This window comes from Amblyomma americanum, chromosome 9 (assembly GCF_052857255.1).
Source record: "Amblyomma americanum isolate KBUSLIRL-KWMA chromosome 9, ASM5285725v1, whole genome shotgun sequence".
Lineage (NCBI taxonomy): Eukaryota > Metazoa > Arthropoda > Arachnida > Ixodida > Ixodidae > Amblyomma > Amblyomma americanum.
In genome coordinates this window covers 1375805-1447893 of record NC_135505.1, presented here as the reverse complement: position 1 = coordinate 1447893, position 72089 = coordinate 1375805, and the positions used below count along the sequence as shown (strand labels likewise).

The 72089-nt window shown below is 44.5% G+C and overlaps 2 protein-coding genes and 1 pseudogene across 2 annotated transcripts; 1 reads left to right on the top strand and 2 right to left on the bottom strand.

Moving 5' to 3' along the window:
* Positions 1-14844: 14844 nt before the first annotated feature.
* On the bottom strand, positions 14845-50757 carry LOC144104304 (uncharacterized). The gene is made up of 10 exons (XM_077637214.1): positions 50715-50757; positions 26261-26344; positions 26126-26182; positions 25802-25858; positions 25478-25534; positions 24253-24306; positions 24141-24182; positions 22846-22913; positions 16894-17107; positions 14845-15104 (listed from the first exon to the last, which is right to left on the bottom strand). The coding sequence occupies exons 2-9, from the start codon at positions 26280-26282 to the stop codon at positions 17000-17002; spliced, it is 465 nt and encodes a 154-aa protein (XP_077493340.1). The 5' UTR covers positions 26283-26344; positions 50715-50757; the 3' UTR covers positions 14845-15104; positions 16894-16999.
* LOC144105034 (uncharacterized) lies at positions 43248-50003 on the bottom strand. Its single transcript, XM_077638251.1, has 3 exons — positions 49956-50003; positions 44492-44584; positions 43248-44420 (listed from the first exon to the last, which is right to left on the bottom strand). The coding sequence occupies exons 1-3, from the start codon at positions 50001-50003 to the stop codon at positions 43248-43250; spliced, it is 1314 nt and encodes a 437-aa protein (XP_077494377.1).
* A 4180-nt stretch (positions 50758-54937) lies between the features above and the next one.
* Positions 54938-71221, top strand: LOC144105139 (uncharacterized; annotated as a pseudogene).
* The last annotated feature ends 868 nt before the right edge of the window (positions 71222-72089 follow it).

The window sequence follows — 72089 nt, the reverse complement described above, 5'->3', positions numbered from 1 at the left end:
TCAGTTGCTTCCTATTGTTGTTCCTTGTGCATGTTTTACACTAACCTCCCATATAATACCCCCGAAGGAGGGCCTTAATACTTAATAAACAAACAAATACATATATAAATAATAAATAAATGAATACTAAAACTGTAAGGCAGTCTGAAAGAATAAGAACCCGCGCTACATGGCTCGTAATTTTGAGAAGAGCCAAAACAATAGGTAAAAATCTGCAAAGAATGTATATATTTATTTATTTACAGCAATGCAGCCCCATAGCTGGGGCCTGGCAGGAGGGGCACGAGTAACAAAACTAGTACACAATACAATAATGAATTTAGTAAGGCAGAAACTTGGGCTAGTTGGATATTGTTTGAACTCATATTTTCTAGCGCTTAGTGAACACAAGGGACAAGAACACAAAGACTAGCGTACGTCCTCTGTATTTGTGTTCTTGTCCCTTGTGTTCACTAAGCGCTAGAAAATATGAGTTCAAACAATAATGAATGTGTCAAGGCTAACAAAAATGACGCGGATATCCACCACCTGTTGTGGGTTTTCCCGGCGCTGAAGCCGACGAGAATTCGGCACCTGGCGGCAGTGGAACTCTCACCGGACAATCCGGATTCCTATATTGCCTGTACACAGAGTCGATATCATCGTTCACTACTTGATATCATTAGAGCAGCCCACCTTTTTTCCTTTTTTATGCATCTTACTCATCTCTCATTTCATAACATTTATGCTCTGAGGCAATAAACACCGCTTGAAAAAATAAGAAAACTTACATTGCAAAATAGTAAAATGGAATAGATCAGTCATAAGAGCAAACAAGAAAAGGAGAAATGTTCAGTTGTGAAAAGCTGGAAATAGCGCCCAAAGTGACAAAAGCATTAAGCAGTTCGTCTAGATTCCATGAGGTCAATCAAGTCGATACTACCTGCTAGGTGAGGTGGCAGTCTGTTCCATTCCTCTGATGTATGTGGAAAAAAGAGTATTTAAAAGCTTTAAAATAGAATTATAATGTGCTAATTATTGTTCGTGCTGTTCGTGCCTAGTCAGACAGGTATCAGATGGTTTGAGGTAGGGAAGGCGGCTCATTAGCAACTTATTGTGTTTTAGCACGAACAGAAATTTAAGAAAAAAGGTTAGTACTGCGCGAATGAGACACGACAGGAGAACGAAGCACAAAAACCGATAAGACAGGCGCAGAAATTTAAGTCTTTGAATCTTACGCCGCATTTGGCGCACTGGATTATTGTGCTTTGTGATAAGGTTAGTTGGCTAATCCTTTCTTAGATATTTTGAAAAAAAAATGAAATGAACAGCTTTGCGTTGGATGCTTTAGAGTGCGTTAAATGTTACGTTTTCTGTACGCGTCCCAAACGGTGGAAGCATATTCAAGCTTAGGTTTTATGTTTGATGAATATGCTAAGGGCCCGACATCAGGTGGAATTTGCTTTATTTTATGTCCTAGAAAAGGCAGTTTTTAAAACGAAGATGAACTCATGTTAGGAACATGTCTGTTCCAGTCAAGTTATTAGTTATGGTGACTCCGAGGTATTTAAACTCGCTAACATCAATTTGAGGCTGCGACGAAAGACTACTGAAATCAATGTGTGACTCGCTTGTTTGTTATTTTCATGAAGACTGTTTTATCATTGTTCTGTTCCATGTCCTGCTTACTGCACCACGCATGGACGTTATTGAGACTCGAATTCAGTAGTAACTGATCACTGTGACTGTTAATCTCATGAAACAGAACGCAGTCGTCTGCAAAGAGCCTAATTGGAGCATAGTCAGCTATTGCACTGACAATATCATTAATATTCTTCTCTGGTCCGAGGCAGGATTGACACAAGGACACCCGGGGCACAGGACACAGGCCGAGAGCAGAGGGCCCGCACAGAGCACCCAAGTCCAGAACACGCGGACCTCCAAGACCCTTCGTTCACCTCGTCTTCACCAAGAATATCCGTTGCGGAAAAACACTGTCTTGGTGTAGATTAGGGCGTGGCAAGAGATGGCGAGAGGTAGGACTTGAGGCGAGAGACGTGGACAACGTCACGCTGTGGTGCAAGGAAGGTGGTTACGGGGAAGTCCGGGGCGATCTCGTAGGTGACAGCGGTGACCTGGTGGAGCACACGGTATGAGCCAACATAGCGGGACAGAAGTTTTTCGCAAAGCTCGATAGCAAACCGGCTATCCGTCTGGTTAACCTCCCTGCCTTTCCTCCTCCTCCTCCGTATCTCTCTGATGTTCTCCGACGCAGCGTGATGGCGACCAAATCAAGATGAATGCTCTAGGGGATAAATTTACCATGGGATGGCGGAAGTCGTAGTAGTCTTGCTGTGAGGCCTTCGGTGCTTGTAGTCGAGATCGCGCCAGCTGGCGGGCGTGGTCGGCGCGGGCAATCGCGCCGTGTGTGTATTGAGAAGGCTGTGAAGTAGAAGTCGGAAGCAGTGTGTCCAAAGGTAATTGGGGCTCGCGGCCGTACAAAAGACAGAACGGGGAGTAACCGGCAATGTCATGACGGGAAGTGTTGTAGGCGAATGTCAAGTATGGAAGGGCGATATCAAAGTCCCGATGGTCCGGGGAAACGTACATTGCAAGCAAATCCGTGAGAGTGCGGCTGAGGCGCTCTGCGAGGTCGTTGTTTGACGGATGATAGGAGGTGGTCAGCCTATGTTTATTCGAGCGGGAACGAAGAATGTCGTCGACAACTTCATCCGGAAAGCAACGACCGCGGTCGGTGAGAATTTGGCGGGGTGCACCATGACGGAGGGTGAGGTCGTACAGGAGAAAGCCGGCAACGTCAGTAGCAGCAATGGTGGGGATGGCCAGCGTGATTGCGTAGCGAGTGGCATAGTCTATAGCAGCGGCAATCCATTTGTTTCCGGATGTGGACTCGGGAAGCGGACCCAAAAGATCCAAGCCAACATGATAGAAAGGTTCAGGGGGCACATCAACAGGTCAAAGCATGCCCGCTGAGGGAGTGGCAGGGCGCTTCCAACGCTGGCACTGGTCGCAGGCACGAACATAGCGGCGTACAGACTGGTGGAGGCGAGCCGAAAAAGCGACGACGCACGCGGGCGTAAGTACGCGAGACACCCATATGTCCAGCAGTGGGGAGGTCATGGAGCTCGTGGTGGATAATATGAAAGGTGATTTAGAGATTGGGTGAAAAGTGTATAGTGAAAGCATAGAGTATTCTGTCCAGCTGTGCTCGAACAAGAGTGAGAGGATATGTAAACGTATGCTGTTGCTAAAATGAGCTGTTGAGCTCAGTTCAGTGGCAAGGCTGTGGCTTGGGGGTCGCGTATTTTTTGGTATTCACATTTTCTTTGCCATTCCATTGCAGTTGTGTAATACCCTTTTTTAATTATCTTTTAGTGCATAATGCCAACGGCAGAAACTACTGTCAGGGACAAAAGATTTATACTCCATGCAGCCTGAGCCGGCGCAATGAAAAACTGCATCGTAACGCCATCTAAAGCATGAAACATTGAAACGAGTTACGCGACATGCCTGCAGATAATAAAGGGCTCCCATTGGCTGTCTCGATCCTAGATGCCGCCCTTAAATTGCGTTACGATGTAGTTTTCCGTTGCTGTGGCGCCCGCTGCGTGGAGTATACCTCTTTTGTCCCCGATAGTACATGTTAATACTACCTCTTCTGTTTTTCTCAGTTTTGATGTTCAGCTGGTTCGGCCAAATAATGTCTTTCTGGACAGTCATAGTGTCTTGCTTATTCTTGCTGTCCATCTTCAGGCTGGTGTTCTGGAGTCTGGCGCTTCTGAAGAGTTGAAAAGCCAGGGTTAAAGAAATGGTTTTACGTACGTGTTCACAAAGGTAAGTAACTAACACTCTGTTGTTATTGCAAGAGGGCTGTGCGAGGTTTTACAAACATGAAATTTTTCAACTTGTTCTAGGCCTAAAGAAGAAACTGTGGGCCTGCAATGAGAAAAACAGGATCGCCAGTGTGGGTCTCCTATTATTGGTCTGCACTGCATGCTCACAAGGGACCACACCAGATTACTTGCAATACCAAAAAGTTGTCTATTAATGGTGCTCTCTTTCGGCATGCCTACCAGCAAAGAATTTTTCCTGCTAGTCGTGCACCATTCGCCTATGCATCCTCGGACCTCCAAATTTTGGTCCCTGCCTCCGACCTGACCACTGCACTTCATCCTTGGCAGAGAGCCAGAAGTCTGGCACTATCTCCAGCAAGCCCCACAAGGCTTCTGCCGAGACTTTCCCGCCCTTGCTGACTGCACCAAGCATTGACCATGCCATGTACAAAACTCGCATGTCCATTCCCTCATGTCGCATTTATTGCAACAAGAGGCTACTCTGCCGAACATTCACTGAAACCGTGACTGTAGTCGTAAAGAGAAAGGCTGGTTGGAGAAGAAAAATGCCAGGGGTAACAGGCGTCACAGTCACTAATGCGACGCAGCAAATGAAAAGGTGCTCTAGGCAGGCACGTTACTACTGTTGTGCATGAAGCCCAAGAGAAAAAAATGGCTCTTGCAATGTTGCTGTGCCTGCCGCGGGTGTCCTGCATTAAAAGCGCCGGGAAAGAACTATGCAGTTGAAGTAATCTGCCTTCTGCTCTGACACCCAGTTCATGGTGCTGTGCAACAAATATTCACGAGTGTCAATGGGTTCCGTGCATGTTGAGCTTATCCACTGTCTGAACAGAGGATTTCTAGAATTGAAGAAGCGAAAATACATTGAAAAAAAATGTTGCTTCTCAATTATATACTTGATCTGCAAGTCGTAGCAGCACATCACCAGACAGTTTCTCGCAACCTTTTCGAAGATTCACTGCATGGAGATCAAGCTCAGTTGTCTGCAACAACAAAGCAACAACACTCGAGACTGTCAGTGAAGACAAGCTGCATGATCAAGGACTTATAGGACGCGTTTCATAAAAAAGAGGCCTTGCCCTAAAACTGAAATGGAAGCAAACTGTCGAGCAAGCACAATGGTATGAAGTATTTGCATAAACGATAGCTACAAGCATGAAGTTGACACTGACACAATCCGCTTAGGGGTACTGTTGTAAGAAGCGATGCACAAGTTAACCACTCAAGCGAGAACATTACCATATGGTCAGCCACTAAACTTCATGTACAACAAAGTGGGCAAGCTTTTCTCACGTACACTCACTGTCACATCTGTTAGTAAACGCTGAGTTAGTGACAGTTCACAACAGCAAGGAGTTCTCATATTGATGCCGGCGCTCGTGCAGACGAACGCGCCTATCAAGAAAAGGAGAAAGAAGTGTTGTAGAAGCGCTCATCCAGGGCTTCACTCCCATTTTTCTGGCTGAGCAGTAATCTTAGCCTTACGAAAATTAGAAAGTACCGTTTCCCAGGTTGTGGTTATGACAGACTCTCTGTCCATTTGCTCTTCCTTATCCTCACCCACTGATTCTCGGGCATTACGCCTCTTTAAATTCCTGATTCCGCTCCATTTAAATTCGGTAAGGTTGCTTTGGGTACAGGTCACATGGGTTTTCACTTAAATGAGTTTGCAGATTCCTTAGCTAGAGCCTCTATCTGCGGCCCAATTGTTGCTGTCCTACCAACGTGTGCATATACAGCTGCGGTGAGGTTTCGCAGCTACACAATATTTCAGGAATTTGCTGCCTCGACTCTTATGTCATCTACCGAATATCAGCATCTTCTGCATCCTTGGAGCAGCAAAGACTGGCGCTCACGCAGACTAAAGGTCTCTTTCACGCGCTTGCGTTGCCGGGTTGCATTTCTAAATTTCTACCTTCACAGATCTGACCTTGCGGCTTCTCCACTGTGCCCTTTCTGTGCCGAACCTGAGACAATAGATCATTTCCTGCTGTTCTGCCGCCGCTTTTCTCATTTGAGGAAGCGTCTTTTGCAAATTCCATTTCATCAACTGGGCTTGCCTGTGTCTTCCGCGGTTGTTCTTTCAATTGGTGCTTCTTTGCTTGCACGAAGCGACAGGAGTGTGCGCTCTGCTGTGCAAAATTTTCTTCAAGAAACGCAGCGCCTCCCATTCTAATTTCTTCTTCCAGCTTTCAGTCAGTACGACATTGGAACATTACAGGCATTGTATACTATTACGCACATTAAGCCATTGTCCCGTCTTCGATCTCCAAGTTAACAGGACCCTTGTCCTTCCGTCTTCCAATCTATCAGGCTACATCCTATTCCCACTCCTTTTCCCGTCAAAACTTTCCTGTATCCAGCAATTAACCGCCTGTGTCTTGGCCACTCCCCCGTAGTGGATATGTGCCAGCAACGTCTGAGGCCTTCCTTCCTTCAGGGCTACGCCACTGCAGACTCTCGGCCGCTTAACGCCAACGTGTCTGCTGGCCAAGCTGCTGACGACGATGGTCTTGTTGAATGCAATATATAGCAACGATTTCGCCGACCATCAACGCACTGACCCCAATCTCCGCGACATCAATCGTTATCTTGAAGGTGCCAGCATGAAAGTTCCTAAAGCCTTCAGGCGGGCTTTGTCGTCTCTATGCATACGAAACGGTGTTCTCTTCAAGAAGAATTTCGCCGAGACCAGTAGGCAATACTTGCTGGTCGTCCCTGTGAACCTACGCGACGAAATTCTTCACGCCTACTATGACGAACCAGCTTCCGGCCATCTTGGGGTTACTAGAACACGAGCCAGAATTCAAGACAAGTACTACTGGCCTTGCCTGGGTCCTGACGTTGCGCATTACGTCCCCACTTGCCGCGATTGCCAGCGCCGCAAAGTTCCGCCCGTGAAGCTAGCCGGATTCCTCAAGCCCATTGAGCCGCCTTCGCAAGCGTTTCAACAACTCGGCATGGACTTGCTCAGACCCTTTCCTACATCAGGCTCCGGAACAAGGTGGTTAATAGTAGCCACTGATTGTCTCACACGTTCTGCGGAGAAAGCATCTCTTCAAAGTTGCGCCGCCATCAAAGTAGCCCTGTTCTCTGTCGATCAGATCGTCTTACGTCAAGGTGCTCAACAAGTTTTTATTACAGACATAGGAGCTGCCTTTTCCTGTGAGTTCCTGCACCATATTCTAATTTTCACTCACACCAGTCACTGTAGGACGACTTCTTGTCATCCCCAACCTAACGGACTGACGGAACATCTAAACAAGACTCTTGCGGACATGCTTTCAATGTACGTGGACGTGGAGCATAAAACCTGGGAAGACTTCCTACCCTATGTAATGTTCGCATGAAGTACAGCCGTTCAGGAAACAACTAACATGACCCCGTTTAGCCTAGTTTATGGACGTCCGCTGAAGACAACAGTCGATGCCATGCTGCCTCATGTCGACGATCATTTAAATCACGACGTTGCCTCCTTCTTACAATGCGCCGAAGCTGCCCGTTAACTCGCAGGGGTTCGAATTCAGGACCAACAAGGCCAGGACGCGCAATGCTACAACCATCGAAGGCGGTATATGGAATACCACCTATGTGACCTTGTCTGGGTTTGGTCTCCTATCTGACGACGCGGACTGAGGGAACAAGTCTTGCGCCGTTATTTCGGTCCTTACTGAATTTTGCGACACCTTGAAGCCCTGAATCATGAAGTAGTCCCTTATGAGACTCAACAATATCGACGCCACCACCGGCCCGAGGTGGTCCACGTGGTTCGCTTGAAGCCCTACTACGCAAGGACACCCTAATCCTTATCGTGACCGCCTGCTTTTTCAGCATCCGGTCGATGCTTTCGGAGGGGGGGGGGAGGTTAATGACGCCGGCACTCGTGCAGACGAACGCGCCTATTAAGAGGAGAAAGTGTTGCAGAAGCGCTCATCCAGGACTATGCCGCTGCTGACTCTCGACTGCTTAACGCCAACGTGACTCTCGGCCTCGTAACGCCAAAGCGACAATACTTAGCTTTAGTTGTGCAAGCCTATCCTTCCATGGGTGCACACATACATCCTTGCCCATTGCATACCAGGGGAAAACTATTATGATGGTCAATGCAGCAAGTGTATCAGCAAGTGAAATGAATCATGTAAAAGGAAAACATTACTTTGTGCCAGAGTGAACCTGAATAAACCCTCATTAACCAAGGAAGATGGCGCTGAAGGAGGGGGTGTACAAGAATTAAAACAAAAAGAAGACAGTTGAAGCGGACTTACCCAACGAAAAGCATGACTTGACAGCTGCACTACGCCTCATTTCTACACACACAGCAGGCAACCCAGGCGCTGCTACACGCTGGCTGCTCATATCCACCTGATTTTCAGATCTGATGTGAAGTCATTGAAGTATACTCAATTAGTAGTACTTTGTGCGTGTTGTGACCTTATTGCACAAGATGGAGAAAAATAGAGGGGGCATGCACACAACGCTAAACGCATAAAACGCACATATCTGTTTGCGCTGAGAAATGTCATCTTACTACTGATGTTTTCATATTGAAGTTACATGCTGGTTCCTGCAAACTGTGTCAAAGCAGTTGATGACAGACATAAGCAGATGGCAACACTAAATAATAAATGGGCTCTCACATACAGCTGACCGGAAATATGCATGTCGTATCTCATCACATGCATTTAGCGGGCAGGGTAACGAAAGCCCACAAAGCTTTCAGCAGGAAATTGGCGCCATATTCGGGAGACCACATACGCTGTTAAGAAGACCCGGTTTTCCCTCCCGAGCGTACACCAGATCCACTGGGTGAACATTCTGTATGCCGTGTACCGATACGCCCGGAAAAAGCCATGGGTTATGATGATGCATAACTGCGTTTCAGACTCGACATTTCTGGATTACCTGTGCACCTCCTCGATGTCCTCATTATTGAGCCCATTCGCCGGGTTTTCCCAATACACCACCCTCAGTACTTCGGGCTGGCAGCATATGCTGTGAAATACGTGATGATGCGTGATGCAGCTCTCCTCGCTCATTTAAACTGCAGGTATGTCACGGCAACACACCTGCTCCAGCGGCGTGGCCATCTCTTCACAGAAGCCACAACTGCACCTGCGTTAGCCTTAAATGTAGTGTACCTGCGGAACATGTAGTACGAGCAGCGACGAGACAGTCACATGCTAACGGAAACACGCAAGCCAGCAGTTCTGCACAGCTATTTGGTGTCACTCGGGAACCCAAGCACTTCTGCTAACCATTAACCATTTGCCCTCTTGTACCATTTGTTGCAATTGTTGCATTTGTTACCCTTCCGATGAGAGGGGATAACAGCCTTGATCTCTTGCTGACTAGCAGTCCTGAAGACATTAAAGGTGTAACGGCTCTTCCTGGACTCAGTGACCATGCACTTCTACACATTTCTATATCACTACTGCTGAAAGTTAGATCAACCGCTGAAAAGATAATCTTCAATTACACTAAAGCGAACTTCGATGCCATCAACGCGGAACTTACACGGTTTTATGAGCATTTCTGTGAGTCTTATCTATCAAGAACAGTTAATCATAACTGGGAATTATACAAAGCAGCAATGATAAACCTCAGAAACAAATACATTACAAAACTAAATATTAGGTCCGATCATAGCATTGAGTGGTTTACCGTAAGCCTGAAACGTCTCCTAAACAGGAAAAAGCGCCTCTATCGATCAGCAAAGAAATCTAACTCCCCTATTACATGGGACCGATATTATCAATGTGCAAAAACGTACATTGAAACCTTAGCTGCTGCAAAAAATAAATTCTTTTCCATCGATCTACATAGAATCCTACAGTCGAACCCCAACAAATTCTGGCGCATTTTATCCCCTAGGTCTCGCCCGAACCAAACAGCGCTTATGGGAACTGATGGAGAACCAGTCGAACCAGATCAGTGTGCCAGCGTTTTGAACAGCTATTTCGTCTTGGTGTTTTCTCCTGTAAGCAACTCTACCGTCATAACTTCACCAGAATCCTCATCAGTGGCGGTGCCTATGATCCAGGTTGATGCCAACGGTATCAGCAACCTTATTGCTTCTCTAAAACTGTCTTCGTCAGCAGGCTGTGATCATATCAATAGTAAACTACTAAACAACACATCAACGACTTCGGCTCAGATAACACCATTAATCTTTACTCAGTCTTTACAATCTGAGGATGTTCCAGATGATTGGAAAATTGCCCAAATTATCCCAGTCTTCAAGTCCGGTGACCGCAAATTAGCCTCCAACTACCGCCCTATTTCTGTAACCAGTGTGCCATCAAAATTACTCAAGCACGTTATATCCACAAACCAAATGACACATCTTGAAACTAACGACTTTTTTTATTCGCACCAGCATGGTTTTAGGAAACACCTTTCATGTAAAACCCAGCTTGCCGAGTTCATATACGATTTGCTCGAATCCATGGATGCCAACCTCATGTAAAACCCAGCTTGCCGAGTTCATACACGATTTGCTCGAATCCATAGATGCCAACCTCCAAATAGATGCTATATTCCTCGATTACTCCAAAGCATTTGATCCGGCCCCGCACAATCATTTACTTCAAAAACTTTCATCACTAGGAATACCCGTCAACCTAATCCGTTGGATCGAAAATTTTCTTTCTGGGCGTAAGCAGTTCACTTCTACAAATGATAGCCACTCTCCTCTTTCCAATGTAACATCGGGAGTCCCTCAGGGCGCCGGCCTGTCCCCACTACTATTCCTAATTTACCTTAATGACCTCCCTTGCAATATAAAATCGGAATTACGGCTTTTTGCCGATGATTGCGTCATATACAGACTGATTAGGGCAACCGACGATTCATCTTTGCTTCAGTCCGATCTTGACACACTCTCCTCTTGGTGCGATATATCCCTCCTCTCCTTAAACATTAACAAATGCAAATACATGTCGTTCACCACAAAACGCACCGTGAATCTGCATCAATACAGTACTGGCTCATTTTCCATTGATCCCGCATTATCCTACAGATAGCTTGGCCTCCATCTAACGCCATCGCTATCATGGGTAACTCACGTTCAAAACATCTGCGCTGCAGCCTCTCGCACACTCGGATACCTGCGCCGTAACTTGAATGCCGCATTCCCCGACATACAAAAACTAGCATATATAACATTCATTCGGGCAAAACTAGAATATGCCTCATCCATTTGGCACCCATCACAAGCGTACCTCGCAGCTGAACTCGAAGCCATACAGAATCGCGCCGTCTGATTTATATCATCTTGCTATTCAAGGAAATCCAGTATCACCGCGCTGAAAGATTCCCTGGCCATCCCTTCACTCGAGTCACGCCGCATTATATCTCCCGCCTGTCTTCTTCATCATTTCTACTATAACCCACGCAAGAGACACGAAAAGCTGCAACCCCCGCACAGGACGTCTAGCCGCCTAAGCCATGACCATAGCATCGCACGCATCAACTGTCGCACCTTAGCTCTAAAGTCATCATTTTTTCCGGACGCGATAGCACTATGGAATGGTCTGCCAAATACCATCGCATCATGCACTAACCGCAGATCATTCCGGGATAAACTAAACGACCATTTTTCATGAAGGCAAAATGTTCTTGCCATATTCAATTCGGCACTTTGAACAGCTGATTATTTTTTACTTATTTTTACTTTTTTGCTGTGTGATGCCTTTTTCACTAAATTTTTCTGTTGTATTAATTGAGTGTTTCATATATATATATATATATTTCTCGTGTTTCAAACCCGTGAATTTTACTTTGCATTGTATACGCGTGACAAGATCATTTACCTGTTACATACTCTTTTTTTGTTTTGTTATTGTTCTCTTTTGTCAATTTATTCTTTCCCTTTTGACCTTGATTTTGCTCCCCCCTTATGTAATGCCTTCGGGCTTTTAAGGGAAACAATAAATGAAATAAATGAAAAATTTGCGGAATATCATAGCCCCATTCGTTGCTGTTTCTCGCTACCGCTTCTATCGGTAATTCCCCCATCATCTCCATCCCGAGCCACAGCGGTGGCTCAGTGGCTATGGCGTTCGGCTGCCGACACAAAAGCCGTGGGTTTGATCCCGGCTGCGGCTGTCGAATTTCGATGAAGGCAATTAACATTCTAGATGCCCCTTTACTTAGTGATGTCAGAGCAGGTTAATGAACTCCACCGTGGTCTAAATTTCAGCAGCTATGGCGTCCTTTATAGCCTGGGTCGCTTTGTGGCGTTAAACCAGCATATCTCCACCGCCTGTTCCGCCAGCTGTCGCTGGAATGGTGAATAGTCAATTTCGTCAATGTTTATTTTTTAAGGCGAAAGCATTAATCCAGAGGTTCAGAGCTTACCAAAATTGTCCATTGCCGATCTATGCCGGAATAAAAAAAGAGAAAAAAACGCAATGATCCACGACTGGCAGTCGAGCCCAGGGAGGGCGAACACAACAGAGGCCGCTCAACCAAGCTGTCGCGCTGTGCATTGCAGAGCGTCGATGAGCGGCACCGCCCGCTCATCGTCTTTTACGCAGCGCAAATTCATGCTTTCGCACCGAGTCGAATGGAGTAAACATTCTCTGCAGCTTTATTTTACAATAAACTAGGACAACTACTTACCAGTCACCACCTTCGTCCCCGCTGTCATCCGGAGAGTCCTACGAACCTGCCGAACGATCGGTATCGTCGCTATCGTCGTCGGCATTCATCGCCTGATCGTTGAATGGTGGGTACTGATAAGGATCCAGGCCCAGCTCAGCACCCATTCGCCGAAGTCGCTCCTCGAACGCGGGGCCCATGATGCGATAAGAGCCGCTGCTACGGCAGCAAAGAAGGGCAATCGGGCAGGCTTCGGGAAAGCATGATCGAGCGCGCCAACCAGAAGTAAACGAATCAATCTTTTCGAAGCCAGGCGCCAGGTGTTCCTGACTAACAAAAAATGGCACAGACCCACACTTTGGCCACTTGGAGATCGGCCAAGAATCGTAATTAAGGCATAGAGAGCTATTCAGCTGTACATTTATGGGACAAAAACCGAAAGAAAAGAAACAACACTCACGCGGGACAGCACGCCCGTGGGTCCGAAGTAGAGCATGGCCGGAGCTTGGTTCCGGCCTGTAGCTTTTTTGTTTGTGTAGCTCAGTACGATATATACGAGTTGAGAGGGAAAAGGCAGGTGTTCATTCTTAATCGCCGTTATTTCTGGTTGCACACAACCAATATAAAACATTTCTGCGGGAGGACGTTGGTGCACGCGGAGGGAGGGAGGTGCATAAATGCTACTGCAGGCCGTATAGGCCGGAGCAAGAATGGCTGAAAAAATAATGCACAACACTAGCAGATAGAAAAAAACGAACGCTGCACACTATATTCTGCCCAAGACTATATTCCAGTGGATCCTTTCAAACCAAGAGCTTACACAGGACAAGGGTTGTGGAGCGCATCAGGATCAAAACTCGGTGTCTTGTTCCACCCGCTCTTTACAATCCTTATGTTCTGCCCACTAGTTCAAAGCTTTACCCTTGTGTACTTCACACAAGGCTAAAAAAGGCAAACACAGAAGACATGCATTAAACACATGCCATGGGAGAGCAATGATGTGCAGCTGTGATATTATTGTACCAGTAAAGTGAAATCAAAGGTCGTTAGCCATATTTCGGTGAACTTGACAGCTCTTTCTTCTCAAGAAAGGCAAGAAACGATTGCTAGCACTATTACATATTAAAGTTGCGCGTGTCACGGAGTCCCGTCTGGCCGGGAGCGTACATTTGAAAAATAAGAGACGCCGACCAGTGAAAAAAGATTAGTTCTTGACGTTCCGGCTTCCACACGGAAGCCTTGTTCACAATAAATTCATCACCAAACAAGGGTCGTTTAAATATGGTTGAGTAATCGGTGCAAGGAGCGTGCGTATATCGTGTGTAGATTACCGTCGTTCCGGGTGAACGAGTGTGCCATAGTTTGTATGATTAGGGATTTCAAAGGAAGTCGTCATGCTGCTACTTTTTCGGTTGCGATGATCCATGCCATGCCACAGTCAGTTTTGTGGCCATTCACGACGGCGTGCTCCGCTAAGGCGTTGTTGCGAATGTTTTCGTGTTTTTTACGTCCCTAGCGTGCTGCTGTAATCGCTTCCGGTAGTTTCCAGTTTCCCCGATATGCACACCGTTGTAGTCTGCGCAGGGGATTTCGTAGACAACTCCGGGGAATCTTTCCTTTGGCAGTGTGTCCTTCACCTTTACAAGCTGATGGCGCATCTTTCTGGCCGGGACATGTGCCACCTACACGTCATATTCCCGTAGGAGACGTACCAGGCATTCACTTGCACCCGGGACATACACGGCAACGGAGCCCGTTTCTTGAGCGGAGGGCGGGCGTCCGGTTGTTCTTGTTTTGACAGCTGACGTTCTACCGCGTCGAGGAAGCGCCTAGGATATACACAGTTTCTGATGTCATCCCGCAACTTTTTCGCGTCCAGGGTCGCATCCCAGGGCCTTGTGCACAACCTTTTCGCACGCTGTAGTAACGTGCTAACAACGGCCTTCTTATGGCAGGCAGTGTGCACTGAGTTTCAATATAGGTAGCAGCCAGTGTGCGTCTCCTTTCGGCATACGCTGAAAGATAGACCCTGGCGTTCCCGTGAAACAAGGACGTCAAGGAATGGTACCCTGTCAGAAATCTGGCTAATGGTGGATGAAGTGGAAACCACCATCTTGATGGATTATGGTAGTGGGAACTGCTGAATGTTGGCATAATGACAAACCATTATGCCAGCATATGGCAAGCTGGTTGCCGGCATAGTGGCAAGCTGGTTGGTGGCATAATGGCAAGCTGGTTGCCGGCATAATGGCAAGCCATGTTGCCAGCATAATGGCAAGCCACTATGCCGGCAAGCTGAATGCTGGAATAGTGACGGACTAGCCGCACTTCAGCCATTGGATGTGATTGTTCTTGAGGTGACATGTAGCAGTAAAAGGAAGCACACCAATTTTTGAGGTTCAGAGCTCACGACTGGTTTATTATAAATTTACTACGAGGTACCATCCGAACACTACCACATGTCTGCAAAAGAAAGTTATGCATTTTCCAAAACTTCACCAGCGGATTTGGTTTTTACTGCTTTGCCGCGCTTTCCCTGTCGACCGGCTTCAGTGAAAAAGCTGCGCAATTACTTCCTTGCTGCCCCAACCCTGGAATGTACAAGTGGTTCGGCAGCAGGATGTAGTTCCACGTATTTCTGCAAGCAATCTGAAAGAGCAATGCAGATAACACAAATTGGGTCTCAACTTCATCTTTTTCAGAAAATGTGGCCTATGAATAATTTATCAACACACAGGACAAAAATTAGCAGTAAACAGCATCAAAACATGCAGTGCTCATTGGAAAGAAATGTGCGGCTGTATCAAAATGGCATTTAGAGTGAAATACAGTAAAATCTCATTAATTCGAACACGAAGAAGACCGGAAAAATGTCCAAATTAAGCGAAGTTCCAATTATCGAATGGGCGCTACAGTCAGCGGTCGTTGCGCCCACTACACAGGTAGCACCCGAAGCAGACACACGCAGTCACACATCGCGAGCTAGCCGCTACTACACGTTAGTGGCAGCGATTCTGAGAATTCATGCGTTATGCACCAAGAACAAGTATTGGGATGCATTCACATGAGTAGTGAGCTTTAGTGCTGGAAAAGGTGACAGCATCTATGCTCCAAAACACGTTTATTTACAGGGAAGGGTTGTCACTATTAAAAGTAATAAGTGATCATCATTTGCTAGTGTTTCTTCTGCTGAGACGGCTTCAGCATCAACTGCAGCTTGCCCAAGAGCTCCAGCGCAACTCGGAGTTCTCACTGGCAGAGAAGTAGCATGCTGCAACATCAAGCACTGACATTATTCACATGCACCTGACAGTGGCATAGGCCGTCGCTGCTGTCTGACTCATCACTGTCGGTCCTTCTCACCGTCGGAGAGCCCTGTGGCGTCTGCTGAGAGCATGCAATCTCAATTATATCGGCGTCACTCAAGGGTTTCAATGTCTCCACACCGCTGTCCGTGTAGTTTGCGGCACAAAGAGCATGACAACGGCGGCCGAACTGCTTTGTGCACACCATGTGATAGTGACGCAGGGACTGCGGCACAAATAAAACCAGGAACGGCTTGTGCCGAAGCATTAGCAGCACGGGCGAGTGCCCCTGCAGCGAAAACCTGCTATGGCAAGCACCGGAGTGCGGGCTGCGCCAGCATCGTGCGCTTGGCTTTTTTAAATTTTTTATTGCTTTACATCTCTACTAAATTTGCAGCGCACTGCAACCACTGTGGGTCAACTTCTAGCTATGAGGAGCGATGTCAGCCATGAGCTACTAGTTCGAATTAATTTTTGCAGATGCCAACTTGTTCGAAATATCGAGTTTCCCCCACTGAAATACACAGGGCTGTGCCAGAACCCAGGCAACAGTTCGAATGAACAGTTTGAATTAACGAGCTCTTACTGTATCACGAGCAGAATAGAAAGAGGTCTAACAGAATGCTCAAACACCAATTGTAACTGAATCAAACTATTATTTTTACGCAGCCACATTGGCACATTTTGGGCAAATTTTGTCCACATGGGACTACACAGGACACTGCACAGCCACGTGCAAGATAATAAATGTATCAACATGGAAGGCAACATACATGCAGGGAGCGATTAGAAAGACAAAAAATATGCTGTTACTGAAATAGACTGCTGTGCACGGAGGCTTTTTATTTTACCAGAATGATAATAGATTTGTCACTGCTCACTAATGCTTTCGCAGTCAATGGATAGTTCCTCGATCACTGCGTGAGTTATTAATTTTTCTCAGAAAGGACGACACACGCACACACTAACAATTACTTCCAAGGTGCCATCACAATATTCTTATAAAGGATGCATTGTGACATCCGAAAAAGCTGTACAGATTGAAGAGAAAGATTGAATAAAAACAATAAAAAAGGTGGAACAAAGATGCGATAGTGCCCACAGTAGGACTTCAACTTCCAAAGTGTGCTTACTTGCAACTGCCTCTACCTTCTCCGGTGTGGCAGGCATTTTTCTCAACGAGCCTGCCATGCTCCTGCATGCTTCGCCGGTGAGACTGCGTGCAGCAGCCTCCTCCCGCTACCAAACTACTCGTGCCATTTCAAGTGTGAATTGCGCATAAGTGCGATTTTGCAGCAGGAAATTCCACTTGGCCTCCGTGATGATAAGTCCCGAGAGTACCTGCACCTGCAGTCATTAAAGAACAATCAGTCGCATTTTTCCTTACAGCACTTTATGACAATTGTACAGAGGTTTTGAAATCGCTGACACAGTCACAGTCACAAGCAGTGCGAGGGCAATGAAGCAGTCTTCCAGTGTACCTTGTGAATGGTAACAGCCGATGGCAAGGTCTGAATAAAACACAAATGACAGAAACAAACAGACATCGATCAAGAGGACGATGCACAAAGTGACAGTGAAAGCATGCTACCTATTCAACGTGTATGCACCTTTCCACAGTAGCAGTTTACTGGCTGTGATATCCACGGCGACACGGAATAATGTGAGGAAACATGGTACAGGAGTCCTGCCAAGATCTTTGGGGCACACCTTACGCCAGAACGTTCAGCCACCTTCCATATTCCAGATCCTCACCTACCTTATCAGTATTTTTCATACATGTTAATTTGGGGACACCAATTTAGAGGTCACCACAGCAAGGAAGAGGAAACAACGAAAAGCAATATTTACCGTGAAAACTCATCCTAGTTGAGCAACACAGCCGTAAAAAACCAGCAATGAAGCCAGAAAAAGCTGCACTTCCACAACAATCAATGAAGGGAGTGAGCGCACACCTTTGCGGAGCTCACGCAAATACCGCGTTTGGACCGCCGGACTTACCCGTCTCCCCACCCCTCTCTTACACACTCCCAACCACGGTTTAAGAATAGCATATGGAGGTGTTGACGCTCTCCCCCCGCTGTGCCCAAGAGCCCCGCCCACTCGCGGCCACAATATGTCAGGGGGAGAGGGAAGTGTTGCCATGGGAACCGGTCGCTAACTTAGAGGGTGATGCGAAAGGCCGGACCACGCTAGGCGGCTCGGTCCGGCGTGGCGCGGCACTAAGCACGTGCTTTTGGCACATTTCGGAGTGTGCAGCTGCGCTGCTGTGCTGTTTTTAACAAGTTGTTTTATTTTGCACCAAGACCTTGTGTTTGGCTATCGTCGGCAGAGTAGACCACAGCAGGCGAGTGCAGCGCAATGGGAAGAAAGTGCTTCGTGCCGAACTGCAATTCGGGCTACCAGACATGTGCGGAGCGTGTGCCATTATTCAAAGCTCCATCCGACAATGTTCGTTTGGAGAAGTGGCGCCGTGCGATTCCTAGGGCAGACCAGATATTAATGCCCACTGACCATGTCTGCGCCAAGCATTTTGCAGAGGATGCGATATCCCGGGCATATTATGCGGAGCTCGATAAAAGTGCTACTTTACGCGGGAGAAATGCTCGTGCTTTCCAGAGATGCAGTTCCTACATTACAGTAGCCGACGGGTAATTCGGACTCCAAAACTTCGGTCTTGTAGGATATTTCGGACCTTAATGAGGCGCCGTCAGTCACCCCATAGAAGCACATACATATTCGGGACGGATATTTCGGATATCAAAAGTTCAAAAGCTCGATTTTTCGGACTAATTTCAGTCACCTGCGGGCCAAAATCGGCCATCTTATCGGCTTTCCGCCGGCGCAAAAGGTGCCATCTTGGATTGAGGTGGATTTACGGCGCTGTGGATTGGCTTGACATACTTTCGGTACCTCATTGTTGCCAGTAGAGGTCCCTGCGATCTCCGACACTTCGAGGTTGCAGCCAGATTGTCATCTCTGTCAACTTGTTTCTGTCGCCCACGTTGTCGCGAGCAATTATTGCTTGTCCCATACGTTGAAAATTGGTTGTTGGGGGAAGGAAATTGTGCAGGAGCTATCTCGCATCTCGGCCGGAAGGAATAAAGGAGGGACGGAGAGAAGGAAGAAAGAGGTGCCGTAATGGAGGGCTCCGGAATAATTTAGACTACCTGGGGATCTTTAACATCGCACAGCACACGGGCGCCTTAGCGTTTCGCCTCCATCGAAACGCGGCCACCGTGGTTGGGATCCAACCCGGGTACTCCGGATCAGTAGCCGAGCGCTCTAACCACTAAGCCACCGTGGCGGGTGTCATACGTTTGCCATTCGTCGTTTTGTCACTTAGGTTTCTCTGACCGTGTCGACCGAGTGGCGCTCAGTCTTCACGAAGTTGCATCCGTTCGCCGTTTTGTGATTGCGTCGGGCGGTTCCGCCTCTTTGAATGAAAAGTGCCTTATCTTTGCATGTGTTGGACGAGCAGTGTGGTGCACACTCGGGTTGTGGACAACATGGCCCTGCCGGGTCCATCAAAGAAGAGTGGGAAGTATTCCAACTAAATGTAGTGACCTTGCTGTCTAGCCTATACAGTGAAAGCACAAGTTTGGAGCAAATACAGGCACAAATCGTCGCCAGCAAGAGAAATTTGTCGCGAGGTAAAATCAGTGACGTTTTTAAGCCAATTTCATCTCAATAAAGTGGTTTTTTTGTACTTCACGGATTTTTCGGTCTGTTCGATTATTCGGACCATTTTCCGGGTCCCTTCGATTCCGAAAAATCGGTCGGTGACTGTGTTTCCGAACTGTCCTAAGAATCTCACACGGCCACAGGACATCTTACACGGCCACAGACATAGAAAACCACCCCGGAAGAGGAAACCTCCTGCACAAGCATCCAAGCTACGTCAGCCGAATGTCGACAACAACAGGGCGATACATCCTCTCCAAGCTTCCTTGCATGCTGTGATGCCTGCAAATAAGGGAACAGCCTTGTAGCCATCGGTTAAGCGACAGCAATTTGACTCTGACTCTGCCACTCTGATGCCTCCACTTGATGGTGCTTCAACAAATACACCGCATCACCATTTAGCATCCAGTGGAAAGGAGATTATTGAAAATTGTGCCCGTTCTATGATAATTTGCATCGGAATAAAAATGCTTTTTTCTCAAGCTTTCGCATTGGGTTATGGTACACGATACGACGCACCCTTTCATCCCGTCTGATACATTTCCAGCGTGAGAAAGTTTTTACCTAAAACGAGTTGTAAATAGCTTCGCTATACTAGTGCTCTGCATCTTGAAAATTAGCCCACTCAACGAAACAATGTTTGAACGGTCTTCATACAGAGTGAAGAAGCAACGATAAGCATCAAGCAAAAACTTTCCGGTGCAATACTTTTCTGCCCTTGTGAGCGTAAAAGGGCACGAGGACCCCCACTTATCTTTATTATGCTTAGATCAATGATTAGATAGAATGAAACATGAATTGAGCGAGGAAGCGAAACGGGAATGAGCTTCGAGTGCTGCTCGACTGAGCCATTATCATTAACCGCTTTGCACAAGATAATTTCATGCAAACAAAATTTTATGACTGCTACACTACTGATTTTAATTTTAAGCAACGAATTTCTTTTGTGTTTTGAATTAAATTCACGCCACCAAAGCGAAAATCGAGCTTGGGCAGCGGAATCTCAAGGCGCCAGAACCGCTCAACTGGATGGATGGATGGATGGATGGATACGGCTGAACCCTTTACATCGGGCGGTGGCTCAAGCCACCTAGCCATGTCTTGTGAAATTTTACTCCTGTCTTGCTTTCAGCCACCAATCAGATAACCTTCGCTTGGTTACTTCTAACCTCTTAAAATCCACTTTCCCTTCACTATCCCTAAACCCCAATGCCTTGGGTAAGTCAGCCCCGCTGCCTTCCACTGTAGGGTGAAGCCCTGTAGGGTGGGCCCGCTGACATCAGCGCCATCTGTCGGCTTGCAGCCAAACTGCATGGCGCACTCCGCCGTGGCAGAACATAATCGGGACGCTCCAGCGGGCGCAGTGTCGACACCTCAGTATTCTTGCACCGTGCTTCCAACAGATCGTCTTCAGACGCCTCCAGACCCGCTCTCTGTCATCCCCTCAGCTGTTATCCCACTATTGTGGCGCGTCCCCAGCATGCTCCCTATGCGGTGACCCTCAGGCCACACTCCCCCACATCCTTTTCGGCTGCCCTACTGACCCTCCCCCGCAGGGACAGCACGGCATCTCGAGCTGAGAGGACTGGGAGGTCCTGCTCACATCTGCAGACTTGACATCGCAGCTTGCTGCGGTGACTCGGGCTGCTAACGTCGTGTCCCGACATGATCTACATGATGCAGTGCGGGACCGCGCAGTGGCCCAGGGACCCAGCAGGGTCTAAAACTAACTTGCAGAAATAAAGATTTTCTGCCTGGCAGTCCTCATGGAAATTTTTCTCCACAGCGCATGTTAACACGTGGTTGGAGATGGCAAAAACTGCATTAAAGACATGAGTTGCATGAAAAAGTGTTGACAATCTTGGTTACGTGCCTGCAACATGCAATTTTGACATTCTGCTGCACCAGCAACAGCAACTGTCTAAGAAATATAACAGTGCTAACACATGCATTCACAGAATGAGAGGAGAAATACGAAACAGAAGCGCTGGCTGTCAACTGAAATTTTATTGATGGAAGGCAGACGCCGTATAGCAGTGAGGAACAGATGGGAAAAAAATGGGAGCGATGCAGTCGGGGATAACAACAGCAACAAAAAATGTAAGCACTAGCAAGCAACATAAGAAAACCAAAACAAAGGAAAAAAACTCATTTTGTTGGCCACTTCTAAAAGCCGACATCTGCTGCAAAGAGTTATAAAGACAGGCTGCTAATGCGCCTACTGCCCAACATGGTATACTTCACAGCTGACACGCCATTTTGTCTGCACTATTACAGAGAATCCAGATCTCTCCCGACCAAGCCATGCATCCTTTGCACTAACCAACGTGCACAACCAAACCTATATACTCGCCTCTTTAAATCGCTTCAGTTCCAAAAAATGTGCATGCCAGGTAAAACATGAAACTCAGTTCGTGTTCCACAAGAGTGGTCTACGCCATTGCCTTGACATGTGGAAAGCTTTGTCAGCCAAACTGGCCGGTGCATCGGAGAACGTCTGGGGGAGCATGCCCGAAATTTAAGTGATTTAAAGGACAAGTACACACATTTGGTTATGCATGCAGGTTAGGAAGTGCAAAGGGTGCGTGGCTCCGCTCAGAGACCAAGATTCTCGGTAAGAGTGCCGAGAAGACAGCGCATGTCAGCCTGGAAGCATACCATATAAGAAATATGGCAGTAGGTGCATTAGCACCACTCTTTATTGTGCTTTGCTCCAGAGGTCAACTTTTGACAAGTGACCAACAATTTTATTTTTTTTGTGTGTTTTGGTATGGATTGATTTTCTTATACTGCTTGCTAGCGTGTGCATTCTTCGATGCTGTAGTTATCCCCAGATGTATCGCTGCCATCCTTTTCCCACCTGTTCCTCACCTTTATAGGTGCCTGCCTTCCATCAATAAAATTTAAGTTGAGAGTCGGCGTTTGTGCCTCGTATTTCTCCTCACGTTCTGTGGATGCATGAGTTAGGGCTGTTACATTTCTTAGGTTCAGAATGCACAAACTCGCCCAGAAAGAAGTTTTAATCAAACAGCAAATGACTCTCCTTTGCATCGCTGGTAGCCAAAATACCACCGAATGGCCGCTTAGGCAGCAATCACGGTGTTCGCCCCAAGGCAAGCCATCTTGTGGCTGCAGCAACAAACATGCCATAACAAATTTGTGCGTCTTCTTTCTCATCAAGGAATGACAGTGGCAAGTGACAGTAGCCAGCCTAGTGTGCCTTTATGCAAAAGCTACCAGAACCAACAGAATAGTCAGCTGTGCTTCCAGGAAAGAAAGCATTTTTTTATGCACCCCTATGCAACAAAACAAAGCAGTCTTAACGACTTATTATGAAATGGGTTTAGTATGATATGCAACTTGCAATCTCTTGCTACGGAAATAAACATGTACATGCTCACCTGTCCATTCACGGCATCAAGTGTGTTTAGTGGCAGGGTAGCAGGAGCCTTTGCTTGAGTAGTGTCCTCTGCACATATTGAGGTCAAAAGACATCACACTTTTGACATGAAATGCAGTTTGGCCAACTCAGAAACCATGATCATAACTCGATGATGGGCTGCAGAAATCTGGAAGTCAGCTACCCAGCAAAGCAAGAGCTCCGTCATGGCACGTGTTGCCCTGCACGCAGAAGTTGGGTGCAGTGCTGGAGATGATCGCCTTATGCCCCACATGCATGTGACAAGCAGCAGGTAGGAACAGCTCTGCTTCATCTCCCATCGCAAGTAATGGCTCAGCACGAGTGTGCTTAATCCTTTTATCACAACATACAGCAGGAGCGTGCAGAAAAGATGTGCAACGTTTCTGTGCCTCCCTAAGTCTCCAGTGCTGCACCCAATTTCTTCAGCCAAAACAGGTCTAGCCACCATCGTTAAGGAGTATTCACTGTGCACGGTAGCCAACTTCAAGATTTCTGCAACTCGCCCATTGTGCAGTATGCGGGCAGTGCTCTTCCAGTAAAAAAGGAGAAGAGGAAACAAAGCTTTCTAGGTTCTACTCGCATGTGAAGTAGTGTCGGCACTCGATGTTGCAGCACGCTACTTCTCTGCCGATGAGAACTTTGACGTTGCACTGAAGCTCTTGGGCAAGCTCCAAATGATGCTTATGTAGCCTCAGCAGAAGGAACAGAAGCAAATGCACATCACCGATTACTTTTAATTTTGAAAACCCTTCCCCATAAATAAACATGCTTTGGAGCATAAATAGTGTCCTATATTCTAGCACTAAAGCTGGCTGCTTACGCGTATGCATTTTAGTACTTGTTTCTGGTGCATAACTGGCCAATAAATTTTATTTGCCATCAGGACCGCATGAATTTGATTCTCAGAATTGCCCGGCACAAACTTATAGTAGCGCCTAGATCGCGATAATGAGTCTAGGTGCGACTGCTTAGAATTCAGCCCGTGTGATAGGGCGCAATGACCGCTCATTCCTGCTGCCATTCGATAATTCGAACTTCGCTTAATTCGAACAATTTTGCAGTCCCCTTCGGGTTAGATTTAACGAGCTTTCATTGTAAAAGAAAATGATGCAAATAAATCAAAACAAGCATGTGTGCTTGATTTTAGTGGCTCACAGAGCTTTTTTTCAGCATAGTTGGAAATTCATTTTATGGTGAACAATTGCACAATTGTTTTTCTTCCGAAATTTGCTGGATGAATGGGTCTCTAATGAATGAGAAGAATACTAGACTCACCACAGGGTACAGCAACTTCCTCTGGAGATGTAGAAGGCGGGGCTGAATCACCATGAAACAAAACCAATCTCAGAACTGGTCACTAATGGATCGAGAAAAATCCAACACTGACCACAACGTACATCAGATTCAGTCGGAGACACGCAAGCCAGGACCGAGTCAACATCTAAACAAACAAAACCATTGTAAAAAAAATACTGTACACCACTTCACTGCATTTTGGCTAATGAAAATATAGCAAATTAAACACAGGCAAGCACTTTGGCAATTAAAACCTGAAATGCAAATGTCCCAGCAATCTATGCATTGCCTTCACCAATACAGAACGTTTTCTGAGCACATCACAACTGCAGTGCAAAGTTCCAGAAGAAAGTTAATGCCTCGTGCCTGTATCATTACCCCTTTACAGAGGATATTCGCTTCACTGTACAGCACAGAGCTTCAGCAGTGCAGACTGGAGCAGGTAGGCATAGGCGCCAATGCCCGCATGCTTCTCTCGCTCAATGGGAGCATGAATGCCTTTATTGCCATATCGCGCCTTACCACACAAGATGGAGCAAAAAAAAGAATTTGAGAGGCCGTTAAGTCACATTTTTTGAAGCCGAACAAGAGTGCTCCTCCTTGCTTGTTGGCCACTGTTTCAGTGTGTATGCACAGCAGACAATGTTGAAAAAGACAATGCTACGCTCAACATTATTGGCTCTGCCGCCAGTCAAAGAATCCCAGTTATTCCTTAGAAAAACATTCGACTTCCAGCACACTTTCTATCGTGCAACTCAGTGAGAAAGGGCCTCTCTTGAGCCTCCCTTCCTCCATACCACACACTGCCTGCTACAGATCAGTCCTCTTATTTCCCGTGAGAGATTGGCAATGGCTCCCAAAACACTAGTCAGTCACTCTTTGAATTTCTTTTCTTAGCCAACCATGTGCTATAGTATTCCCGGTTAGCAGAGGACCAAGACAGGTCCAAAAACGTCAGCCGTTTCCTTTTTTATAATTTGGCGGGTGTTCGTTCGTTTGCTGTTATACTTCATTGTTGCCCAATTATCATACTTACTTGATTCTAATGTGCACCTTTTTCCCAGAGAAGTTGACCAAAAATGGCCCCCTGGCAGTTTTCACAGCTGATCTAAGAAAGCTTTGGTTTGCACCTGAATTCAACACCACCTTATACTGCTTCAGATAATCAGTGAATGCTTTGAGGGATCCACTGCTCAAGGGATAGAGTAAGAATACTGGCCCTAAGGACTGGCCTCAGCTAATTCACCTGTTCTCAATTGCCTGTACGGGTGATGTTTAAGGGAGCCGGAAATAAAAGTTAGCAGTTAAAATTTTACCTGTAGCACCTGTAGCTCTTGTCGTGGCCGTCAGCATCGCCTCGGGAAGTTGTGCGCCTGCAAGCATATCAAACGAAACATTGATTAGAGTTTGCTCTAATTTGACTAGATATTCGGGAATATCATAAGTGTTACCTGGGTCCAAACAGGGAGGCATAATGTATTCCTTTTTTATTATTGTTTTATTAATATTGTTATCCACTGCTCAAGGGATAAAGAATACTGGCCCTAGGAACTGGCCTCAGCTAATTCACCTGTTCTCATATGTCTGTACTGGTGATGTTTCAGGGAGCCGGAAATAAAAATTAGCAGTTAAAAATTTACCTGTAGCACCTGTAGCACTTGTCGTGGCCGTCAGCATCGCCTCGGGAAGTTGTGCACCTGCAAACATATCAAACGAAACATTGATTACAGTTTGCTCTAATTTGACAAGATATTCGGGAATATCATAAGTGTTACCTGGGTCCAAAGAGGGAGGCATAATGTATTCCTTTTTTATTATTGTTTTATTAATATTGTTATCCACTGCTCAAGGGATAAAGAATACTGGCCCTAGGAACTGGCCTCAGCTAATTCACCTGTTCTCATATGTCTGTACTGGTGATGTTTCAGGGAGCCGGAAATAAAAATTAGCAGTTAAAAATTTACCTGTAGCACCTGTAGCACTTGTCGTGGGCGTCAGCATCACCTGGTGAAGTTGTGCGCCTGCAAACATATCAAACGAAACATAGATTTCAGTTTGCTCTAATTTTACAAGATATTCGGGAATATCATAAGTGTTACCTGGGTCCAGAGAGGGAGGCATAATATATTCTGCAATGACCTCACCACGCTGCTGGCCCCTTCGAACATAGCTCGCTATTTCATCTGCGATTATTGAAGTGCATAAAAAAATAAGCACTGTGAAACGACAATGAAGTGTGGCACAGAAAGGCCCCTTGTTACATAAAAGGTACAACAGTGTCCGAAAATGGCTTCTATTTCTCCCTTCCTAACTCATAAAAGCTCCTTTTACAGTGAAAGTGCATCTTTGTCATTAGAATTCAGCAACCTATTCATAGAGGCCAACATCAAGTTGTCCTCAGTGTCCCTTCAAATATGCCACTAAATGTCCGCAAGTTTATTTGCATGAAGCAAGATTGCGATAAAGAGGGGAGCATAGTTTGAGCATTCCCAGGAATATTAAAGCAATCATTAGGCCAAAAAATGCCAAAAATTTGCTGCACTTTATATTTACACTTGCAGGCCTCGTGAATAGTGAAATGTTTATGACATAGCAAGTACTCAGGCTGGAAGCAACTACTGCATCTGTCCGAGCAAGCTGAGAAACAAACAACTTCTATTTCCTGTTCTTCCAAGGCATGTGTTATTTTGCTCATCTTAGAGGAAACGGCTCATTTTTCCATAAGCAGAGGCTTTGTGGCTGTACATTGAGCCTTCCGCGCCCATCGCACAGCAGACGTCCAAGTGCTAACGAAGGAACTAAATTGACGAAAGCCGTGATCATAAATCGCCAGCTGAGAAGCCCTCGGCGAGGCCCCAGTGTTTGGGTTGTTGTTTCGGAGGCTTTTCCCCCCAAAACTTCTTGGGACTGCCAAAGTTTGCAAGCCAGTTGTAAGCCAGTTCCGGTAACCTGTAGTGTGCTACCACTACAGAATCTACTCGCTGGTTTGGCCACTGTCAGTCCCAATCCCATCATGCCTACCGTGGCAATTTCATTAATGATTTGTCACGAGAAGTTGCTCTGGGGCTCTCAAGCCCCACCAGTGTCAGCATGTGCTATCACAAGGCAGTGGCGCATTGCTTAACCAGTGTGCCAGGAATGGTATCAAGACTCCTAGTGATCTATGAATGTAAAATATAGTACAAACAATCCGCATATTTGGGCATTAACTCATTAGCACTGTCGTGTCATACCCTTAAGGCAGAGCTTAAGTGTCTCCACCAGTTTTAGTACGCTAGCGATAGGCCCTCACTCAACAATTTCGCCTATCTTTCACTTATGCCACCTTGACCTTGAAAACCGAGCCTTGAACCGAAACTAAAAACAGGAGTGCTAGTGCAGCTAATTTGAATTTGGCCTAACCACGCTACATCATCCACCATATTTTTCAAACACACGCCCTCCTCTATTTCATGCATCTGCGTATCTCTGCTGAGAAATGGCTATTGGTAAGATTTTTTCAGAGGTCACACAGCTACCGTGACAGTGCCACGATGGGAAAATTGGGCGGCCTCGGCATGTGGGAGAGAAGAACCTTATTTGCTGCTCAGTGAACATTTTGGGCCATATTCTGGGTGACCTGTGGGCCCAGAGGGTGGCCAGTTTGAAGGAGAACCTCCCGGAAATCTGTTCCCTCGGACGATGTCGAACTGGTTTGGTTTGGTTTATGGCTGTTTACGTCCCAAAGGAACAAGGGCTATGAGGGGCGCCGTAGGGAAGGGCTACGGAAATTTTGACCACCTAGGGTTCTTTAACGTGCACCGACATCGCACAGTACATGGGCCTGGGACTCGTATGATGTATAACTGGGAGGCCTACTGCACAGGAGCACAGACCTTTGGGCGAGTTGTTGCATTGCAATCATGTAGAAGCGCAAAAAACATGGACAAAGAAGGACTGGACAACACGAAGCGCTCGTGTTGTCCAGTCGTTCTTTGTCCCTGTTTTTTGCGCTTCTACATGATCGCCTACTGCAACCTGCTGCTAATGGCTTCAGGGTTCACAACTCTGCTGGATGGGGGATATCGTGACCACCGGCCAAAAATGCAGTCTGCAAGTGTGGACTAAAAACCTCAAGGAGAGAAAACGTTACTTCTTTGTCTCCATCTTGAGCCATGCTATAAATAAGTGAATAGTTTGCCTCTTTCTACTCCTGCTGCCTGTGCCCTGCCTGCGTTCCTTCAACCTGTGCTCCATCAGTGAAACCATATTCAAAAATTATAAAGCGCACTTAGGACAACAGACAAGAGAGACCAAACCACACAAGCGCTTACTCGCAACTGCGCGTTTATTCGAGAAACACACAAAAGGAAGAACAATCACAAACAAAACAAAAGCCATCGCGCAGCCGTGACAGGAAAAGTGCTCATACAGGTGCGTCAAGATAACAAAACTCTCTTTCATGCAAAACCACCATAGGGTCGGCAACACACGTGTGCTGATTCTTACGGATGTGATAGGCCTCTGAAATCTCTCTGGTTAGCTGATTAGGGTGTCGGAACAAGATTTTAGTTTGGTCAAGCAAAGGCTTGCAGCCGCTGCATTTTGAACAGCGCTTAGCGAGATTAGATGAAGGCGACTTATTCAATGACAAAAAATGCTCTTGCAAGCGCACATTAAGGCAGCGGCCCGTTTGACCGATATAGGGCCGGCCACAAGAAAAGGGAATGTGATACACCACTCCTTTTCAACGTCTGACATAGCGGTTCTTGTGATTCACAGTGCAGCACCGCTTTCGTTTATCACATACACCGCTGCTAGAGCGCGCAGCAACCTTCGCACAAACACTACTAACTTTCTGAGGGGCAGAGAAGAGAACATTAACGCCATATCTGTTACCCACGTTTTTTAGTTGATGAGAAAACCGATGAACATAAGGTATGACTGAGATATTTTTCTTTTTCTCCTCAGAACCCTTCAAAAGTGACCTATTGAACTCTTTTACTTTTTTCAGCACCTTGCTAGAAGCTAGAAACAGCACGTCCTCTGGAAATCCAGCCAATCTTAGTCTGTTCACTTGCTCGCAGAAACTTTCCTTCATTTTGTGGGGGCACGACTTGAGCAAAGACGATCCTAGGCAGGAGACAGCAATGCCGCACTTCACAATTTTTGAGTGATTTGATTGATAATTTAAGAGTGGTTTATCAGACCTCGGAGAATACCTCCAGCACACATGATCCTGCACGAAATGAAGTTTTGTGTCAAGGAACTGCAGGCAATCGTTTGTAGGAGTTTCAAATGTGAACTGTAATCCACGCCCATATTCTTTAACATTCTTAATAATGTCCACCGCCCTCCTTGTAAATTCATGTCGGTCAACAAACACCAGATAATCATCGACATACCTGAAAATCTTTTTTGCAAGGCCACTCTGATTCTTTTCAATATAAGAGTCAACTCGAGACAGGAAGATATCACTGAGGACGGGCGCTACTTTGGATCCGATACAAACACCTGTCTTTTGAATAAACAAATGCCCATTCCAGTGGCTGTTGTCGACTACCTTAAGAATCATAATCCTAAAGGAGCGTCTGCATTTAGTATTGATGTTAAGGACCTCTTCTACTCGCTGCCACATGACACACTGATGAAATTTGTTAGTGATTGCATTACCGAGGATAATGATGAACAATGCTTTGTCAATGCCTGTGGTATTTCCGTTCCTTCGTTTTTAGAAGTGCTGTCGTTTTATATGGCTTCTACTTTTGTTGACTGGAATGGGCATTTGTTTATTCAAAAGACAGGTGTTTGTATCGAATCCAAAGTAGCGCCCGTCCTCAGTGATATCTTCCTGTCTCGAGTTGACTCTTATATTGAAAAGAATCAGAGTGGCCTTGCAAAAAAGATTTTCAGGTATGTCGATGATTATCTGGTGTTTGTTGACCGACATGAATTTACAAGGAGGGCGGTGGACATTATTAAGATTTTTAAAGAATATGGGCGTGGATTACAGTTCACCTTTGAAACTCCTACAAACGATTGCCTGCAGTTCCTGCAGATCTCGCTAAGCACTGTTCAAAATGCAGCGGCTGCAAGCCTTTGCTTGACCAAACTAAAATCTTGTTCCGACACCCTAATCAGCTAACCAGAGAGATTTCAGAGGCCTATCACATCCGTAAGAATCAGCACACGTGTGTTGCCGACCCTATGGTGGTTTTGCATGAAAGAGAGTTTTGTTATCTTGACGCACCTGTATGAGCACTTTTCCAGTCACGCCTGCGCGATGGCTTTTGTTTTGTTTGTGATTGTTCTTCCTTTTGTGTGTTTCTCGAATAAACGCGCAGTTGCGAGTAAGCGCTTGTGTGGTTTGGTCTCTCTTGTCTGTTGTCCTAAGTGCGCTTTATAATTTTTGAAAATGAAAAACCAACTACCTCAGATGTCAATTCTGCTTCAGTGAAACCATACCTGATGCTCGGTGAGACCAAAGGGTCAATATATGCTAAGAGACGCATCTGAGTACAGCATGAATTGTGTAATTCACTGAAGTTTAAAGTATTGCGCCAACCGACTCAGAAAAATAAAACCAAAGGTGCTTACCAATTTTCTCCAGCTGGGCACTCGTAAGCTGCCTATTTAATTCATTGGCAGCCTACAATTTCCTACGCAGGCGCCTGTTTTCTTTATCTTTTCGGGCCAGAGCATCCTTTATGCTGCCCACTCTGCAGTCTAAAATTTAGAATGCACAAGAACAAAAATGTAGACAACAAAAATAATGTGCACCAATATATTGCCGCCAGTGATGCTACTCGTAAAATAAAAAAACATCCTCCAATAAATTTACCTTTTGCTCGTATCCTCAATAATTTCAGAAAGAAGGCTGCTGCTCGCAGCATTCTGATTCTTGACAGCTTCCTTTCTTTGTGGCAAGCTCTGGTATAGAAAATACAGTGACTTTATTTGTTGCACTATAAGTCTCAATTCTGCATGGTTTTTGCCTTTTTTGAATAAGCAACAGTGTTGAGATAGACCCACAAGATAAGTGGTTATGTATGCCAAAGGCGCTTGGTGCAAGCCTACAGAATACAAAGAATACACATGAGTGACTGCATACTCACCCTCTTTTCACCTGGCACCGTTTCATCGCCTGGCACCCTTTCATTGCCTGGCACCCTTTCTTCCGCTTGTTCAATAAAACGCGGCAGTGGTCCCCGCATCAGTTTTATTTTTTTCCTTAATGAATCGAATGTATCTGAAAAGAGAATGTTGTCCAGATTTGAATTAGTTGCATTCATGGGTTAAAATGGGGTAACTTTCCAGCTTTAATACAGCTATGAGATGAGGATCTTTATGTGGCTTTTGTGCTCCTGATCAAGCTGCCATCAACAGAACTCGGCACAGACGCAAAGCTTCACACCTTGGCAACACCAAATGTGCCTTACTCAAAACGTCACACTATTACACCATCTGTGCAGCTGTAATTGACCATCAGTATGGTGGTATCAATTTTTGAGGTAGAGAACACATTCTGTACACTGTAGGTATCGTTTATTGTAGGTACAGCCACGTGTTGGGAACACAAGAGCGGAACATTACTGCTTGCACTTCGCCTGGTCATCGTGCTCTCAGCAGCGGACAAATAGCTAAACACGTTCGATAGCAGCCATTTGACCACGACCGCAAGGTGAACACGGCTGTAGTGGTGCTGCATCGCTACAGCCGTATTCAATGCCTTGCGGCCTGGCGCCTGGGACCGCACACGAGTACAGAACAGGACCGCACTACGCTTGTGAAGAGCGCTCGAGCGGTGTGCTTAGAAGTAAATGAAGCGATGCGTTAGCGTAGATAATCTGCTAGGGCCAAACTGTACCTGTACGGTTTGCATGTCTATTCGGACCCCCCCCTCTCGTGGCTTGGTGGCTTTGGCGTTCGGTCGTGGTGGCCGTATTGCGATGGAGGCTAAGTACAAATCGGCCTAGAGTTGTGCGATGTACGCGCATGTTAAAGAACCCCGGGAGAACTGAATTAATCCGGAGCCCTCCTTTATCCCTCATGGTCCATGTGTCGCTTCGGTACGTTTACCCCCACAAATTAAAATTTATAAATTGTCCACTCGACTGCGCTCGAACGCAAATTTTACTAGTGAATTTCAGTACCTCTGATGGAGTCTGCACAGCCAACAGAAGCAAAGCGCACACAGCCAACCGCAGGCCGGCAGGTGCCAGGCATTTTCAAGGCACATTTGCGGCCAACGGCGAATGCTGCTCAGGACCGGAGCAAACAGCTCGCGCGCTCTAAACAAGTGTTGGCGCAGGCTAAGCTCTCTCCAGATACGGTTAGGCAAATCATACAAAGGCAGGCTTACCTGCAAGCGCGAGAACGTACGCTGGGTAGTACCCTAGTACCGCTCCGTCTTCACTACACCAATATATTTCATGTTTTTTCTCACTGTTGAAGTCGCCTTCATTCGTAGGCGAAAATCGCTTAATTAGTGCCACCGGCACTATTGCTTTCACTCTGTCCTCGTATCTCACAAATGCAAGCATTATGAATGAAAAAGCACGAGTGTCAATGCCTCTGAACGACGGCGACAATGCGTTTCGGCTACGGCATGGCTACGGCTACATCCCTGAGTGGCTGCGTTCGGTATTTGGAACCATACTGCAGTGGCTACTGTACCCATACCTCAATTCGGTTCTGCTTTGCTAGTATTGATACGCGGACTGAACATTATCAATAAAGCTCCGGTACATTCGTCACGAATATCAGTGCAGTACATAGGTTGACACAGAGAAAATTCTACTCCTTGTAGATATCAAATCATCTAATGGCGATTTCCACTGGTCGTGCTGGAGCAGCTTCTCTAGCTCCGCGACGACAAATTCGAGTTCTACTGGTCGACCTGGACCGACCGCGCGAATTCCGCTGGTCGTTTGGAGCAACTCCGTTCAATACGGAGCGCTGGTCGACAACGGTCGCTGTTCTCCGAGGCGGTTTGGGGCGCTCTTTTGCGATTCGAGCGCCTCGCTTCAGATCCACCAGTGGAATTCGCCATAAGTACAAGGGAGCGTTCCATGTATACATTGCATGACATGAAAACGAGTCTACACGAGTCCTTAACGAGTCCAGTATGTCCACGACAACATGCATACTGATTCTAGGTAAAGAGAGGATTTTACTCGTGCGCTGGTTCAATTAATGACTCATTTCCTGAACTTGATTCTTGCCTTGGACAGGGGTACATATGTCAGTGTGCTCTAAATAACCCCACAGAGGCTGCGCCTTCAAAGAACTTTGGGGTACGTTGAACCGCAGAGCTAGAGCGAAGAGAGGAGGCATGCTCTAATATTAAATTCGTTAATAACAACTGATTGAACTTCCTTTATTTTGAGAAGAAGGCACAAAGCCTGTGGGGGGAAATGGGGAAATATACGTTAATCACACTAGAGGTCCGAGACAGTGTAGTTTAGTCGGCACCTTTATACCGCCCTGATCAGGACACTTTGGCTCCCATATATGTAGCAAATAGGGGCTGTACGTGTGTCGGTATCCGTGGGCATAGCAGCGCGGTACGGCAATTTATTTGCTGGAGTGACTGTATGGCCATTCTCCCGGTTTCAAATGCAGTGCAGTACGAGGACTTTACCGCGGTGATCGTATTAAATAACGCAGTGCTCGCGCCGCAACTCTGTAGCCCTTTGTGGCACGGCGTCTGCGTTCGTGCAAGCAACTTTTCACATGTTTTCTCGAAGCGCCTAGCGTCGTTTTCACGAAGTCGGTGGTGCCGCCTGCGATTAAAATGGCTACTGGACACAAAGTATTCTAGAGCACTATAGAAATGCCTTTTCAAAGCAAATTAGACGGACGCCACGAATTCCTGCAGCACGCCTGGGATGTGCTGCTTTTGTTGGAAGTGTTGTTGTTGTTGTTAGCCTATCTATCAAAAGATGGCACATACCCACACTGGGGGATCGGCCAAGAATCGGGTGGCTATTCACCTGTACTCAGGTAATAAACACGAGTGCTGTCTGGCGGAGTAACTTCTTTCCTCTCTAACGTGACGGAATGATTTAGTAAAGAACACTGCAGCTGACTTTTTTTTTGCGAAAACAGCTTGAAATGATACTGAAATTAACTTCGCATAAATGTGCTGCAGTTCCTTCCTTGAGTGTGGAAGAAGGCGCTGTGCGTGAAGCGTGAACTGTAGTTATTCAACCATTGGCATTTTTGACAACAAGGGTGCTTTAAATACACGCAGACAAATTTTCATATTACGCGACAGGAACGATCGCTTCGTCGAAAAGCTGTCGGCGCGAGTGCGTGTCGCAAATAATCGGGTGCTGCTTAAAAAAAAAAAAACTCGAATCATGCTAACAGTCTGCTGTTCCGGATGGCGTCATACGATTTAGCGTTTCGTGCAGCACAAAGTTACTAGTCAAGTTAGAGCCTATAGCTTGCGTCAGAAACTCGAACTAGCGACCTATATTCGGGGACTGCGTTAAAAAAACGTATCATGGTAACTGGCGGCTCTAGTATTTGATGATTGATTGCCATGTGATGGGCGATGACAAGTTAATGAAGTCATTGTTTTTATTTGATTAATTAAAAATAAAATAAGTATTATAAAAAGGGAGGTTGAAAATCATGATGATGCTAATTAAAAATTTAGTGCGTATAACTGATAAAATTAATCCTTTGAAACAATTGAAAAAATGCGTTCAAGGTGTACTGCTCAGATTAGAACGCACCCATTACGCCATCGCGATTGAGTATTGAGTGCAGGCAAGCTGGAAAAGCCGGTCGTGTACGAAACGTGTTGGCGGCTACTGTTTCGTGGCCGAAGCTGTGTTGTATGAAAGCGTCTGCTAGGTTGCCAGTTGCCTTCCGCCGGTGCGAACTCTCAACATCCGCGATTGCGAAATCCACCGAGATTGTACTCTGCTGGTCATACGTACCTGAGGTTTACTGACGTTGACGATGTCGAGATCTGCTCCGAAGAAACGGCGTTCCCCAACTCCGGCGTTTTTTTTTTTTTTGACTTCGCAGGTTAGTTTTTCTGCTACTTGATTCCGTTCTTTTATTTTTATTTTTTTATTTAAAAATATACTGTCAATCCCCAGAGGGATTGTAACAGGGGTGGATATAGAAAAACAATTTTACAGTATTATTAACAAAGAATTATACCAGAGAGAGCGGCACAATCGACTGGTTACATTAATACAGGACGTGTCAAGGGATATGTACAAGGAAGTCAAGAGGTAACACAGAAAACTTACTCTGTTTCAAAATACATAAATAACAATGGTAAGTACACAATTTGTAAAATTAGGATCATAAAATACATGCAAGTAATGCAGCACAAAACAATGAAAGCAGAAGGATCAATGTGCTAATAACACAGATACCATACAATAGTTTTACTCTGCGTTTGGCCACAATAGTGCTTCTTCTACAAGCTGGGTAAAGTTTTCAGGCGAGCTTTGTTGTGCAATTACTGGATCAAGTTTGTTCCACTCGTGCACTGCGAGAGGAAAAAAGGAGTAGAAAAAGGCGTTGTTTTTACACGAAAATTCCTTAATTGTGAGAGCGTGTTTGTGGCTGTGTTTCTAGAACGGTTGATACTAACAAAGGCTAAGGGATCAATCTTAAAGGAATTTTTAAGAAGTTCAAATAGGAACTTCAAGTGGTGTACCTTGGCTCGGTTAGTCAGCGTCGGAAGGCCTGCGAGATGCAGTAGTTCAGTTGGGGAATCGGTGCTGCGGTATCTGTTGAATATGAAACGAACGGCCTTGCGCTGCATGCTTTCTAACATGGTCACATCGTTTTTCACGTACGGAAACCAAGCTATGTTGGCATATTCAAGAACTGGACGAAAGAGGGTGACATATGCGAGTTGCTTAGTGCAAGGAGCAGAATGACGCAGCATACGTTTGAGAAAGAATAGTTTGTTCGTAGCTTTTTTTGTGACGTTTCGAACGTGCGTTGACCAGTTAAGATCTGATGTTATCGATACGCCCAAGTACCGATACTCCTGCACTTTACGTAGTGGGACGTTGTTGAGGCGGTATTCAAATTTAATGGTGCCTTTTTCTTGCTAATTGTCATGGAAACTGTTTTGTCTGGATTCAAATCAGCTGCCATTTATTGCACCATTGCGCGACACGATTCAGGGCGTTGTTAAGGTTTACTTGGTCCAGAATTGCAAGATGCCGGGCTAGTTGGTATTCCATGATGAAAAAACAGCGCAAGGAACGAGACGAAAACACGAAGGAAGAAGACACAGACACGGGCGCTGACTAACAACTGAAATTTTTATTTCGATGCAGGACACATATATAAAGTACAAAGATGGGGGTGTGTCCAAGGCGATCCTGCACAATCACCGAAACAGTGTGGTCACAAACGAGGGTACAAACGATAAAAAGGTGAAAAGGCCGAAAGAAAGACAAAAAGGCGATAAAACCACGGTGTAAGAGGCCGGGACGGAAGGTGAAAGCGACGAAAACGATGAAAACAGATATGCACGCGCCAAAAGGAAAAAAACAGCGTTAAACTAACGGTAAAAACGGGACTAAAATCGCGGCACAAGGTGATTAACAAAAAGACAGAGAGGGGCATTTAAGAACAGGATTAAACGTTTGCCCTGCCTCTAAGAAAATCCAATTCTTTTTGCGACAAGCACAGGGAGGGTGTTCTCACACATTGTTCCTCTGCGTTGTGGATTTCGAATGCTTCTACGATTTCCCTGGATATCCTATCCCGTCCTTTAGCAAGAATTGTGCAGCGATTGAAATCTGGGTAACAGGTTTCGTCCGGATCATCATCCTTACGTTTGCACTTTTTGCAGTGCTTGGCAAGGTGCCCAGAAATTGCCAAACTGTCTACATTATTCCTGTGCTCTTGAAGCCTAATGTTGAGGCACCTGCCTGTTTGGCCAATATATCTCTTCCCACAGGATACGGGCAGAGAGTAGACGACGCCGGTTTTGCAGGGGACGAGTTGTTCCGAATGAGTCTGCCCACACCCACGGGCGATCAGAGGTTTGTTCACCTTCGCGCATAGGGCGGAAAGCTTGTTTGGCGCTGAAAAGACGACGTCAACCCCTGAACGTTTCGCGACCTTTTTGAGGCGGTGGCTGACCTCATGAATGTAGGGCATTACGACCACTCTTCTGTTCTCCCTGTTGGACGCCTCCTGCGCGTCATGTCGTCCTTGTTTCTTGGCGACGGACCCGGCAACGGACACCAGAACGTTCAGGGGATATCCGGCGGTTGACAGGCGCTCGACCTGGTTGCTGAAACTATCCTGGAAATGATGTTCACAGGACTTCTGAAGCGCATTTTGAAAGCAAAGTCTTACTATCCCTCTCTTAACGAGTTTTGTATGGGCAGACATAAAAGGCAGAAGAGGTTTTTTACCCCTGGGCTGATAGGACCAGCAGGTATGCTGGTTAGAGAAATGCAGTCGCAAGTCCAGAAAACTGATTGAGCATTCATGCGGTGTTTCATGCGTCAAAGCCAGAGGAATACATTGGCCAAACATAGAAAGAATTTCGGATACCAAGGGGTTAAATGCTTCGTGGCTGCAATTCAAAAGGACGAGATAGTCATCCACGTAACGAAACATTTTTACTACGCACGTATCAGCGATCCTGTCATTCAACATCCTATCGTATCTAGCAAGGAAGAGTTCGCTTAGGATGGGTGCTACGCAAGAGCCTATGCAGACACCTTGTTTTTGTATGCATGTTCACCTGACGTAACATAGGAAGAATTCAGATAAAATTTCACAAGTCGTAGAAAATCACCGATGGAAAGGCCTACTTCGTTCTGAAAATTCACGGCTCCGAAGGTGTCGATAGCTTCTTCAATGCAAGACAGCAGTTCTCTGTGCGGTAAGGAATAATATAAATCTTTGATGTCGACCGAGAAGGCGTTTAGGTTGCGGTCATGTTTAATACTTAAAAAATCTATAACCTTTTTTGAGCCATCGATCACAAATGGGTCATCAACGGTTAGCAATTTTAATTTGTCTCTAAGAAAAGTCGCGAGAAATTTCTGCCATGACTCTTTTTCAGATGCGATTACACAGAAAGGTATTCCAGGCTTGTGGGTTTTAGCGGAAAAAAACACAGATCCACTGAGACGACTCGCGGTATTAAGTTTACAAGCCAAATTGTCCAGTTTTAGGGACTTACATAAAGCCACGGCTTGCTTTTTCACCTTGGAGAGGTTGGCGTGGTTCCTATTGAATGCAGTCTCGAGGGCGCTGGTGGCTCTTGAGCTAAATGCACCAGCGGATAGTATACGGTAAAGCCACCTTCTTTGTCAGAAGGGACCAGAAGTAGTTCATTGTTTCGGAGATAGTTGATGGTCTGACGCACTGGAAACTTTTTGGAGAATGGCTGGTACTTGTGTAGTACATCGACGCCTTCCGAGATGCGTCTGGTCTTGTCACTAACGGGTGCTTTCTGTCCAACCATCCGCACGAGCCCGAGAAGTTCTGCGGCGGACTTTTTTGATTCTATGGCAAATTTTGGGCCTAGGCTGAGGAGGCTCCTCACGGCCGCCTCTACAAGGACGCCTTAGTCCTACGATTGAGCGCCTCCAAATCCTCAAATGGCAAGTGGCAAGAATGTCTTCGCATTCTTCACAGCACTGCTGAGTTCCTCTGGCAGCGAATCTTGCTCACGCTGCGGACGTGGCTACCAAAGAAGACATCAAGGCCTCGCAATCCTGTGCACACGGCGGGTGACGTTCACTTACCGAACCCCGTGAGGAGCCTCCTCAGCCTAGGCCCAAAATTTGCCGTAGAATCAAAAAAGTCCGCCGCAAAACTTCTCGGGCTCGTGCGGATGGTTGGACAGAAAGCACCCGTAGTGACAAGACCAGATGCATCTCGGAAGGCGTCGATGTACTACGCAAGTACCAGCCATTCTCCAAAAAGTTTCCAGTGCGTCAGACCATCAACTATCTCCGAAACAATGAACTACTTCTGGTCCCTTCTGACAAAGAAGGTGGCTTTACCGTACTATACGCAGGTGAATTTAGCTCAAGAGCCACCAGCGCCCTCGAGACTGCATTCAATAGGAACCACGCCAACCTCTCCAAGGTGAAAAAGCAAGCCGTGGCTTTATGTAAGTCCCTAAAACTGGACAATTTGGCTTGTAAACTTAATACCGCGAGTCGTCTCAGTGGATCTGTATTTTTTTCCGCTGAAACCCACAAGCCTGGAATACCTTTCCTTGTAATCGCATCTGAAAAAGAGTCATGGCAGAAATTTCTCGCGACTTTTCTTAGAGACCAATTAAAATTGCTAACCGTTGATGACCCATTTGTGATCGATGGCTCAAAAAAGGTTATAGATTTTTTAAGTATTAAACATGACCGCAACCTAAACGCCTTCTCGGTCGACATCAAAGATTTATATTATTCCTTACCGCACAGAGAACTGCTGTCTTGCATTGAAGAAGCTATCGACACCTTCGGAGCCGTGAATTTTCAGAACGAAGTAGGCCTTTCCATCGGTGATTTTCTACGACTTGTGAAATTTTATCTGAATTCTTCCTATGTTACGTCAGGTGAACATGCATATATACAAAAACAAGGTGTCTGCATAGGCTCTTGCGTAGCACCCATCCTAAGCGAACTCTTCCTTGCTAGATACGATAGGATGTTGAATGACAGGATCGCTGATACGTGCGTAGTAAAAATGTTTCGTTACGTGGATGACTATCTCGTCCTTTTGAATTGCAGCCACGAAGCATTTAACCCCTTGGTATCCGAAATTCTTTCTATGTTTGGCCAATGTATTCCTCTGGCTTTGACGCATGAAACACCGCATGAATGCTCAATCAGTTTTCTGGACTTGCGACTGCATTTCTCTAACCAGCATACCGGCTGGTCCTATCAGCCCAGGGGTAAAAAACCTCTTCTGCCTTTTATGTCTGCCCATACAAAACTCGTTAAGAGAGGGATAGTAAGACTTTGCTTTCAAAATGCGCTTCAGAAGTCCTGTGAACATCATTTCCAGAATAGTTTCAGCAACCAGGTCGAGCGCCTGTCAACCGCCGGATATCCCCTGAACGTTCTGGTGTCCGTTGCCGGGTTCGTCGCCAAGAAACAAGGACGACATGCCGCGCAGGAGGCGTCCAACAGGGAGAACAGAAGAGTGGTCGTAATGCCCTACATTCATGAGGTCAGCCACCGCCTCAAAAAGGTCGCGAAACGTTCAGGGGTTGACGTCGTCTTTTCAGCGCCAATCAAGCTTTCCGCCCTATGCCCGAAGGTGAACAAACCTCTGATCGCCCGTGGGTGTGGGCAGACTCATTCGGAACAACTCGTCCCCTGCAAAACCGGCGTCGTCTACTCTCTGCCCGTATACTGTGGGAAGAGATATATTGGCCAAACAGGCAGGTGCCTCAACATTAGGCTTCAAGAGCACAGGAATAATGTAGACAGTTTGGCAATTTCTGGGCACCTTGCCAAGCACTGCAAAAAGTCCAAACGTAAGGATGATGATCCGGACGAAACCTGTTACCCAGATTTCAATCGCTGCACAATTCTTGCTAAAGGACGGGATAGGATATCCAGGGAAATCGTAGAAGCATTCGAAATCCACAACGCAAAGGAACAATGTGTGAGTACACCCTCTCTGTGCTTGTCGCAAAAAGAATTGGATTTTCTTAGAGGCAGGGCAAACGTTTAATCCTGTTCTTAAATGCCCCTCTCTGTCTTTTTGTTAATCACCTTGTGCCGCGATTTTAGTCCCGTTTTTACCGTTAGTTTAACGCTGTTTTTTTCCCTTTTGGCGCGTGCATATCTGTTTTCATCGTTTTCTTCGCTTTCACCTTCCGTCCCGGCCTCTTACACCGTGGTTTTATCGCCTTTTTGTCTTTCTTTCGGCCTTTTCACCTTTTTATCGTTTGTACCCTTGGACGTAACCACACTGTTTCGGTGATTGTGCAGGATCGCCTTGGACACACCTCCATCTTTGTACTTTATATATGTGTCCTGCATCGAAATAAAAATTTCAGTTGTTAGTCAGCGCCCGTGTCTGTGTCTTCTTCCTTCGTGTTTTCGTCTCGTTCCTTGCGCTGTTTTTTAATCTTTACTTGGTCATTGGAATTTTTTATCTCTTGATAGATCACGCAATCATCTGCGAATAGGCGAACTTTGACATTTATATCCCTGGTTACGTCGTTAACGTAGAGTAGGAACAAAAGCGGAGCAAGTACTGAGCCCTGTGGGACGCCGGATAGAACAGGAACCGTGTCTGAAACGCATTCACCAAGCTGCATAAACTGGTAGCGATCTGCAAGATAGTCACTAATCCAGCGAAGAACCGGGCCGTCTCCAAATAAGTTCTCTAGTTTAAGTAACAATTTCATGTGGGACACCCGATCAAAGGCTTTTGATAAATCTAAAAAAATAGCATCAATTTGTGACTGGTCGTTTATGCCTAATGCGAAGTCATGGAGGGTTTCAATTAGCTGGGTAACGGTAGATAGGCCGGATATAAACCCATGTTGGTTTGGATTAAGTAGATTGTGTTCTTCTACCAAATGGGTCATGTATCTAAGTATTATATGCTCCAGTAATTTACAGCACGTGCAGGTCAGTGAAATGGGGCGATAATTAGTCGGTGAAGATGAGTTGCCTGACTTGTGCATGGAGACTACTTTAGCTATTTTCCATTATGATGGTAAACGGCCTTCCCGGAGTGATTTTGAGTAAATAAGAGAAAGAACTTACTGACTGGTTCCGCATACCGTCTTAGAAAAGCATATGAGATTCCGTCCGGTCCTTTGCTTTTCTTTTCGTCTAGACTCAGTAAAAGCGATAACAGTACGCTCTCAGATATAATAAGAACGCCTGGCAGTTTGACGTGGGCGGTAGTGCTGGGCCTGCATTCAGGAAGCTGGTTGTCGTCTGGCGTAAAAATTCACTGAAAGTACCGGTTGAATGAATTTGCCTTTTCTCTGCCTTCCTGGGGAGATACCGGCGGATGAGGGTTTGGACGTTGATTTATATAATGCCAAAACTTATACGGGGCTGTTTTGATAAAATTGTAAAGTACTACTGCAGAAACGTTCTTTCGAGCATTTAATTTTACTCTTAAGTGACTTTGTTAATTCCTGGATCCGCAATTGGTAGTCTGGGACAGCTCGTAACTTGTTAGATTTGCGTAGCCTTTTTATTTTGCGCTTCGTATGTATTTAACGCGTGATCCAAGGATTTCGCTTACGGATGACCTTTTTTGTTGAGGGTACAAAACGGTCAATGCAATGCCCAATATGAGCTTTGAATTGAAGCCAGGCCTCGTCTATGCTGATTTGTTCGTTGGTGCAGAGATCATAGAAGTCTGGAAATTCGTGAGCAAGGTATGTAAGTATGGCTGCGTCATCTGCTCTATTAAATACGTGTACACTTTTAAATGGACGATGAGAGCGGATGACATTCGGTAAGGGCAAGGTGCACACCACCAGTTCATGGTCAGAAAGGCCTTCATGTGTATGAATGTTAATTGTACCGCGGAGGAAGTGATCTGTAACAAATATTAGGTCGAGAATTGTTCTGGACGCTCCCTGGATGCGAGTGGGCGTGGAAACAAGCTGACTTAGATTAAATGTGAATAAAAAATCAAGCATTATGGAGCTTGCCACAGTTCCTGACCCCAGAGAGCTCCAGTCAATTTCTGGAAAGTTAAAATCTCCTGCCATTAGTATCCTGCTGCCAGACATATGCTTTAACATGTAATCAAACAAGGGATCTAGGTACGAGTTTTCTGCGTTTGGTGGCCGATAAACAGCGCCAACATGCGCGATACCATTTGTCAGATAAATCTTACACCAAACTGCTTCAACTGTTGGAACGTCCGGCATGACTGAATATTTTATGTCACCTTTAATAAGCAGAGCGACACCCCATCCTTTTGATTCTCTGTCTTTTCTTACAGTTGTGTAGCCCGGCGGCACAATTTCACGGTCTGAAATGTTTTTGTGTAACGATGTCTCTGTAACTGCGACAATATCGTGTTTAAAGGCCAGCACAATAGCTTCAAGTTCATGTGTTTTATTTGTAATACTGCGTGCATTTAAGTTGAGTACAGTTATTGACGTTTGCTCCTGGTGATTCGCTTTCTAGTGTTGTTTTGATCTTTGTTTTTTGGCTTAACTGGAACAATGTCACTGCTCTCACTATCCCACATGAAGAGCTGACCATTTATTTTCACTTTGTCATATACCAGAGATACCTTTTCTTTTCTATCACGGTGTTCTTTAGTGCGGTCCCATAATTTTTTCCTAACATTCATGACAGCAAGCGAAAAATCTTCTCCAATGGAGAAACCGGAGTCTTTTAGTTTAGAACATTGTTTAAGAATGCTAAGTTTGTCTCGGTAGTCAAGAAACTTCAAGATTATAGGCCTAGGTCTAGTTTCGTTGTCTTTACTTGGTCTGCCCAGACGATGAATTCTTTCAATGTCTGTCTTTGTAATTCCAAGTACATCCTCAAAGACCGTTTTCGTGACAGTTTCATGCAAAGTGTCTGTAGTTTCATCCTCCTGCTCCTTAACACCATAAGGAATTAGATTAGAGCGACGGCTTCTGTTCTCAAGCTCATCGAGTTTGCTGGTCATGGTAGCAAGGTTACGTTCTAATTCCGCAACTTTCCTGGCGCACTCCGTGAGTTGCGTTTCAAGCCCACTAATTTTTTCAAGCTTCTTTTCTATTGCAATAAGCTTCTGGTTGGTTACAGCTTTACCTTTCTTAATTTCCTGAATGTCTTCAGCAATTATCTTCAGCTGTTCAGAAATCGTTTGGTCAATAGGGCCGGGATTTTTTTCGATATCACCGCCAAGCAAAAGCTGATATCGGAGCGACACAATCACATTCAAGAGCAATTCACAAAGCGGCTGTGGGCACGGCAGCAACAGTAAGCAGACGTTGTTACTTCTAAATGATTTCCCGTAACGTTTGCTCACCTGTGCGAAAAATGCGAACGGGTTGGTGACGCTCATCTTGGCGTTGCCGCCGCGCCCACTGCCGAAGGATCCGGCGAAGCCGCATTTTATACTGGATGGTCCCGATGTCCGTGTCGATGCGTTTGTGGTTTCCGTTGATAGCCGCGTGGTGCCATACGAGATATGATAGTCGCGCTGGTGAAAAGTGGCGGGTCGAAACGCTGGGATCCCTTCATCGCCTCCAGTAGTCCGAAGAATGGTCACTGATGCTTGATATGCCGATGGCGGCGCCTCTGGTAAGAGCAGCAATCCAAGAAAAACCTGTGCGAAAAATGCGAACGGGTTGGTAACGCTCATCTTGGCGTTGCCACCACGCCCACTTTTTTGCTTACCTGCCGTTGCTGCTGCTGCCCCTGCACTAGTGTCCAGCTCTGTGTGTGAAATGCCACTCGAGAATGATGATCTCTGCTCTGCTTGTTATGAGACTATTGAAGAAGGTGAAGACTGTGTGACATGTGCCGATTGTTGCCAAAAACATCATGTTGGAAAGTGTGCCGGAGTTGGGGAACGGGTTTTTAAAAGTAAAGACGCTAAAACAAGAAAAGCTCTGAAATGCTTGACATGCCGTACACCAGCGTCTCGCTCCAATGACAGTAGCGCATCTCAGAGTAATCAGACTCCTGTTGGTTTAAGCAAGCAGCTTAGTGACATCAGTAAATCACTTGCATACCTTACAGCAAAAGTAGATGACTTGACAACTTTGAAGGAAACTGTTTCAAACATCGAAGCGTCCCTCCAACACATGTATGACACCTACGATAAACTACTAGAAATATCGGAGAGGCATGAAAGGGAAATTGAATTCCTTCGCAACAGAGTGGACATCATTGAGAAAAACAACGACAGACTTGAAATTCAAAAACTTCGCCAAGAACTGAACGACCTAAATCAGTACAGTAGACCTCAAAATATGGAAATTAATGTACTACCCGTGACCGATGGTGAAAAGCTGCTGGACAAAGTTAACGACCTTGCGAGGAAACTTGAGTTGCCCTCTATTGCAGAAACCGACGTTGAAGGGCTACATCGTCTTCCTTGCGAGGCGGACAGGGTCCCTGTAGTTCTAATCCGTTTTGCCAGACGATCTACGAAGGCAGACTGGTTCGCGAAGCGAAAAGAATGTGATAACGACGTCAAGTTTTTTAATCACGTGACCCCTTTCAACAAGAAACTAATGTGGCTCGCTAAAAAGAAAGCTAAAGAAATGAACTATGAGTTTGTCTGGTCGAGGGAAGGAAAGGTGTTTGCTTGGAAACAGCCAGGCGCACGGGTTATCAGGATCGCTTGCGAGGAAGACGTCGACAAAATAATTTAAATGCATTAAGCTAAGAGGTTGCGCAGTGAACTTGCTCAAAAATGGCATACTTCACTTCTGAGTCATTCAACGAAATGTTGAAGAGTAATGCCCACAATTCTCGTAGCAATTTGTCGTTTTATCATTTAAATTCCCAGAGCCTAAAAAACAAAGCCGAAGAAGTAGAAGCAGAATTACACAAACATAACATTCATTTTGACTTCATTGCATTTACAGAAACATGGTTTCATACAAATTCAGATGTTATTCAGCTTGGTAACTACAAGCCAATTTCAGTTTTTAGAGACGTCAGGCGTGGTGGTGGTGTGTCTCTATATGTCCGGAACCACTTATCTCTCAATTCAATTTTTTTTTCAATTCAATTCAATGTTTATTTTTCCAGAAAGTGCCTGGAGGGTCTCCTTGGCTAAAAGCTGCTCATGCAGCTTGACTAAGGCCAAGAAGACCGTTACATAGCAGTATCAGTAAAAACACATTATAATTAAAACAGACATTTACCTCTAATTTGCAACAGTAATTACAAGTTTTGTACAAAATTCGGAGCACTGAAATTATACTAGGTAAATAACACAAGTCAGACATCAAACAAAGTGCACAAAAAACACATTTCAAGAAACGTGGCAAAAAAAAAACATTACAATTGATTTGCATGAAAAAAATCACAAGAACAGAGCAGAAAAAAAACAAAAACATAAGGTGTAACAAAACACAGTATACCAAAACAAAGTATTACCAGGGGAGAGCAATGACAAAAAACAAGACCTCAAACCTCTTCTATTCAAACCTAAAGAGTGAGTATTTTTGTTTAGTATAAGTGGGAGGTTATGTGATAACGCTTGATACTTATAAAAAGTTCGGAACCGTGGGATTTCCCACAAATCTTTATTTCTTGTGGGTACGTTAGCGGCGCGGCGCTGCAGTGATGCTAATGACATTAGTTGGTTTATTGTAGTAATGGAGGAAAAGTAAAATGTTTTCAATAGTCGGAATTCATAAATATCCTCAATACGAAGTATTTCAAATTTGCATTTTGCATTTTGCATTTATTTATTTGCATTTTGCATTTATTTCAGTCATGTACAATGGCTGAGGAGAAAGGAAAAAAAGCCGCGCACACTGCTTGATAAAGCTCCCATCTCCCGTAGCGGCTTGGCACGGCGATGACAGGCAGCAGTAAAACAATAACAAGAGAATGCATGAAATAACAAATATGTACAATATCTTCATAACAGATCACCAGAATAGTCTTGGTACTGTTACACACACGCAAATGATAGTTTAATCACAGCACATGGATACTTTTATTTTACAGTTGGATATGATTCATTGTTTTGTAAGAACATATTTCTGACAGCGTTATATGAAACGGAAAGGATGGATTGATTAGTGAAAGCATTTCTATTAAGGAAAGATGGCAACACATACCTGAGTGTTTGAAAACCGTAATTTGTGCGTGGACAAGGTACATACCAATATTCGTAGTGTCTTGTGTTGTGAACAGCGGTATTTTCCCGTAGATTCGCAAGGTCAGAAAAAAATGTGGCGTCACTATGTACCTGAGATTTGTACTGCTGAATTACACGGTACTGATGAATAACCCTTGCATCCATAATGCGGTATTTTGCAAATAGAGCACTCGTATGTGCTAAGTATGTGGCACCCGCAATTGCTCTGACTGCATTTTTTTGAAATGTCAAAACCTTTTGAATATTAGTTTGCGCCGTTGTACCCCAAACCAAATGACAATATTTAACATGAGAGTCAAAGAGGGCATGGTAAATAACAAGTTTTGTCCTAGTAGGTATCATGCACTTTAACCTTCTGAGTATGCCGACAACGCGAGCTAGCTTACTGTCTATTTGCTCGATGTGGTAGTCCCATAACATAAATTCATTGAAGTGAACGCCAAGTGTTTTTACAACATTAGTTATTTCTATTATATTACCACCCAATACTAAATCTGTATGTACAGCCCATTTGACATTTTTAGCTCTAAAAAATATCGCCTTCGTTTTCCGTGTGTTTATTAGTAGGGAATTTTTTTCGGACCATGAGTTAAGGTTTCCCAACACGCTATTAGCCTTTTCTACTATATCATTCGCGTTGGTGCCGGTCAAAAATAAAGTAGTGTCGTCAGCGTAAATTACGTATTCTGTTTCGGAGTCAATCTGTACTAAATCATTAATATATACATTAAATAATAAGGGACCAAGGATACTACCTTGAGGTACACCATGCTTTATTTTATTGTAAGTAGAGCGATGATTATCTATAGAAACGTACTGATATCGGTATATCGGTCAGTTAAATAGCTGGTGATAAGAGATAGTGCTTTGTTCCGGACACCGTATGCAGAAAGTTTAAGAAGAAGAGTTTCGTGATGAATCCTATCGAAGGCTTTGGAGAAATCTATGTATATTCCAAGGGTTATTTGTTTACATTCAATGTTATTTAAGATTATTTCTTTTTGCTTCAAGAGAGCCATTTCTGTAGAGGACTTAGGTCGAAATCCAAACTGTCTTGGAGTTATCACGTTGTATTTTTCAAGAAAATTGGAAAGTCGTAAATGTATTGTTTTTTCCAAGCCCTTAGAAAAAATAGGCAATATAGACACTGGTCTATAATTACCAAGATCGTTTTTCGAACCACCTTTATAAAGAACAACTACTTTTGCTATTTTCATGTCCGAAGGGAAAATGCCGGTAGTCAAAGACAAGTTATAAATATAAGTTAAAATTGGGCAGATAATGTCCAAGACGTACATAACAGGTTTCATTTTCAGTCCAAAAGCATCTTCACTGTTTGTATTGTTCATGCCTTTATATATATTAAGCACCTCATTTTCGTCACAACATGCTATAAAAATACTGTTACTTGTATGATTCGTAATGTAATCCAATGCCATATTGTTGTGTTCACTATCAACAAGTCCACTGAAATAGCTATTAAACTTATTTGCGAGTGCGAGTCCACTATAACCAATGCCTTCCATTGTAATACTGTCAATTGTATTTGTAGAGTTAGGGTTCAAGACTCGATTCATCCTATTCCAAACTTTCTTTTGATCGGTCAGACCAGCGAACATGTTAAGGTGATATGCATTCCTCGCTTTTCTTAAAGTTAAGTTCAGTTTGTTTCGGTACCTCTTGAACGTTGCCCACGATTCTGGACTGCGACTTTGTAAGAATTTCTGATAGAGGGAATTTTTCCTGGCAGTCATTCGAAGAATATGCGAGGTAATCTAGGGTTTACGAGCTCGTTTTGGTTTCTTTACATCTTTGTACGGAAAACTGTTACGATATATACAAGCGAATATCTTCAGAAAACAACTAAACGCTATGTCAGCAGTCAATGCAGCAAAAACTGGTTCCCAGTTGACGTTCATTATTTTGCGTCGAAATGTTTCTAACGTGGTTGGGGTGATCTGCTGTATTTTTACATTTGTTTGTTTACAGGTTGATTTTAATACAGGCACACTATTACATACGATGTAAACAGGCAGGTGGTCACTAATAGCATAATTAATAACCCCGGTTGAGAGCACATTTGTTGCGTTATTTGTAATCAGCAAATCAAGAAGTGTTTGCCGTAGTGGGTGTTATGCGTGTAGGTAATGCCGCAACGTTTACAAGACAATATGATTCCATTAGTAATGATAGTCGTGACTTTCTGGGTGTATTTTCATGCATATCGACATTGAAATCACCACCTATATATACAGTGTAATTATATTCAGTGGCAAATTGAAAAACATGCTCCATATAGTGAAAAAAGTTCTCAACACAACCATTCGGGGGGCGATACACAACAGTGAAGAGGTTCTTATTGCTACAAACTGAGAGCACCTCATAATCAGGTGTAACCGAAGTAATCTCATCAACCCTTTCACACTGAACACTATCAAGCACAAACAAAGAAACGCCTCCACCTCTTCTGCTTGTTCTGTTTAGGAAGTAAGACTGATAGTTGAGCAGCTCAGGACAATCAACTTTGTCTTTGACCCATGTCTCAGTAAGCATTACCATAGAGAACATGAATTTAAACTGTTCAAGGAATGCACGTAAAATGTCATGTTTATCGCGAACAGACTGAATATTCAAACATAGCACTGAAAAATGGTTAGACTGACCCTGAACCTCATTATTAATATCATTCGGAGAGAGGTAAGTATCACCCATCTAGAAGGAACTAATTACAATCAAGAGCAGTGACTCACTGCAACAGCCCCCTCAAATCGTCATCGCATCGAATCACGTGTGCCAGTTCCCCGTTCGCCTTTCGTACGAGCACATTGTTGTTCCGGTGCCAGGCATACTTGTAGGCATTCGCATCAGCCCATTTCTTTGCAGAATCGAGAAGCGTTCTGTTCAACCGAGTCAGGTTTTCTACGATTGAGACCTCAGAGTCAGACGTTCTGAGTGATTTGCCTTTCAAAAACCATTGATCTCTGAGCTTCTGGGAAGTGAAACGAACTAGCACACCTGGAACTTTGCCTTGTTTCGCGGGAAGCCTGTGTACGGCATCCACATCGCCTTCGCACAGCTCAGGAAGCTCAATTGAGTGGGCCACATCATTCACTTTTTCAAGCAAATTCTCACCATCTGACTCCGAAATGCCATGGAATACCAAATTTTGCCGTCTACTCCTCCACTCCAAATCGTTCACAGTGACCTTCAGATGATTCACTTCCTCATTGTTACTACAACTTTCAAGGAGAACAACTCGCTTTCGAAGTTCCTTAATCTCTGCCTCTTGTCTAGCCATTGTTTTTAACACTTCATCATATTTCTCTGACATCATATTGATCGACTTGTCAATATTGTCAACTTTTTCTGGAAGATGTTCAAGTTTCTCAAGTCTCACAAGGATAGCACTGAGAATGACAGGTATATTGACTTCGTCTCCCTCCTTGCCGCCTCCCGCCCCTCTCAGGCGTGACGAATAGCATGTGCCACATTTCCAGACCTCAAAAAAAGCCTCAGCCTTTCCCTTCGCAGCAGCCTCAGACACCCCAGAACATTTTCCTAGCTGGAACAAGTTGCTACATTCTGAGCATTCCATTACACGACCTTTGGCTGGAATTGCTTTCGAACATGCCGCACATATTTTATCGCGGCCAGCCATGTCTTATCCAACACGGGCCAACAAGTCAAAAAGGCACAGCACAAAGCAAGACACTTTCGGCAGCGGTGGCAGCAGGGTAAGACCAAGACTGAAAATGTAAAGGCGAAAGCACCAACCTGCAACCAGTTGTACGGAGCAATTAGGCTGCGAACCGCTGTCTGCCACCAGGGCAGCCGAAGTGACGAGCAGTGGGCGTGACAGGAGCGGCACAAATCATTCCGGTGATAGCAGCCTGGTGACGCTAGCAGAGGTAGTTGCTTGAGGAAACGAAATGCCGTGCATCCACAGCCGATCAGTTCAAAGAAGGTTACTGCAGGTCCCACAGTCTTGGGAATTCCAGGCGAAGGAGAAATCCGTCGCGCAGTCTGCAACCTGCAACCAGTTGTACGGAGCAATTAGGCTGCGAACCGCTGTCTGCCACCACCGCCTGAAGGTACTTGTTGTAGTGGCCATTGGTTCCATATTGGCAATATGACGAATTATTCGCTTTTGTATTACTAGAAGCCTGTTTAAATTTCTTTTAGTTGTTGTGTCCCATACTAAAGTACAATAATTTAGATGAGAGTTAAATAATGCTTGATATATCTGAAGTTTCGCTTTCAAAGGAAATATACTGCGGCAGTGTGCTAGAGCTCCTGTAACTGAAGACAGTTTTTTACATAGATAATTGATATGAGTATCCCAGCCTAAGCTAGAAGAGAAGTATACTCCAAGAATCTTGTGGTGGTCAACAACTTCTATTTCTAGAGTTTCGAACATAATTGTAAGGTTCGTTTTAACTTCTTTATTCCTGGCGCGAAAAATCATTGCTTTTGTTTTAACAGCATTTATCTTGAGTAGGTTTCCTTTGGACCAAACAGACAGTTTTTCAAGTACTTCGTTACATTTCAGTATTAAGTTATCTATGTTTGTTCCAGAAATAAGTAGAGTGCTGTCGTCAGCATAGATGATAAAATCTGTTGAATGATCTATGCCTACAATGTCATTTATATAGGCGTTGAACAATAGCGGACCAAGAGCGCTGCCTTGCGGGACTCCATATCTAATAGGTAGAATCACTGAATTATGGTTGTTTAATTGCAGAAACTGAGCTCTGTTTTCAAGGTATGTTTTGAGTAAATCTATGCACTTTCCGCGGATTCCATAAGATTGCAGTTTACTGATTAAAATTTGGTGGTTCAGGCAGTCGAATGCTTTGCTAAAATCTACAAAAACTGCAAGTGTGAACATATTGTTTTCTATGTTTTGCAAAATACTTTCTTTTATTGCTAATAGAGCCATTTCCGTTGACCTCTTTTTCCTAAAGCCGTATTGCGCGTCACTCAGAACGTTATGTGTATCAAAGAACCCAGTTATTCTAACAGAGATTATTTTTTCTAGCGCTTTCGCGAAGACTGGAAGAATAGATATAGGTCGATAATTTGTTGGCAAGTTGCGATCTCCTCCTTTAAAGACAACTGACGTTCTAGCTATCTTCATTGCATCTGGAAATTTTCCGGACTCTATTACTAAGTTAAATATATCTACAAGTACAGGCGTTATTATGCTCAAGACGTATTTAACGGGTCTTATCTGAATATTATCGGTGTCTAGCGCCTTGCTGTTTGGTAAAGCCATAACTATACTGTGGATTTCAGACCAATCGATTGGCTGTAAGAATATGCTGTCAATGATGGTGTCTCGGTGATTTCTGTTTTCGGTGAGGTCGATTTCCGTTTGAATTGGGTCAGCGACATTAATGAAAAAATGATTTAAGTAGTCAGCGACTTCCTTGCCGCCAAGTTCACGGCCATTTATCATTAAAGTATCTGGCGGGGAATTTTTGCTTCCACGGCCTAGAACACTATTCATTATTTTCCAGGCAGCGTTGGTGCGCTGTTCAGCGATATTAGCAAAGATTTGTTCATAATATCAAAACTTCGCGCGCCGCAGCTCCGCATTCAGCTTATTCCGAAGGGTTTTAAAGTCTTTCAAAGTAGTATACAATCGTGTACGTAAAAAGGATTGAAAAAGGCGGTTTTTGCTTTTTATCTTTTTTAGATGCTCTTTTGTCACCCAGGGCTTCCTCGCTCTTTTAGTGCGTTTAAGAGCTTTTAATGGGAAATATTTTTCATAGACAAGCATGAAAAGCTTGATAAATTCATTGTAAGCTTCATCCGCGTTACCTTTTGTTTTTACTATTGACCAATCTTGGCATAATATTTCTTGTTTGAACAGCTATAAACTGTTTTCAGTGATGCACTGAGTAGTGAAACATTTCTTTCGCCTTTCTTTTGGTATTGAATTTACGTAGTGCGCAAGGAAAACCGGGCAATGGTCACTGATGTCGGATGAAATTGTGCCTGCACTGTTTATGGTAGTATCAATGTTTGTTATTAAAAGATCAAGTACTGAACATGTGGAACGTGTAATGCGTGTTGGTGTTTCAATTACATTTGCGAAACCAAACGAAAGCAGTAGCATATTAAATTCACGTGCAGGATGGCTATCTTCTAAGACATTGATGTTGAAATCACCCCCACCAACCAATATCAGGTTATTTTTTGAGACGAAGTTTAAAAAAGATTCATATAAATCTAGAAAGCGCATAATGTTACCTTTTGGTGGGCGGTATACAACAGAAATTACTTGGCTTTTATTTTGAATTGTCAGCATTTCAAAATCATCAGTCACCATACTGAAATCTGTCAAAATTTCACATTTATTTTGAGCCGAAACAAGTATCGCAACACCGCCACCTCGTCGGTTTAAGCGATTAAGAAAAAAGGTCTCGTACCCATCTATTTCCAACACAGGGCAATTGTTTGAATACCAAGTCTCTGACATCATTATCACATCAAACTTAAAAGAAAATTGCTGCAAAAGAAGGATGATATCCTCTTTATGTTTAGCCGAACGTGCGTGAATATGCAAGACCGATTCACAAAAACGATGCTGAAGGTTGAGATTTGATGGTAAGATGACAATGTGCCAGATTATTCCCTCGTGCACAATGACTATGAAGCAGAATGCATACTTTTTCATAACATTATCATAATGGCACTGTATCGCCCGCCTCAAGGATATGTGGACAACTTTTTTAGATAGATTGAGTCCTTCCTGAAGCTAGCAAACCTTAATAAGTGGCGCATTATTGTAATTGGGGATTTTAACATTAACTTTATGGAAGATAATCCTTCAAAGATCACATTAAGTGAAATATTCCTTTCTAATGGTTGCGAGAATACTATTGATTTACCCACGCGCATATCAAAATACTCCGAAACACTAATTGATCTATGTTTTACAAGTATTCCGGCAAACAGAACTACATCAGGTGTTTTTTCATCAAGGATCAGCGATCATCTGCCCATCTTTTCACTTGTTTCAGAGAAAAAGAATCCTGACGGTCTTTTTCGCGTGCAGAGAATTTATGATGATAATAATATTACCCGATTTTGTAACTTGATGTCGTCTACTAATTGGATCGAAGTATATCATTAAACAGACCCTGCACAAGCGTATGAAGTATTTATTGAAAAACTGCTAAAACTTTACGATGCAGCCTTCCCCATTATGACTATAAAAAAGCATAGAAAGGCAAGGAAAGAATGGACAACAAGTGCTCTCCTGAAACGGATTGATGAAAAGAAAATGTTTTCTCGTTTTCTAAGAACTAGAAACCCGGAGGATTTAACTTTGTTTAAGAAGTTCCGAAACAGTCTAAATATGGATTTAAAGAAGGCGAAGTCTTTATTTTATAAAAACAACTTTTCGGCAGTCTCGCACAACCCTAAATTTATCTGGCAAGGTATCAATTCAATCATAGGGAATAAGAAAAAGGATCTTCCCTGCGAACTACGAATTAATGGAGTCAACTACACGGGAGTTTCACTTGCCAATAAACTTAACGATCATTTCATAGTAGCTGGAGCTCATCACGGGGCTGCTCATTCTTATGCAACTAGAACAGTAGAGTCATACATGCTTTCCAGAAGTAATGCTTCCATATTTCTGTCGCCCACTTCAATAGATGAAGTAGAATCCATCATAAATTCTCTTAGGAACACTTGTTCACCTGGTGATGACGAAATAGCCGTTTTTCCGATTAAATGTGTTGTTAGAAATATCGCTTGCCCTCTCGCACATATCTGTAATAGAATGCTGCTCACAGGAGTCTTTCCTGAAAAACTCAAAGTTGCGCGTGTTACAGTGGTCTTCAAAGGGGGAAAGAAAAATGACCCGAATAATTATCGCCCCATTTCAGTGCTGCCACTGTTTTCAAAAGTAGCTGAGCGTATACTTTTCAAGCGAGTTTATAGCTTCTTCCAAGCTAAACATTTAATTTGCGCAGAGCAGTATGGCTTTCAGCAAGGTAAATCAACCCAAACAGCACTATTAGACATAAAAAACTGTTTAATTCAGAATTTTGAAAATAGACTTTACACTGTTAGAATATTTCTTGATTTTTTTAAGGCTTTTGATTCGATTAAGCATTCAATATTACTTAAAAAGTTAGAGATATACGGAATTCGTGAAATTGCCAATAAACTATTTGAGAGTTATTTAAATTCACGGAGGCAATGCACGAAAATACACGATATGAAATCTGAATTTGGTTTAGTAAACTTTGGCGTGCCCCAAGGTTCTATTCTAGGGCCCCTTTTGTTCATTGTGTACATCAATGACATTGTTAATATTCCTTTAACTACTAATATTGTGTTGTATGCCGATGACACAAATGTGTTCTTTTCAGGCACTAACCTACAAACACTTGAGCAGCAATCAAATGTCTGGCTGAAAGAGTTAATGATCTGGCTCTCTGTTAATCAACTTGAATTGAATGTTAACAAAACGAAATTCATGCTTTTCACCCAAAAAATAAGCCAGTAGATCACCACATCTCACTTCACTTTAATAACCTAAGAATTGAAGAAGTGCATAGCATTCGGTTTCTTGGTGTGTATTTCCGCAGTGATCTAGGGTGCAGTGATCACGTGAACAACATCCGATTGAAAATGGCGAGATCGTTATGTGTGGTTTACCGATTAAGACACCTTTTACCAATGCAGGTTAGAAAACAATTATATTTTGCTTTGGTGCACTCTCATCTAATATATTGCAATCTAGTATGGGGTACCTGCAATAAAACTGATTCACATAAATGATTTGCCCCCCAGAAAAGAGCCTTACGTGCCTTATGTATAAATCCAACTGATGAAACAAACCTCTTCAAAACTTTTCATGCACGCAGTTTCCTTGACTGTTACAAATTTAGCTTAGCGATTCACATGTTTTATATAATTAAGGAGGATTTCACTTCTTTCCAGAATATGTACTTTTCTAGAAACATCAAATATGAATTGCGCGTGGTTTTCCTATCTGCTACAAGATCCAGAACGAATTATGGAACACAAAGTTTAACTAACCAAATTGCAGCCTTATGTAATGCGCACCCATCTTTAGTGAGAAAGGCTCAAGAAGCTACGAGCTCTATTGCCTTTAAGAAAAAATTGAAGTTGCTCTTTCCTGTTTTGTAATTTTGCGATTACTTGAGTCTAGTTGGTACTGATTCTTTTTTTGTTGTCTGTATATTTATACTCCAGTGCCTGTTATCAAATTTTCTAATTATTTTCGTTTTTTTTAGTTATTATCTGCGTTGCATTTATGATTAGACAGTTCGGGCGTAACGATGTCATGTTTTTGTTTTTTTAACTTTATAGTAATGTCTTTCTCTCTTGTCTCGTGATCAGGTTTGATACCCTTAAGTGTGCTGTTCTTTTCTTGAAAATGATTGTTTTTTGTAAACAAGATTTGCTGTCTAGTCACCAGTGTCCAGATCTGTAAGCCGGGGTGTAGGCCTCGTCAGGAGGCACGCTCTCTCTGCGTCCTTTTGCCTCTCCCGGGGCATATTGTAATATGGCCGAATAAAGTTTCAAACTTTCAAACTTTCAAACTTTTCAAATTTTCAGTATCTGGAGCCCGGCGCTTACTTTGACGTGCCGAGCACAACTCTCTACAGGCGTCAAAAGGGCCATTTTGGGGCAGCCGTTGTCGGTCCGTTGAGTGCCACCTTGCTCACGGTCAAACCTACAAGTAATGGACGTGTCTCCAGCGGTCACTCAAGCGCACCTTCCACTGAAAGCACCGCGTGGGACAACACGGACGACGCAGCGGGCGGTACGGAGCCGAGGGATGAAGTGCACTCCACTGACTACCCAGACGTTCTGCCCATTGAAGGTGCCGCGCAAAACGGAGCCAGTGGTGCAGCGGCCGACGCAGAGAATCCAAGCTACTACTTTCAAAATGACGAGTTGCAACCAGAAAGTGATTCTTGCACCGTCGGCAGTTCTAATATGAGTGGTGACGTTGGCATGAACAGTGACTACGACTTTGAAAATGATGAGCTGCAACCAGAAAGTGACACCTGCAGCAGAGCCAGTTCGGATGTGGGTGGTGACATTGGCCTCAGCTGTGGCAATCTCACTGAAGAATCTGAGAGTTCTGAAGATGAAGATGATGGGTTGCCGTCATCCTTTGCACAATTCAGTAACGAAAAGTTGCCAAATGCAGAGGTGACCAAGATGGGCGCTATAGCAGCTGTTAAGGCATATGCAGTATCACATGACCTAACATGGGCTGCTTTAGGGGACTTAATAAAGCTAATAAATTTCCTATTTGGACAAAATGTCTTGCCCCAAAGCACATATGCTTTTCGCAAACTGTGGTGCAAGGAAAAACAAGACATTGTGCAGTACCACTATTTTTGCGAGACATGCGGTGCTCTTCTAAATGTGATTGAGAAGTCAGCACAGTGCCCCAACTGTCGGAACACCAGTGCCCTGCAGAAGCTCAAGGACCGCGGCTCATTTTTCATCATTCTGAATTTGCATAAACAACTCAGCTTTGCAATTGAAAGCACGAAGGCCCAGCTTCATGAAGGCCCGGTGTCATTTTGACGTTACAAGTGCTCAGTGCTACAGCAGAATGCGGGAAAGACTTCCGAAAGATGACCTCACTCTCACTATCAACACTGACGGGAGTCCAGTTTGGAAATCGTCAAACACCTCAGTGTGGCCCTTACAGTTCATTGTGAATGAACTGCCACCGCACTTGCGGTTTAAGCATCCTGTACTTGCTGGGCTCTGGTTCGGCAAGAAACATCCGATCATGCAACTTTTCTTGAAGAAGTTTGTAATTGAAGTCAACACTACCGAAGTAGTTAAGTGGACATATCTGACAACTACACACTACCCAGCTGTGTTGTGCTGCTCAGTCGATGCGCCAGCAAGGGCAGCGGTACTGAATATGGTCCCCTTCAACGGGTACTTGGGATGCCCCTGGTGCTTCGTCCAAGGGGAGCATGTTGAAGGTGAGCAGTACCTGATGGTTCTAACAGCTCGACAGTGGTTTGGGTGATTGCTGAACACTGAACAGTTGTCAGAGCTGTCAGCAGAACCGAAATCAGAAGAGCCTTATTTTTTTTTGATGGGTGCCAGCTTATGGAAACTACTGTTCATGTGGTTAAGTGCTGTATTATCTTTCTGCCTGAAGGGAGCATGCGGTACATCATAAAAGAACAGCCAGAAGCCAGAACCACGTACGTGGTTATACGCGACATGAAGCTTGCAGAAGGTTATGATGACATAATCAATGGCTTCAAAGGGCCATCGGCACTCATGAATTTGGGAGGTAAGGGCATTTTTCTCCTTTCTTCCTTTCTTCTCTAGCTGGCATGGACTGACCGATGTCACAACTACTACATATGTGGCAAAACATGTTCGAGGTATGAACGGTCGCTTAGTAAAAAGGAAAATAAGGTTAATCGTCCTCACTATACATTTAAATTCCTGCATGATCAAGTTCATTTCTTGTTTTGAGCATTAAGAACAGTGATGCAAACCACATCCGTTTAGGTGGTGAGAGGTAATGTGTAACCTGCGAATTTTTTCCTTAGTTACTCATGGAAACTCCCTTGGGTGGCAGTGCTTGCCATGATATGTGCCTTTTTGCCACGTCATTATGCCAGATTTGTGGTGCACCAAGGCAGCCAAGCCTGTCATATACACAAGCCTAGATCAGTGCAGCATTTACATAAGCACAAGAGATTTGGCCTGCATGCTTTCCCAATGCTCCAGCCTTTCTACCTCAAGAAGGAGGAGCTTTACTTGCTTTTTATCCCCGGGGTTTTCTACACATTCCAAATGTCTCCACCAGGCCATGGTTTTCGTCAGCTATAAAACGATAGCACTAGGCTGCTGCCTTGTTTATTAAACTGTGCAACACTTAATGCAAAATTGGTTGCTTCCAGTATTTAGTTTCTACAGCCCCTGCAATATGTTAATTTTTTTGCAACTAATTTTCGGTATTATTTTGTCTCATTTTATCCACCTTCAGTACCTACATCAGTATTTTACTCATTCCTGTACTTTATCTCATGGAATTGTGCTGTATTTTTACTGATATCAGCCGTTCTCTTTAATTTCAGGTCTAGACCTTGTCAATGGGTTCAGTGTGGAAAATATGCACTCCGTCCTGCTAGGCGTAGTAAGACAAGTGACCGAGACAATTTTGTCAACGTCGAACTCAGGTCAACACTTTTATGTTGGTACGGCAATGTACATAAAGCGGTTCATTCGTGATTCACTTACTAGTGACAGTGCACATTAAAGAACCCCAGGTGGTCGAAATTTCTGGAGCCCTTCACTACGGCGTCTCTCATAGCCTGAGTCACTTTGGTACGTTAAACCCCTATAAACTAAAATTAAAACTTACTAGTGAAAGTTGCTGAAATATTACGGCTTTTTTGTGGCACTGCATTTATTACTGATTATCGTTACTTTTTCAAATGTGTATCTTATTGCAGGGAAATGGCAGCTGAGAGATTGTAGACCATGCACATGTTATAATCTGTGGCCTTGTCTTTACTGAGTATGATTAGTGGAAGGCACTGTTGATGGTGCCTCTACATAGTGTACAAATAGTGGTGAAATAGTATTATTGCAGCCGTTTAGTACTTACTACTAAGCTGGCTTCCTATTGGACATATTTTGAGAAACCATGATGACATAAGATGGTGGTAGCATATTTTATTATCAACCGGCACACTTAGGGGCTAGTAGGCTGCTGGTAACTGCTGGGTAGGAAAACGTGCTGCATAAAATAAAATGCTGAATCTTCTTTACAGTGTACTCAGCATTTAATCTTATTTTAATTTGTAGAAGCAAGTTGCAACCATATGCATGTACAGGTATTTATATAGTGTGTATAGCAGTGCTTCTGTCTTTAATTTTTTTCCTTTCATCTGTTGGGATTTTTGTATTCTACAGGGTATTATCACCTTGCCTTATTCTCTCTGCTCACAACAAAATTATGCACATTTATTTTCCAGGTCGTCCTTCCACACTTGAAGACATTGATTCACGGCTGTTGGCCATCAAACCTCCACACTGTGTGTGGAGGCCAATTAGAGAACGAGGAGGGGGTTGGGGTTGGTGTTCACTCTTGAGCTACCCAAAGGGGGGAGCTTACAGTTTTTAGGCCTTAATATTACCCTGGGCGAGGATCATGTTTGTTGGCGTTATTCCCCTCGAGCCCAGAAGGAGCTTTTGCCTTACACATCAGCACACTCAAAAACTGTAAAACGCGCCATTGCTCGCCTCTGCCTTGAGTCGGCTCTCGTGAAGTCGTGTCACCATGCTATGCAGATGAGTTTTGACACGCAAGTTGATCGGTTGGTTTCGGCGGGGTTCCCATGCACGGTTATCACAGCAGTTGCTGAAGCCCTCCTAAGAAAAGTCAAGTGTGCGTTGTTTCACAATTCGACTGAGCCGAACAAACAGTCGGTGAGACCAGAAGTTGTGCCTTATGTGCACAGGGTCGCGCACAATGTGAAGAAAGTGGCAAAGCGACATGGCGTGCCGGTCGTGTTTTCTGCCCCACGAAAGCTTGGCCAGCTATGCGCGCGCATTGGGAGCGATAAAAAGAGCTCCTGCAACAAAAAGCATGGTAAGCAGTACGTGGAGTGCTGCACAGGTGTGGTGTATGAAATACCACTGACCTGCGGAAAAGCCTACGTGGGCCAAACGGGGCGGTGCGTTAATGACCGCGCGGCTGAGCACGCAAGATCGCTTACAAATCTAGGAGGTGCGCATCTTTCACAGCATTGCGCGGAGTGCTTCGTTTGTAATCGTGCGGCAGAACATGGGCCGGGGCAAAAAAGATGCCAGCAATGCAAGAAGTGTGAGCCACGGCTTCGGGAGATAAAGATTCTGGGCAGGAGTGGAGATACGAAGGCGAGGGAGCTTCTGGAAGCATTCCACATTAGGAAGAGGGGAGTAGATTGCGTGAGTGATACCTCGGTTCGCCTTTTCAAGAATGAGATATCATATCTTGAACGGTTTTGTTGATGCCTGTTGTGTAGGTGTTGTTTGCGCATGCCTTGAATTTTCCATATATTTGCTGGCTTTGCAGTAAATAAAATCAGATGAAGTTAGCGCATGTCCTGTGCCAGTCTTTCTTGTGTACGTCTAATTGCAGCGCTATTACCATTTCTGTCTCAAATAATGCACCATCTAGCCCAAACTGACGTTCTTCTAAACCATCTGTCGAAAACCCAGGGCCCTTTTGTGTGTGACCACCCGTCGTCTTCCCAAACCAATACCTTTGTGTTTCTCATCGTAGCATCAACATGCCGTGCAAGATACATATCGTTTTGCCTTCGAAAGGGTTTCGTTCCAGTGGATGTGGCTGCACTGTTTGGGTGTTTGCGACCACCCGTAGGGCTACTCAAGCGCATTTGCAAGTTTCTGAAAACAGAGCTGTGGAGACAAATTAGAAGATGTGAAGACCATGTGCGGGCTCTATGTTACAACCTGGATCCGGGGTGGCTGGCGGAGAAGAATCTTCGTGCGATTCGTCGCCTTACAGGAAGATTGACCGAGTTTTGGTGGGCTCACACTCTGAATGAAGTGTTGCAGTCTTCAGCCGTACAGAAGACTAAGAAGCCAGCGGGAAAAGGTGTGACTATCATCGGGGAAGTAGAGCTTCCTAGCGACGTAAGAAACACGTTGAACCAGGGGCCGAAGTTCAGCCATGAACCACGGGTTCAAGCACATGAGTTCCTCGCTCTAAACAGACGCATCGCAGGAAAGGCTGCAGAAGAAAACAAGGAAAGGTGCCTCCTTGATGGTGTGGACGCACTGACCAGATCTACAAGTCGCTCCTCTACTGGACCAGGCAAGGATCCCATGGCAAAAGTGGTGTCCTACTTCAAACAGCACAGCCTCCGGCTTCTCCAAGCCGACAAGGATGGTGGCTTCGTGGTGCTCCCCGAAGGAGAGTTCCGAACAAGAGCAGGTGAAGCGATTGCCAAGAACTTTGTTCCTTTGAAAGCTAGCGCAACGAGGGTAAAAGGGAAAGCAATCTTGTTGTGTAAGGACTTAGAATTAGGTAGGCTGGCAAACCACATCAGTAACAGTAAATACAATGCTCTTTCTGTATTTCTTACAGCAAAAACGCATAAACCGTCGATACCTTTTAGGCAGAATTGACATCTGAGCTAGTTGGTTGTTCATTTTCAAAAATTATATAAAGCGCACTTAGGACAACAGACAAGGGAGACCAAACAACACAAGCGCTTACTCGCAACTGCGCGTTTATTCGAGAAACACACAAAAGGAAGAACAATCACAAACAAAACAAAAGCCATCGCGCAGGCGTGACAGTAAAAGTGCTCATACAGGTGCGTCAAGATAACAAAACTCTCTTTCATGCAAAACCACCATAGGGTCGGCAACACACGTGTGCTGATTCTTACGGATGTGATAGGCCTCTGAAATCTCTCTGGTTAGCTGATTAGGGTGTCGGAACAAGATTTTAGTTTGGTCAAGCAAAAGCTTGCAGCCGCTGCATTTTGAACAGTGCTTAGCGAGATTAGATGAAGGCGACTTATTCAATGACAAAACATGCTCTTGCAAGCGCACATTAAGGCAGCGGCCCGTTTGACCGATATAGGTCCGGCCACAAGAAAAGGGAATGTGATACACCACTCCTTTTGAACATCTGACATAGCGGTTCTTGTGATTCACAGTGCAGCACCGCTTTCGTTTATCACATACACCGCTGCTAGAGCGCGCAGCAACCTTCGCACAAACACTACTAACTTTCTGAGGGGCAGAGAAGAGAACATTAACACCATATCTGTTACCCACGTTTTTTAGTTGATGAGAAAACCGATGAACATAAGGTATGACTGCAATATTTTTCTTTTTCTCCTCAGAACCCTTAAGAAGTGACCTATTGAACTCTTTTACTTTTTTGAGCACCTTGCTAGAAGCTAGAAACAGCACGTCCTCTGGAAATCCAGCCAATTTTAGTCTGTTCACTTGCTCGCAGAAACTTTCCTTCATTTCGTGAGGGCACGACTTGAGCAAAGACGATCCAAGGCAGGAGACAGCAATGCCGCACTTCACAATTTTTGAGTGATTTGATTGATAATTTAAGAGTGGTTTATCAGACCTCGGAGAATACCTCCAGCACACATGATCCTGCACGAAATGAAGTTTTGTGTCAAGGAACTGCAGGCAACCGTTTGTAGGAGTTTCAAAGGTGAACTGTAATCCACGCCCATATTCTTTAAAAATCTTAATAATGTCGACCACCCTCCTTGTAAATTCATGTCGGTCAACAAACACCAGATAATCATCGACATACCTGAAAATCTTTTTTGCAAGGCCACTCTGATTCTTTTCAATATAAGAGTCAACTCGAGACAGGAAGATATCACTGAGGACGGGCGCTACTTTGGATTCGATACAAACACCTGTCTTTTGAATAAACAAATGCCCATTCCAGTCAACAAAAGTAGAAGCCAGATAAAACGACAGCACTTCTAAAAACGAAGGAACGGAAATACCACAGGCATTGACAAAGCATTGTTCATCATTATCATCGGTAATGCATTCACTAACAAATTTCATCAGTGTGTCATGTGGCAGCGAGTAGAAGAGGTCCTTAACATCAATACTAAATGCAGACGCTCCTTTAGGATTATGATTCTTAAAGTAGTCGACAACAGCCAAAGAATTTGGCGTCTGATATGGGTCCGCTAAGGTAAGACCTTTTAGGTGCTTTTGCAGGAAGCATGAAACGACATGTTGCCAAGTTGACCGCTCAGTGACAATAGCACGGAAGGGTATATCGTCCTTATGCGTTTTGGCTGAAAAGAAGACTTCGAGCCTTAGGCCTTCAGCCTTTTTAACGCTAGAGCGCAAATTCTCTAGGTTTAAACTCGACAAGAGTTTCAGAGCATTTTCCTTGACCTTTGTATCTTTGACTTTAACAGGTCTAAAATGTGCTTCCATTGCCGAATAAGCCTTTTTCTTAAACAAGTGTTCGGGTAACACAACGAAGTACCCCTCTTTGTCGGACACAACTACCCGCTGCTCACTGGATGTCAAAAAATCTACCATAGGCTTCAGGCAACGGTTGCTCTTTTTCCCACCCCCACATCGTTTCATCGCATCTACACATTCTGCTATGCACCTGGAACGGTCCTCCTCAGGAACTTGCCTAGAAATGCCTCTTGCAGTTGAAATCTTTTCCACCTTATGAAGGTTTGGATGTAGGCAAAACTTCGGTCCGAGCTCCAGCACCTTGTGATGAACATCAGGAAGATGGCCTCCTCCTAAGACCAGCACTTTCCCTCCAAGGGGAGAAGTTTTCTTTTTGTCATGCACCCAAGGGCGAGCAGCGTTCCATAGGAAGTCTGCAAGAAAGGCTGCAAGCCTTTGCTTGACCAAACTAAAATCTTGTTCCGACACCCTAATCAGCTAACCAGAGAGATTTCAGAGGCCTATCACATCCGTAAGAATCAGCACACGTGTGTTGCCGACCCTATGGTGGTTTTGCATGAAAGAAAGTTTTGTTATCTTGACGCACCTGTATGAGCACTTTTACTGTCACGCCTGCGCGATGGCTTTTGTTTTGTTTGTGATTGTTCTTCCTTTTGTGTGTTTCTCGAATAAACGCGGAGTTGCGAGTAAGCGCTTGTGTTGTTTGGTCTCCCTTGTCTGTTGTCCTAAGTGCGCTTTATATAATTTTTGAAAATGAACAACCAACTAGCTCAGATGTCAATTCTGCTTCAGTTCATTTCTAGTACCTTGAGCTCCTCTTTAAGTGTTAATCCTCTTCTGAATAATCCTGCCATCCTGGCAGCTTTAATAGCTGTTTGTGCGCACAAGGCGCGCTTGGCCTCCTGGAATGCCAAGCGTGGAATTTGTCCTGCGGAACTGCAACCTTTGTGTGGTGGGCTGCCGCTGTCCAAGAGCCATAGCCGCAGGATATGCCGCATCCTTTCTTCAGAATGGTGGCGTCATTCCCGCTTTTACAAGGATTGCTTGCGTGTGGCCTGCGGGGATCTTCCGAGAGATCGCAGACATTATCGTGAGTGGTGCGACCTGGCGGACAAAAATATCGACTTCCTATGGAAAGCTGCTCGCCCTTGGGTGCATGACAAAAAGAAAACTTCTCCCCTTGGAGGGAAAGTGCTGGTCTTAGGAGGAGGCCATCTTCCTGATGTTCATCACAAGGTGCTGGAGCTCGGACCGAAGTTTTGCCTACATCCAAACCTTCATAAGGTGGAAAAGATTTCTACTGCAAGAGGCATTTCTAGGCATGTTCCTGAGGAGGACCGTTCCAGGTGCATAGTAGAATGTGTAGATGCGATGAAAAGATGTGGGGGTGGGAAAAAGAGCAACCGTTGCCTGAAGCCTATGGTAGATTTTTTGACATCCAGTGAGCAGCGGGTAGTTGTGTCCGACAAAGAGGGGTACTTCGTTGTGTTACCCGAACACTTGTTTAAGAAAAAGGCTTATTCGGCAATGGAAGCACATTTTAGACCTGTTAAAGTCAAAGATACAAAGGTCAAGGAAAATGCTCTGAAACTCTTGTCGAGTTTAAACCTAGAGAATTTGCGCTCTAGCGTTAAAAAGGCTGAAGGCCTAAGGCTCGAAGTCTCCTTTTCAGCCAAAACGCATAAGGACGATATACCCTTCCGTGCTATTGTCACTGAGCGGTCAACTTGGCAACATGTCGTTTCATGCTTCCTGCAAAAGCACCTAAAAGGTCTTACCTTAGCGGACCCATATCAGACGCCAGATTCTTTGGCTGTTGTCGACTACCTTTAGAATCATAATCCTAAAGGAGCGTCTGCATTTAGTATTGATGTTAAGGACCTCTTCTACTCGCTGCCACATGACAGACTGATGAAATTTGTTAGTGAATGCATTACCGATGATAATGATGAACAATGCTTTGTCAATGCCTGTGGTATTTCCGTTCCTTCGTTTTTAGAAGTGCTGTCGTTTTATCTGGCTTCTACTTTTGTTGACTGGAATGGGCATTTGTTTATTCAAAAGACAGGTGTTTGTATCGGATCCAAAGTAGCGCCCGTCCTCAGTGATATCTTCCTGTCTCGAGTTGACTCTTATATTGAAAAGAATCAGAGTGGCCTTGCAAAAAAGATTTTCAGGTATGTCGATGATTATCTGGTGTTTGTTGACCGACATGAATTTACAAGGAGGGTGGTCGACATTATTAAGATTTTTAAAGAATATGGGCGTGGATTACAGTTCACCTTTGAAACTCCTACAAACGATTGCCTGCAGTTCCTTGACACAAAACTTCATTTCGTGCAGGATCATGTGTGCTGGAGGTATTCTCCGAGGTCTGATAAACCACTCTTAAATTATCAATCAAATCACTCAAAAATTGTGAAGTGCGGCATTGCTGTCTCCTGCCTTGGATCGTCTTTGCTCAAGTCGTGCCCTCACGAAATGAAGGAAAGTTTCTGCGAGCAAGTGAACAGACTAAAATTGGCTGGATTTCCAGAGGACGTGCTGTTTCTAGCTTCTAGCAAGGTGCTCAAAAAAGTAAAAGAGTTCAATAGGTCACTTCTTAAGGGTTCTGAGGAGAAAAAGAAAAATATTGCAGTCATACCTTATGTTCATCGGTTTTCTCATCAACTAAAAAACGTGGGTAACAGATATGGTGTTAATGTTCTCTCCTCTGCCCCTCAGAAAGTTAGTAGTGTTTGTGCGAAGGTTGCTGCGCGCTCTAGCAGCGGTGTATGTGATAAACGAAAGCGGTGCTGCACTGTGAATCACAAGAACCGCTATGTCAGATGTTGAAAAGGAGTGGTGTATCACATTCCCTTTTCTTGTGGCCGGCCCTATATCGGTCAAACGGGCCGCTGCCTTAATGTGCGCTTGCAAGAGCATTTTTTGTCATTGAATAAGTCGCCTTCATCTAATCTCGCTAAGTGCTGTTCAAAATGCAGCGGCTGCAAGCCTTTGCTTGACCAAACTAAAATCTTGTTCCGACACCCTAATCAGCTAACCAGAGAGATTTCAGAGGCCTATCACATCCGTAAGAATCAGCACACGTGTGTTGCCGACGCTATGGTGGTTTTGCGTGAAAGAGAGTTTTGTTATCTTGACGCACCTGTATGAGCACTTTTACTGTCACGCCTGCGCGATGGCTTTTGTTTTGTTTGTGATTGTTCTTCCTTTTGTGTGTTTCTCGAATAAACGCGCAGTTGCGAGTAAGCGCTTGTGTTGTTTGGTCTCCCTTGTCTGTTGTCCTAAGTGCGCTTTATATAATTTTTGAAGATACCTTTTAGAACTGTGGTCAGTGAGAATGGTACGTGGCAGGTGGTTCTTAGCAAATTCTTACAGAAGCATCTGAGCTCACTTAGTGTTCATGATCCTTTCGCTACAAAATGTTCTAAAGATGTTGTTAGGTTTCTGGAGGGAAATGCCTCTATTGGTTATTTCTGTTCTGTTGATGTAGAAGACTTGTTTTATTCGGTGCCCCACGATGCCTTGTTCACTTGCGTGAGGGAAGCCATAGAAAGTAGCGGTGCTGTTAGTTTCCAGAACTCCTCAGGCGTGTCGTTTTGTGATTTTATTAAGTTGCTTGAATGTTATCTTAGTGTGACGTTTGTCTCATTTGACAACAAATTTTACCGCCAAAGACAAGGGATTTGCATCGGATCCTGCGTAGCTCCAGTTCTTACTAACATTTTTCTAGCTTTTATTGACCGCGCCCTAGAACTAAGTTTAACAGGGAAGGGAGTACTAAAAGTATTTAGGTATGTTGACGATTTTCTAGTTGTTTTTAAAAAACAAAATAACTTGACCTACATGGATACTGTTAACACAGTTTTATCCAACTTCCAAAAAGAGGGGAGGGGGTTGGTGTTCACTCATGAGCTACCCAAAGGGGGGTGCTTACAGTTTTTAGACCTTAATATTACCCTGGGCGAGGATCATGTTTGTTGGCGTTATTCCCCTCGAGCCCAGAAGGAGCTTTTGCCTTACACATCAGCACACTCAAAAACTGTAAAACGCGCCATTGCTCGCCTCTGCCTTGAGTCGGCTCTCGTGAAGTCGTGTCACCATGCTATGCAGATGAGTTTTGACACGCAAGTTGGTCGGTTGGTTTCGGCGGGGTTCCCATGCACGGTTATCACAGCAGTTGCTGAAGCCCTCCTAAGAAAAGTCAAGTGTGCGTTGTTTCACAAGTCGACTGAGCCGAACAAACAGTCGGTGAGACCAGAAGTTGTGCCTTATGTGCACAGGGTCGTGCACAATGTGAAGAAAGTGGCAAAGCGACATGGCGTGCCGGTCGTGTTTTCTGCCCCACGAAAGCTTGGCCAGCTATGCGCGCGCATTGGGAGCGATAAAAAGAGCTCCTGCAACAAAAAGCATGGTAAACAGTACGTGAAGTGCTGCACAGGTGTGGTGTATGAAATACCACTGACCTGCGGAAAAGCCTACATGGGTCAAACGGGGCGGTGCGTTAATGACCGCGCGGCCGAGCACGCAAGATCGCTTACAAATCTAGGAGGTGCGCATCTTTCACAGCATTGCGCGGAGTGCTTCGTTTGTAATCGTGCGGCAGAACATGGGCCGGGGCAAAAAAGATGCCAGCAATGCAAGAAGTGTAAGCCACGGCTTCGGGAGAGAAAGATTCTGGGCAGGAGTGGAGATACGAAGGCGAGGGAGCTTCTGGAAGCATTCCACATTAGGAAGAGGGGAGTAGATTGCGTGAGTGATACCTCGGTTCGCCTTTTCAAGAATGAGATATCATATCTTGAACGGTTTTGTTGATGCCTGTTGTGTAGGTGTTGGTTGCGCATGCCTTGAATTTTGCATATATTTGCTGGCTTTGCAGTAAATAAAATCAGATGAAGTTAGCGCATGTCCTGTGTCAGTCTTTCTTGTGTACGTCTAATTGCAGCGCTATTACCATTTCTGTCTCAAATAATGCACCATCTAGCCCAAACTGACGTTCTTCTACAACATTGGAAAGCATCTGAGTGGAGGCAGTGGATACTTTTTTATGCTCTGCCGTGCCTAGAAGGTGTCCTGCACCCGGACTATTGGAGGCACCTCTGGAAACTGTCAGAGGCTCTCCACATCCTTTTGCGAGAGGAGCTCACTCTGTCTGAAATTGCCAAACCAGGTAACTTATTACAGGTCTCATTTGTGAATATAGCATAGCTGTAAAGTAACTGAGGTAATCATATAATTTTTTTGACTATGTAGGATTTTGACCTTTTTACACTCTTGTGCAACTGTCTGCAATTTGATATAATATTTTCAATGATAAATGTTTTTCCTGCATAGCATATTCAAAATAGTTAATTTTGTGAACTGTCGTTCTAAAATATTCACAGAAGGCACAAACTGGTTGGTGCATAAACTTCAAAAATAACTCCTGCCATCTAGTAACCCCCTTTCCTCTTTTTTAGAGTGCCTTTCATATTCTCCGATGTCATAATATTCGTCATGTTAGATATATATTTCTGTTTTTGTGCTATTTGTTCTTGTAGTTAACTACAACACTCCTGAAACATTATCCATTGCTTACCTGTTAAAAGTTGGGATGTGGTAAATTGGGTAATGATTCTTTTGCAGTAACACAGATAATTGAGCCAGTTGCTAAATCTGAAAACTTTAGAAAGCGCTGCGACAGGGGACACAAAGAGAAAGACACGAAGGACAAGCGCTACTATGAACTGAAGTTTATTGGAAAAAAACACAAGGTTAAATAGCTCACGCAAGGCAGCCAGCAGCGCATGCGCCTACCCCCAAAATGACAAAACGAATCACTGTGTTGAATTAAGATACCAAATTTCACAATCATGGATTACAACAGATGGTGTGCTGACGCATATGTCAGAGTTTTTGTGAATATGATATGCCTCTGATAATTTCCTTGTTAGCTGATTGGAATGCCTATACAGAATGTTTGTACTATTGTACAGATTTTTGTCCAACGGGTTAGAATTGCTAAGTTCGCTGTCTCTGTAATGCAGGGCCAAATTAGAGGTAGGAGCCAACTTTAAAGACGAAATATGTTGGCGTAGCCGTGTGCAGCTTTTGCTTATCAGCTAGTTTCATGCAATCTTATAGTGTGCTCTTTCTGGAATAGAGAGATTTCATGTTCCTGAACATGGAACTGCTTGTTTTCAATGAACCTTCGCATAGAAAACATGAATAAAAAAATCTTGCAATGAGGTGGATTGAGAAAAACTTGACTGTGTTTGTCGAGGAAGTTTTTAATGGCTCTCAACTGCACCTAATATTTGCTACTTTTTATTTTCAGAGCTGCTTCTGGAGAGCTTCGTCATTCAGTGCAAGAGATTATATGGGGTTGCCAGCTTGACATTTAATGTTCATGTGCTTCTTCATTTGGCTAATTGTGCTCGGTCACTTGGGCCACTGTGGGCACATTCTGCTTTTGTTTTTGAAGGTGAAAATGGACACATAGTTCGGCAGGTGTCAGCTGCAAATGGCATCCCTCAGCAAATTGTTGAACGTATTATTATGCATCAACAACTGCGCAAGGTGATGAGCAGCAGCTTTCTGTGTCTCCACGAGAAAGAGTTTTGCATAGAGATCTTTGGGTATCCCCGTTACAGAAGGCTACACATGTTGGCAAGTTGTGCCTTTTAGGCAAGGGAAAAGACGTTGCTCTAAGCGCTGAAGAGCAGGATGCTGTGAATAATCGCTTAGGCACGAGTACATTCACAGCACTTCAGTACGAGCGCTTTGTACAAGCAAAGCAGGTCTTTCATAGCACTGCATACAAGCGACCATCCCGTTCTGACTCAACATTCATCAAAAATATTATTACTAGAGGCCAAAATTTGCGTCTTGATGTGCAGACCAATAATCATTGCAGAAAGGGATGCTGCACCACCGCACATCAAAGAGTGCTTTGTCTCATCTGGCAGAGCACTTAATGGGGTACTGCCGGAGGAAGTGGCTGACTTGTGCCTTTTCATTGAATTTTTGCAGCAAGAAAATACATTCATTTGCGACTTGCCAAATAGGATAGAAAGGATTGAGGCTAGCAGCAACTGGGTTCAAGCGTCTGATCACATGCTTAGAGCATCAACCCCATAAAGCCCGCAAATGTAATAATCTAAATTATCGTAATTCCTTAAGCTGATAGCACTAACACAAATAGAGTCATACCGGTACCTACGAATAACAAGACTTTCATGGTCTGAGCATATCCTAACGTAGTCATTAAAAGTTCAAAATCACTCAACTGACAGCGGATTGCTAGCTGTTCCCTCCTATCCGCCAACTCACCTACAAAACGTTCATTTGCTCAAAATTGGAACATGTGCCTCACCCATTTGGAACCTGCACCAAACTTATCTTATTTACACATTAGAATCAGTGCAAAGCTGTGCAGCCCGGATTATAGTGTGATGTTATGATCACAGCATCAGTGTTTCGGGCACAAAATTGTCGCTCGGCTTACATCCATTGTCTTTTCATCACACAATTGCCGAACTTTGTCTTTTCCATAAGCTATAGTGTGAGCACTGACTGCGGTTTCATCCATGTCACCTATCTGTATGCCACTTCATCTTCCTTACCTGTGTATACTCATCGTCATCACTTGGGCTGTTTGCGGGTTGGAATAAACCTGGTTCGTGAAGTCCTGCCCTACACATACGTGGTGGAGGTGTGGGCTACAATTTCCCTCACTTGCACAAAACATTCCTACTTCCACCAAATAGAACATCGCGTCGTCTTTTCAACAATTTAAGTTTGCAGCATTTACATGGTTCCACTAATGCCTACCATAAATCTTTCTTGCCATCAGCCATAGAACTTTGGAAGTAGCAGTTACCTGCCAGAGCCCATGGAAACTGAGTCTGATCTGAATAAATTCGCGAATCTACTTTTCAACCATACTTGTCATTAGCTGTAATTAATACGCATTGCCTACTATTCTTTATGTATCACAAATGCACTTCTTATTAACATCTTTTTATGAGTTACTTCTTGCACCCCTATTCATATTATGAGCACCCTTTTCGATGTTGCTTGTATTGCTGCGCGGCCACACCTTTTGCATTGCCCTATAATAATTTGCTCGCCTTCTTTTGCTATGTAACCATAATGTCGTCTTGCTTTTTTTGC

What these genes read in the sequence shown, in the direction of transcription:
- LOC144105034 (XM_077638251.1), bottom strand. Translation starts at nt 50,003, where the DNA reads ATGTGGATGCCGTACACAGGCTTCCCGCGAAACAAGGCAAAGTTCCAG. An exon ending in GAAACAAGGCAAAGTTCCAG is followed by an intron (nt 44,585 to 49,955) that starts GTGTGCTAGTTC and finishes CTTCTTCAATAG; the next exon opens with TCTCATAACAAGCAGAGCAG. An exon ending in GGCAGCAGCAGCAACGGCAG is followed by an intron (nt 44,421 to 44,491) that starts GTAAGCAAAAAA and finishes TTTTTCGCACAG; the next exon opens with GTTTTTCTTGGATTGCTGCT.
- LOC144104304 (XM_077637214.1), bottom strand. Translation starts at nt 26,282, where the DNA reads ATGCCTCCCTCTCTGGACCCAG. An exon ending in AAGTGCTACAGGTGCTACAG is followed by an intron (nt 25,859 to 26,125) that starts GTAAATTTTTAA and finishes ATATGTTTGCAG; the next exon opens with GTGCACAACTTCCCGAGGCG. An exon ending in TTGATGCCGTGAATGGACAG is followed by an intron (nt 17,108 to 22,845) that starts GTGAGCATGTAC and finishes TAATGACTGCAG; the next exon opens with GTGCAGGTACTCTCGGGACT.